The sequence below is a fragment of the Anolis sagrei genome, chromosome 1, assembly GCF_037176765.1.
Source record: "Anolis sagrei isolate rAnoSag1 chromosome 1, rAnoSag1.mat, whole genome shotgun sequence".
NCBI lineage: Eukaryota > Metazoa > Chordata > Lepidosauria > Squamata > Dactyloidae > Anolis > Anolis sagrei.
Genome location: NC_090021.1, coordinates 313,192,005 through 313,264,093, shown reverse-complemented (window position 1 = coordinate 313,264,093; position 72,089 = coordinate 313,192,005). Strand labels below are relative to the sequence as shown.

The 72,089-nt window shown below is 39.2% G+C and overlaps 1 long non-coding RNA gene across 1 annotated transcript; it reads right to left on the bottom strand.

Annotated features, from left to right (window-relative positions):
• Positions 1-39,991: 39,991 nt before the first annotated feature.
• LOC137095962 (uncharacterized) lies at positions 39,992-65,190 on the bottom strand. The gene is made up of 4 exons (XR_010909107.1): positions 65,107-65,190; positions 64,193-64,324; positions 41,346-41,436; positions 39,992-40,101 (listed from the first exon to the last, which is right to left on the bottom strand). It is a non-coding gene; the product is annotated as an uncharacterized lncRNA (long non-coding RNA).
• Between the last annotated feature and the right edge of the window lie 6,899 nt (positions 65,191-72,089).

The following is a 72,089-nucleotide window of genomic DNA, read 5'->3' as shown; positions in this document are numbered from 1 at the left end:
ATTTTAAACATAAGTACATTGAAAGAGACTGTGTGTATGTATGAGACAAATAGCGAGAAAGGGTTCATCTCTACACTATAGAATGCATGCAGTTTCACAACACTTTAACTGTGACTCAGTGTTATGGAATCATGGAGTTGTAGTTTGATGAGGTGCCAGCACTCTTTGGCAGAGAAGAGTAAAGGTTAGAAGAGGAAAGAACTAAAGACCTTGTAAAAATACAACTTCCATGATTCTGTAGCATTGAACCATGGCAGTTAAGGTGGTGTCAAACGTTATTCATTTACAGTGTGGATGCATCCATAGAGAGAAGTCCTGCCAAGGGTGTATCTACATTGTTGAAATAATGAAATTCGTCAACCCTTTAACTGCCATAGCTCAATGCTATGGAATTATGGGATTTTTAGTTTGGTGTGGCACCAATGACAACTCCCATAATTCCACAGCATTGAGACATGGCAGTTAAAGTGATGTCTAAGTGAATTAGTTGACAGTGTAGATGTAACCTAAGAGTGGCAGAACTTTGACCTCTAAACCTGTTTTTCAAATATAACAATGATGGCAGTAGATTGCCCAGCCCTTGGCTTTTTAAAACTACAATAGCTACCTGCTGATGCTTCAGTTTATTATGTTAGGGTTTTTCACCTGTGAAAAAAGAAACCAAGAACACAATTGTGTGTACAGTATGTGTTTGCATAAATAAATAAATATAATAACATGTTTTTCCATCCTGAAACAAGGGGGTAGAAGACTCCAAACAAGCTTTTCTGTCTGCAGTTTCCCCATTATTTTTGTTCCTTCTCACTATGTGTGTCAACTGTTTTACCTGGCAGGCAGTGATGTAGGTAGACATACCCCCAGCTGTCTTCGATTACAATTGTTTCAGCTAATTCTCTGTTTGGTGGCATCATGTAACTGTGGAGAACTTCACTGTTAAAGTTATTTCTGGTGCCACCTGCAAATGGTCGGCTTTGATGGAGGTGCAGGTGGTGCTAATGGTTTCTAAGAGGATACAGGTTTATTGCCTGGCTGACTGCTATTTGTGTTTTCTGCCATTCAATATTTTTTCTTCTGTCTGCCTCACTGTAAACAGAGATTTCTTGGAACAGTGACATTGAAACTAATCAGTCCTCATCTCAATTGAACTTTCTACCAAGGACAAAATGTTGCAGATGGTCAACATCAGGTGAGCAGAGTGACCAGGTGCAAAGGAGGGAAAGGTCTATGGGACTTCAGTACACTGTCAGACTCTTGGCAAATGTAGTTTGTCATGTTCAAGTGCGAGGAGGAGAAAAGTAATGCCTGATGAAATCATTTCTGTTTTGCAAATAATTCACCGTCTTGCTTGTGAAATATGGAAGAAGACAGAAGTATCTTATAACATTATAATCAACCCATTCAGATCAGTATTATCTACACAAACTGACAGAAGCTCTCTTTCAAAAAAACCCCAGAGGATTATTTTTGTCTCTTATCTGGAGATACCAGCAATTGAAGCTATGGCTTTCTGTATGCAAAATGCATAGACTCTACTTCAATGTGGGTTTCTGTAATGTGTAGTTTTCTATGTTGAGCTACTCTGGTTTCTCTTCAGATCGTATAAATATTTCGCTTTTTCCTAAGGAAAGGATGTTGAGCTACTGTTTTTCTGAACCACTTACCACTCCTCTGGACTTAATGGTAGACCTGCTGAAACCTTCCATGTCTAATAGGGAATAGGAACAGTTGCAAGAGCTTTTGATTAGTGAGGCCATCCACACTGCAGAATTATTGTACTTTTACTGTCATAGCTTCATCTTATGAAATTCCGGGGTCTGTGATTTTTGGTGACCCCATGGCTCTCTGGCAGAGAAGGGTAAATATTTCACAACACTACAAACCCCAGAATTCTATATTGAGCCAAAGCAGCTAATGCAATTTGGCACCAATTTAACAACTGTGGCTCAATGGTATTGTAGCTTGGGAGATGGAGATTTACTGGTCCTTTAGCCTTCTCTACCAAAGAGTGCTTGTGCCTCACCAAACAACAACTCTCAGGATTCAATAGCATTGAGCCATTGCAATTAAAGTTGTGTCAAACTGCATGAATTCAATAGTATGCATGCAATCTATTGCTAGGGGTGGATAAAATGTGGCCTAAAAATTGTGGTGCTACCCTTGGGACTTCCAAGTACAGACCCTGAAACATCTCTTAAAAGCCTCTGTAAGGCCCATCGTCATTTTTTTTAAAAAAAATGGATTGATTTTCCCAACCACCTACAAATGTGATGCTTTTCTTCCTTGCCTACCCTGAGCTCCCTTGCCCCTGGAAAAAAAAAACAACCCTATTAATGTGCTGAGATGTGCTAACATGCACATGCATAGATGAGATTGTCTTCCACCTTCTCTGCAGTTGCCCATTGAGACCCATACTTTTTCCTTTCATATTCTAGGAATTCCATTTCAGAAGGCATCCCTTGAAATGTCTGCTGAATTTTGTATAGCATAAAGATTAGGAAAGAGAAAAACACATTATTTTTACTTCCAGATTCTCCTTTTAAATAGTGCAACAAAATGATCATTAGCTTCACTGGCAGTTAATTTTGGCAATTAATTGAATTACTGTTTCCAAATTGAGTAGACTTTTATGTACCACCATCAGAGGTGTTGCTGGCATTGTGTAGCACATGATAGTATTGAACACTGCCACTGATCTCCCATTGATAATAGAGTACTTATTCTGAATTATGAAGCAATTTAAAGATGCATTTTGACTCCGGTCAGTGATATTGACAATTTAATTGTTATCATTATTTCAGATGATCTATGGCTTAGCACTTCCTGAGCAGAATATGAATGTGGAAGATTTCCAAAAGTTGAATGCACAGACATGAGTTTTCTTCTTTCTCAAGTAGTTTATATATTAGAGCTTCCATTGAAATCTCATTTCTAGTAATTCCTCGAGTGAAACACCCAAAGAAAGTCAAGAAAGATCAGTCAATTAGCAAATTGCAACCTGTCACTGCTCATTGGGGAGGGGGGGTATACTGGGTGCATAGAGAAATACAGAGTTTTGGAGTTTTGAGAAACCAGGACTGTTTATTGAATGACACTTGCATCTTCACTGTGCAAAAATGGAAAACCACCAGGTTAGGTTAGTATCATATGTGTGAAACATAAACATCATAAATCTATGACGCAAGATTCATTGGATGTAACATTTTGAGAAAGATAAATGTCAGCTTTTATGACAGCCAATGACTTACTTGAGTATAAGTTGACCTCATCTATAAGTTGAAGATAGGTTTCGAGGCTAAAATGCAACCTGGAATAAGTTGAGGTTTATTCCATGGAGAGGGGGAAGTGTTTTCCTATGCAAGGAATTCTCAGAGGTGGCTTTGCCAGTTTCTTCCTCTGAAATATAGCCTACAGCATCAGGTATTTGTTGGTAGTCGCCTATCCAAGTACTAACTGAGGCTGGCCAAGATTAGATGGGATCTGATGCTTTTGAGGTAATAAGGCCTAATAAGGTACAAGTCTATAATATCTTGTGGTATGGTTACGTGAATGCAAATGATTTGTTTACAAGAGCTTACTCCCTACTATGTGTTTTTAGGATGGCAGATTCAATTTATTTGTTTATTCTGACAATTCGTAAGCTATCTTTTAGTGACAGAACTCCCAATGTGGTATACAAGCACAGAATTGTAGAAAATACTTATAGTTACTTTACATATTTATATGTCACTCTGTAGCCATGGTCTCAGAGCAATTTAGAGCAAAACCAATTTCCTAAAAATAGAAACAACATAATATTGGGGGGGGGGGGGGAGAGAGAAAACGTTTACTTAAAGCAGGAAGAGATTAAAAGGTCCCAGATGAATGTATCTCAAGTGACTCAGACTTTGGAAAATTTGGCTGAGATATTCCATTCTGAGGCAGAACATAAAGTTCTGCTCAGGATGATATGGCACACTTCCTCAATCCTCTTTTTCACCTTCATTCTGTGCTCCCCTCATCTCCATGGCCATTTAGGGGTGTTGGCTATTTATGTGGCTATGCACCTATCACCATGCAGACAACTATAATTCTCCAGGACCTCTGTAGAATGGCTGGCATGTCCTGGACAGTGCCTTTTGTCATTCTGCACACCAGCCATTAAAGAAGATAAATCTCAAGAAAGTGGTCAGGGGAATCATTGTACAAGGGAGGTAGTGAATACCTTCATCTGCAACGACACAGGTATACATTTGATTTAAATCCACATATATTACTAACAGGATGCCAGTCATTATATTTTTAGATTATAATTCCCAGAATCCTTCAGTGCTGTTAGAGGTTCGGGGGGATAATCTCTGAGAAATAACTTTTCCAATGCCTACCATTTGTAGTGTTCACACACTGTTCCTTATTCTGACTACTGCAATGGATAACGATTTTGTATAATGTGATTTTAATAATTGTTTTAAGGTTTGATATGTTTTAATGTTTGTTTTAATATATATGTATATTATATATGTATGTTTTTATGGCATCAAATCATTGCTTATATATGTAAGCTACCTTGAGTCTCCTATAGTGTTGAGAAGGGTGGGGTATAAATAGGGTAAATAAATAAATAAATACAATATGTTGAGTATCCCTTATCCAAAATGTTTGGGACTAGAAGTGTTTGGACTTTGGATTTTTTCTACAATTTGGCATCTCTATAGTTGCCTAAACATATGTGATATCTTGGAGATGGGACCCAAGCCTAAACATGACATTTGGTTTCTTTTTTTGGAACCAAAATATGTAGATACTCATACACATGCAAAGCCTGGAAATATATCCCACATGGGCATTGTAAGGGGGGAGGTTATACTATAATTAAGAGTTTTTACCAGAGGTATTAATACTATTAGTAATGCTTTTATTAAAATCATTTTTTGCTACTGTAATTATATGCTTGTATTGCTTTTGCTGTCATTTGGGCAAAATCTCCAATATCTGAAATATCTATCTGTTTATTGTTGAAGCTTTCCACGGCTGGAATAACTGGGGTGTTATGTGGTTTCCAGGCTGTACAGTCATGTTCTAGCAGCATTTTCTCCTGCCATTTCACCTGCATCTGTCGCTGGCATTTTCAGAGGATCCCTCTATCACCTATCTATTCCATCTCTTTTCATCTCTAACACAGGCAGTCCTCAAGTTATGAACATGATAGGTTCTGTAGGTTTTGTCTTAAGTTGAATTTGTTTGTAAGTCAGAACAGGTATTTTTAAAAGTGTAACATCAGCCAAAAAAAAAAAAAGCTTTGGCTAGCATAGGGAATGGTTAACACTTCTGTGGTGGCTGTTTTGTTGTCTGTGCCCTTTCAGAAGATTTCACCTCACTTTCTTTGTTGTTTATCTGTTCAGTTGCTTCCGACTCTTCGTGACCTCATGGACCAGCCCACCTCATGGACCAGCCCATGCCAGACCTCCCTGTCAGCTGTGGCCACCCCCAGCTCCATCCATATTGCTCTTGATTGGATCTTCTCACTTCCAATTTCTTGCCTCCATTTGTAACTATGAGTCATTTGTAAATTGGATGTTTGTAACTCAGAAACTGCCTGTAGTTCTGTTTATGTTGCGAGGATATTGTTGCCTCCATACTTTGGTTGTAGTTTTCCTGTAGGCTTTCAGTTAGACATTGTAAGAAACAGAAAGCAGAGCTAGATAGGCCTTTACTCACAGGAAGGGACACTTCAATTTTCTCCCAATAAATCATTTCCTATCTAATACACCTTATTAAAAGTCTCAAAAATTATCACACAAGGCCTTTAAAGAAAATTATTTAAAGGGGGGAATAGATATTTTAAATAGTTGAATGAAATAGTGATAATAAATGTGTTTTCTCTGTCTGGGAAAAGGTTTTTTTTTTGTAAGAATTTTACTATATTACATTCTGCTCTCCACTAGACTTATAAAAAGCATGTACAGAAACATCAGACATGGCCCTCACACTCTGGCAGTGCCCCTCTAAATGCCTCAGTTCCTATGGAGCTGCCATTTGGGGAGGCGGGGACTGTGTTGCTGTGATTTGTGGGCAGCCCTTTCCTGAACTGCTGCCATCACATATATCGGCCTGTCAGCTTCTGCTGAAGACTTTGAAACATGCTAACAGTGCCTCCACACAAGCAGCTTCTGGCAGTGAGCTTAGCAGCAGGTCCTGCACATCTCCTGTGGGGTTATTGGCTGGTGTCAACCAGCACTCCAAAAATAACATTTTCAAAATACTTTTGCTAGTTAAAAGCTAATTATACGAGCTTTCACAAACTCAGTGCCATAGAGACAATTTCCTTCTGCAAGGAACTAAAGGATGCGCTCTGAACCAAATTGTTTTTAACCAGGTCTCATCCTTCTCTCTCACACACCAAGAAAACTTTGACATCCCTGGCAGTCATGAGCCTAACACCCATCTGCGAATTTGCTGTTGCTTCTGTTATAGCAGCAGATAATGTTTCTATCGTTTCTCCTCAGTGATATGTACCACTTCTAGAGCAGTGAACTACAGGTGCTGGCATTTCTAGAAATACATACCTTCCGTCGATCCTGATGGAAAAGCTATAGTCCAAATTAATTGTTTGTCATCCAGTTTTCCAGCTGCTTTTAAATGTCCCACTTTCTCTCTTCTCACTTTCCCCATTTGTTCTCAGTTTATTCCAATTATTGCAAGCTGATTTCAAAGACCACTCCCAATATTTTTCCAAGGGGCAAATCTACTCACCCCAAGAATGAATGGATGTAAATGTCAATCACCTATGGAGCCTCTATGCATTTACATCTTCTCATACAGTTTCTCCTACAATATCTCATATGTGGGTATTGAGAGCTGGCACAGAAGATTGTGAAACATTGGTGTGTTGAGTCAGAAGGCTGCGTTGGTGGAAAGCAATAAAGATGTAAACAATAATGACACATTTTATCATCTTCAGTGAGATCAACTGTTATTTTGTGGAATATTTTTCATAATTTTCTTATAGTCTTTTTCCCAGTATGAGACCCACGTTGGCACACAACATGGATTACAAATACTACATCCCAGCTTAAAGATATCATCAGTTAAAAGTCATTACATAAAAACAGCACTCAAACAGCTTTAAAACACTTAAAATAGAACAATGATAATAGCAGTTCTTTTCTGGTTTTAATATTCTGTGTGCTACTTTGAGACCCAGTTTTGGGAGAAGAGCGAGATATAATGACAACAGCAAGAAGCTTCTTCCCCGTGTTTTGCAAAATGTTTTTGTATAACTTTAATATAGGGAAAAAACAAATTGTTGTGCACAAACAAGTTCCCTATGCACAAAAGCACCATGTACTTTATGCAAACATAGTATTTTCCACAAAGTGCAATGTTTTTGCACAAGTATTTTTTTCACAAAAAAGTTAAGAAATGCAAAGAAACACTGAAATGTGTGTAGTGGGAAGCAAACTTTTGAAATGTGAAAATGAGTTGTACATGACAGCACATTGTCGGCTAGGATTAAAATAGAGAACAAAATGTATCAAATCATGGTACAGGGCTCAGAAAATTGCATTTTATAGCAAAAGAATGCATATCCTCAGCACATTTTTCTGATTCCTGTAAAATTTGTTCAAATGGATTTGGTACATTTTGGAAACAATCTCTACATATGGATTTACGTAGTTAGAAGTTAGCTGCAATTCTGCACATATAATGACAGCTCATATGCAATTCTATATGCATGAAAGAATGGATAAACTTGTACTTTTTCCATGAAATAATATTCATAGTAACATGAACAGATTATTATTATTATTATTATTATTATTATTATTATTATTATTATGCAGTTTTGTATACCGGTCTTCTCACCTCCATCGAGGGACTCAGGCCGGTTTCCAACATCAATATTACAAACAATCATTAAAAACATCATATTCCAAATTACAGTAAGACATTAAAAGGCAAAAATACAGTCATACAATTACAATGGTCAGTCGTCATCATAAAATCATTGTTCGTTGACATCCACCCGTATCACAGGATCTTGACTCATTCTTTGAATGCCAGTTGTCAGAGCCAAGTTTTCACCCGTTTTCTGAACGTCAAGATGGAAGGAGCAGTTCTGATCTCACAGTTCTGATCTCCAGAGTCGAGGGGCCACCACCGAGAAGGCCCTGTCCCTTGTCCCCACCAGATGCACTTGTGAGGCCGGTGGGACCGAGAGCAGGGCCCCTCCAGACAATCTTAGCAATCTTGATGGTTCATAGGGGAGAATACGTTCGGACAGATAAACTGGGCCGGAGTCGTTTAGGGCTTTATAGGTTAACACCAGCACCCTGAATTGTGCTCGGAAGCTAACTGGCAGCCAGTGGAGCTGGCGCAACAGAGGAGTATTATGCTCCCTGTATCCCGCTCTTGTTAGTAGTCTGGCTGCCGCATGTTGGACTAGTTGAAGCTTCCGGGCAGTCTTCAGAGGCTACCCCACATAGAGAGCATTGCAGTAATCTAAATGGGATGTAACCAAAGCGTGGACCACCGTGGCCAAATCAGACTTCCCAAGGTACGGGCGCAGCTGGCGCACTAGTTTAAATTGTTTAAAAGCTCCCCTGACCACCGCTGAAACCTGGGGCTCCAGGCTCAGCGATGAGTCCAGGATCACTCCCAAGCTGCGAACCTGCGCCTTCAGGGGGAGTGTAACCCCGTCAAGCACAGGCTGTAACCCTATGCCCTGTTCGGCCTTTTGACTGACCAGGAGTACCTCTGTCTTGTCTGGATTTAGTTTCAATCTGTTGTTCCTCATCCAGTCAGTTACAGTGGCCAAGCACCGGTTCAGGACTTGAACAGCTTCCTTAGTAGCAGGTGGGAAGGAGTAACAGAGTTGGACATCATCTGCGTACAGATGACACCGCACCCCGAAACTCCGGATGATCTCTCCCAACGGCTTCATGTAAATGTTAAATAACATAGGGGGCGGTACTGAACCCTGCAGGACTCCACAGTACAATGGCCGTGGGGTCGAGCAGGAGTCCCCTAGCGACACCTTCTGGGATCGACTCTCGAGGAAGGACTGGAGCCACTGCAGAGCAGTACCCCCAAGGCCCATTCCTGTGAGGTGTCCCAGAAGGATATCGTGGTCGACGGTATTGAAGGTCGATGAGAGGTCTAGCAGAACAAACAGGGACACATTCCCCCTGTCCAGTTCCCGGTGAAGATCATCCACTAAGGCGACCAAGGCTGTCTCGGTACCATGCCCCGGCCTAAAGACAGACTGCGCCGGATCTAGATAATCCGTGTCTACCAGGAACTCCTGGAGTTGCGAGGCCACCACACGTTCCAGGACTTTGCCCAAGTAGGGGAGATTTGAAACTGGCTGAAAGTTGATAAATTGAGTGGGGTTCAGTGATGGTTTTTTCAACAGCGGTTTTATAACAGCTTGTTTTAAGCTGGCTGGAATGTTGCCTTCCCAAAGGGAGGCATTAACCACCACCTTTACCCGCTCTGCCAAACCCCCTCTGGCTTCCTTTACCAGCCAGGATGGGCAGGGGTCTAGGATGCATGTGGTAGGCCTCGCCTCCCCAAGAATCCTGATGACATCCTCGAGTTGAACAGATCAAAATGAATCCATCAAAACTGGACAAGCAGATGCTTGTGTTACATCCTCAGAGACTGCCATTAATGTGGTGTCAAAGCCTGAATGGATCAAAGCAACTTTGTCTGCAAAGTACTGAGCAAAGGCTTCACAGCGAGCTGCCGAGTCATCAGGGGACCCATCCTGAGAGGTGGGGTTCAACAGCCCATTGACTACTCAAAACAGCTGTGCCGGACGGTTCCTTGTGGATGCAATATTAGCCGAGTAGAAAGAATTTTGTGTGGCCTCTATTGCCATGCCATACGCCCTTAAATAAAGGCACAGGCGTGTTCGGTTTGACTCGCTAGGTTCTTTCCGCCACATGCTCTCTAGTCACCTCTTTGTTCGCTTCATCTCCACCAACTCCTCGTTGAACCAAGGAGATGGTTTAGTTCGGCGACTTAAGAGGGGGCGCTCCGAAGCAATCGTGTCTATTGCCCTAGTCAACTCATTATTCCAATGGGAGTCCAGAGCATCGACAGAATCACCAACCGAAGTGATGGAAAAATCCCCAAGAGCCGTCAGGAATCCCTCTGGATCCATAAGCCTCCTGGGGTGGACCATATTAATGGGTCCACCACCCCTGTGGAGGTTAGAAGTTGCAAAAAGTCTAAACCTGATCAGGTCATGGTCGGTCCACGGCAAAGGAGTGATTGACAACTCCTCCACACTGCCACCCTCTTCCCAACCCTGACAGAAGACTAAGTCAAGTGTGTGTCCAGCACAGTGGGTAGGGCCAGATACTAGCTGGGACAGCCCCATAGTTGCCATGGTGGCCATGAAGTCCTGAGCCCCCCTGAAAGAGTGGTCTCTGCATGGACATTGAAGTCCCCCAGCACTATAAGCTGCTGGGACTCCAATGCCAGGCCCGAGACCAACTCTGCAAGCTCAGGTAGGGCAGCTGTGGTGCAGCGGGGTGGTCGGTACACCAACAGCATCCCTATTCTGTCCTGGTCTCCTAGCCTCAGGTGGACACATTCAAACAGGGTCGACTGTAGGGCAGGGCACCTGATCAAGGAGATGGAATCTTTATAGACTATTGCAACTCCGCCTCCCCACTCCCCCAGATCTCAGTTGGTGCTGCACAGTGTAACCTGGTGGGCAAAGCTGGGTGAGATTGACCCCTCCAGCTTTGTCCAACCAGGTCTCCGTGATGCATGCCAGATCTGCCTTTTCATCAAGGATTAAGTCCTGAATGGTTGATGTTTTACCATTCACAAACCTGGCATTCAACAGCACCACCTTTAATCCGGGGGGGGGGGGGGGGTCTACCTTGGTACCCAGGTTTACCATGTCGGGAGAACATTTTGGAATTTTCCTCAAGGTTTGCTCACGAATTAGCCGAATTGGTTTTTTGACTCTCCCTTTCTTGTAAAGCAATCAATTAATGACTAATTGCTTTATTTTGATTGAATAATGGATTACTTTAAAGCACAAAGGAAAAAGATGAACTTTCTTTTAACATATTCCTAAGTGTTCTTACAATACTTGTTCTAATTTTGGTAACTTGACAAAAACTGCAACCCTTGTTTTGACTTAGAAAAGTTATTCTTTTGGACAACAGCTCTCTCAGTTATCCAATTATCCAACATTAGTTGCTGAGAGTTGAAACTTCTCAAAGAAACATTTCCAAAGGAAGAATTTTTAACAAAAGAGGTACCAGGGGAAGGCTAACAGCAACAGAACCCTCCAAAAAATGAAACAGAGAAGCTCCAAAGAGAGGTATAGAACAGTGACATCAATAGTTATCAGATCAGGGAATAGGGATTCAGCCTGTGCTAGATGGAGTTACACTCCCCCTGAAGACACAGGTTTGAGGGTACTATAGTTTGGGGGTACTTTTGGATTCAGCTTTGAACCTGTAGTGGCCAGGAGTACCTTTGCACATTTAAAAAATGGGCACCAACCGTACCCATTCCTTAAAATGTTAGATCTGGCCATGGTGATGCATGCCTTACTTACACCCCTTTTGGATAACAGTAATGTGCTCTATTTGTGGCTGTTTCTGAAGAGTGTTTGGAAACCTCAGCTGGTCCAAAGAGCTGTGACCAGGTTATTGATTGGGGCTGGCTAGAGTGCTAACACTGCTCCTTTATTGCAGCAGCTCCGTCGACAGCCAGCTTGTTTTTGGGCACAATTCAAAGTGCTGGTTATGACCCATAAAACACTATATGGCTCAGGTCCAGGCTATTTGATAAATTTTATCTTCCTTTATGAATTTGCCTGGGCTTTGAGATCTCAGGAAGCGCCCTTCTTTCACTCCCACAAGCATTTCAAGCATGGTTGGTTGGGGACACAAGAAAGGTGGCTGCCCCAGGATATGGAAATCCCTTCCTAGAGAGACTGGAATGGCCCCCACCCTGCTGTCCTTCCAGTGGCAGGCCAACACCTTTTTATTCAGGCAGGCTTTTAAAATTAGGCTATTGTTTTTTGAATTGCCTTTAACAAGGTTTTTTTTCCCTTGATTTAATAATTATTTTAATAATTTAAATTTTTAATTTTATTTTAATATGTATATTTAGTAGGTTTATAAATTGTATAGTTTTTAAAGTTACAAACTACTTTGGGTCTCAATCTTGATATGAGTGAGGTACAAATATCCTGAGAAAAAGCAGGATCCCACGTTGGGTCTCAGTCCGGAGAAAAGTGGAGCACAAATAAATAATAACATCAGGACTCTCAGTTGGCTCACAAATAGCACTTTTTAAAATTTATGTCACAGATGATTCTGGAACAGTTTTGGCCTGGTTTTGTACCTTCATCATCCAGGGTTGTGGGACTACCATATCTGAGCATGAGTCTGCCAAGAGGCAGTTGGAAGCCAAAGGGCCACAGGAGAAGTAAAACTCTGCAGAAACAACAGTAGCAGCTGCCCAGTGACACAATTTGCTTTGTACAAACTGGAGAACCTCTTCTTCTCTCATTTGCTTCATATTATATACTTGTATTCTATTGGGATAATTTGTTTAACAATTGTATTGCATAGTTTCATATTTGTATCACTCCTTCCTGCCTCTGTGGGTTTGAGCGTGTGTATTTTACATTATATGCTTTTGGCAGAGTCTGTTGAAGGGTTTTTTGTTATTACTTTACTTGTAAAACATCATGCACATTAATGGTGCTGAGAATAACAAGAAGTGACCACGGTAATCTCCACGGCTCTGGCTGGGTTCATGTTTATGTATTTATTGTCTACTTGATAGATAGAAAGTTGTTTCTTCTTCTTCTTGGAATGGCTTACATATCACTGAAGCAAAGGAAAGACAGTTCTTGCCCTCAAGGTCACAATTTTAAAAGGACATGGCACATAAGAAAAAGCAGATAGGAAGGAAAATGAAAATGAAAAATCAGACACAAAATTCTAACATTATGAGATGTTTCAGTCCTTCAAGGGGTGGAATGGCAGCCAAAGTCACCCAGTCAGTTTCATGACTGTACACAGGTTTAAATCCTGGTCTCCAGAGTCATCGGCCAACATTCAAATTATATATCATGTTGATTTCCTTACACAACCATTACACAGATGACAACATGGACACGTGTAGCAAATCAGACTGTGCTGAAGATGGCAGACAATAAAGAAGACGAGACAAGGTAGGAAAGGATGCTGCCATTTTCTATTGCCTGAACTTACTGTGAAGGGCAAGATTTTGTTTCTACTCTCCTCTCCTCTATTGAGCTAACTGAGTACTTTGCACTTGAATATCACAATTCTTAAATTGCAAGAAACAGAAAGTATGTGTGGACATACACATTCCACAAAAGTTTAAAGGCAAAGGTAATAAATGGTACATCCTTCCTATCCTCATCACCCATCTCTTACTGTATTATCTAGGAAGCTAGCTTCTGCTCTTTAAATTTAGTTTAGCAAATGAAGTTAACCGAGGACAAATAAGGCATGGGAGACTAAGAGTGGTATGTGGTACATTTTCAAATAAACTGAAAAAGTGGGATAATGGAGGATATGTTGGGAATGCCCCTGCCAAATCAAGGGAGATGGGAGGTATGCACAACATGTGAAATACAGGTAGTCCCAAAATTACCAACTAGATAGGTTCTGTAAGTTTGTTCTTAAGTTGAATTTGTTTGTAAGTCAGAACAGGTACATTTTTAAGTGTAATTCCAGCCATCCATACACACACACACACACACACACTTCGGATAACACAGGAAAAGGTTAACACCCCTGTCATATTTGTTTTGCTGTCTGTGCCCCTGCTCAGAAGATTTCATTGCACTTTCTGTCCCTGTAATAATTGAATTTCAAAAAAAATGGCATTGTTGTGGAAACAAGGATTGGTGAGAATGCTTCAGTTGAGACAACTTTTCCCCATGATAACTCTTTCAGGAGTGAATTTCCTTTTCTAGGCAAAAGATTTCTCTTACTTCCTGCCATCTCACCCCCATTCTTAACTATGAGTCATTTTTGAGTCAGATTCTTGCAATCCAGGGACTGCCTGTATATAACATTCACCACAGCATTTGGTACTTTCCAATCATCCTTTTAACCACTTAGTTCTCTGAAAAAGAAGTTATATTTTTGAATTGAGAAAATAAAAATGTCCCACGAGCTCTGGGATGTTTACAAATGCTTTCCTAGGACCTCCACCCTGAAATGAGATTTTCCCCAAAAGGCAACTCGGAGGGAAATGATGTCTCTTCCAAGGTGCCTAGAATAGTAGCTGATATAATGGAACTCTGGAATGACCAAAACCCTGCTGAGTGGGGCTTCTGAACTTTGGATGATATCTACCTTTGCTTTAATGGATTCTACAGCATCCAGAGTAGTTTTGTTTCCTGAAAGATTCACTTACAATGATCTCTTGGAATGATGACTTCAATGAATAGCTTGTAGCTATTTAATTCAAAACAAGAAATACAATGCAGTTCTTAAGGAAAAGGAATGGATCCTCCCTTTTCATTACAGGAAAAATAATACCTCCCCCCCCCCCCCCCCGCCAAATATGTAGGAATTTGACTACATACTGAAGATAGCCTGGAGAAATAAGCCTCTCACCCATGAAATGCAGGAATTACCTTTGCTGTTGATTGAGGAGGTCGAGTTAGCATTATATGGAGATCTACCTGCCAAATGCTTCTCTCCTAGAATGCCTGCCGTGCCTATGATATTTGTTCTGCTTCACTGTTTGTTACGATAACACATCAGGATGAGGCCTTTATTGTTTGTTTGGGGAGGCAATGAGCGGTGGAAGCTTTTCAATTACATTCTTCTCTGTAGAATTAGAACAATACGTGAGGTTTTAAAAGAAAAAGTTAAGAGACACCATTCAGCAGAGAGTCAAATCTGTTCCTCTTCAGTGACAATGGATATAATGAAGAGCCAAGGTCATCCACATATGTGGTCCTTTCACTCCCCCAGATAAATAGCACAAGACTAAAAAATCTCTACACTTCTTCAGGCATCCTCCCCTTACCAAATACAGGGAAATCATGTTTTTCTTTTACTCTTGTTTGTATGGTGACTGTGAGAGAAATCTCTCATGGGGCTTTCTTTGCAAGATTTGAACAGAAAGGGGTCAAGTTGGCTTTTGAGTCCCTCAGAGGCTAAAAGCAATGCCCAAATCCATTGAGTGGCATTTGTACCCTGCCCTCCAGAATCATATTTCAACACTCAAATCACTGCACCATGCTGACTTTTAGCACATTTTCACATTTTAGCACTTCAATTTTCACATCCTATCATTCTAGCATTTTAAAGCCTTTCTGAAGACTATGTCCAAGTATGGTCTCTTTATTTGTTAATTTATAACTACACATTTATCAACAAGAGCTTTTGTTAGAATAAAAGTACCAATATAGTAAAAAGATACAAAAGCCATACCAACAATTACTAGGGCACCACTTCCAAAATTGTGGGTCCCAATCCCAAATGAAGTCTCCTTAGTGCAGTGTTTCTCAATCTGGGGATCAGGTCATGAGAGGGTTTCAGACCATCAGAAAACACATATTTTTGATGGTCTTAGGCAGAGTAGGCTGAAGATCTCTCCACCTGTCTTTCTCTTCCTTTTTAGAAACAGACGGTGAATCCACCCACCAAAAGCCCTCCTGTGTTGTGATTGGTCAACCTCTCAGCCGCCCTCCTAGCCAAGGAGAGGGCTAAGACTCCAAGTGGGGAGGGAAGAGCAAGTGTGCTCAGCAAATGGCAGCATAGTGTGCATATGTGGGAGAGGGAGAGCATGCGAGGCAGAACAGAGGCTTGTTCCAGCGAGTCCCTTCAAGGCATGGAGGTTCTGTGTGGGAAGTTTGGCCCAATTCTATTGTTGGTGGGGTTCAAAATGCTCTTTGATTGTATGTGAACTATAAATCCCAGCAAGTACAACTCCCAAATATCACAGTCTATTTTCCCCAAACTCCACCAGTGTTCACATTTGGGCATATTGAGTATTCGTGCCAAGTTTGGTCCAGATCGATCATTGTTTGAGTCCACAGTGCTCTCTGGATGTAAGTGAACTACAATTTCAAAACTCAAAGCCAATGCCCACCAAATCCTTCCAGTATTTTCTGTTGGTCATGGGAGTTCTGTGTGCCAAGTTTGGTTCAATTTCCTCATTGGTGGAGTTCAGAATGCTCTTTGATTTTAGGTGAACTGTAAATCCCAGCAACTACAACCTCCAAATGACAAAACCAATCCCTCAACCCCTCCAGTATTGAAATTTGGACATATCAGGTATTTGTCACAAATTTGGTGAAGTGAACGCATCCTGCATATCGGATATATACATTACGATTCATAACTGTAGCAAAATGAAATAGCAATGAAAATAACTTCATGGTTGGGGGTCACCACAACATGAGAAACTGTATTAAGGGATCATGGCATTAGGAAGGATGAGAAACATTGCTTAGCTCAATAGTGTGGTCAAAAAATGTGAATGTCACCTAGTGACTGCTTTTGACATTTACACAAAGCTATAGTGCAGTGTTTACAGTGGAGTCTGCAGAAGATGCTTCAGCTGTATTTTGTTAAAAGGAAAATAACCCTGTTTTTCAATCCTTGCAATTGCTGATTTGTTATCAATAGATGTTTGATGTATATACCTACATACCTGTGGTCACATAACATTTTCTCTGACCTAAAGGGGTCACAAGTAGTTAAGTTCAAGAGGCCTTGCTCTAGGGCAGTGGTTACCAACCTTCCTAATGCTGTGACCCCTTAATACAGTTCCTCATGTTGTGGTGACCCCCAGCCATAAAATTAATTTTTTGCTATTCACAACTGTAATGTTGCTACTGTTATGAATTGTTATGTAAATATCCGCTATGCAGGATTTATTTTCATTCACTGGACCAAATTTGGCACAAATACCTGATATGCCCAAATTTGAATACTGGTGGGGTTGGGGGAATTGATTTTGTCATTTGGGAATTATAGTTGCTGGGATTCATAATTAACCTACAATCAAAGAGTATTCTTTTTTTCCAATTATTTTTATTGAAAATAAATTGACTCCAAGAGATTGGAGCATGAGAAAAGCTTAAAAGAAAACATAATAGATTTGCATCAAAAGTGTGGGAACAATGTGTGGGGGAAAAGTAGGAAAAGAAAAGTTAGGGAGTGGATTTTTTTTTTTAAAAAAGAGAATTCTGAACTCTACCAATGAAGAAATTGAACCAAACTTGGCATTCCGATCTCCCATGACCAACAGAAAATACTGGAAAGTTTTGGTAGGCATTGACTTTGAGTTTTGGAGTTGCAGTTCACCTCCATCCAGAGAGCACTGTGGACTGACACAATGATGGATCTAGACCAAGCTCAGTACAAATACTCAATATGCCTAAATGTGAACACTGATGGAGTTTGGGGAAATAGGCCTTGACATTTGGGAATTGTAGTTCTTGGGATTTATAGTTCGCCTACAATCAAAGAGCATTCTGAACCCCACCAATGATAGAATTGGGCCAAACCTCCCACACAGAACTCCCATGAACAAGAGAAAATACTGTGTTTTCTGATGGTCTTTGGCAACCCGTCTGACACCCCCTCATGACCCCTCCAAAGGTCCCGACTCTCAGGTTGAGAAACGCTGCTCTAGGGGGACATGGTTAACCAGAATGAGTCTAGGGGCCAATCTTCTTTCCCAGGACTGTCAGGGGAGGAGGGCATGCTCTCTGCCTGAAAGCAAATCAAAGAACAAAAAGAAATCAGCCATAGCAGAGCACCTGATGAACCAACTTGGACACAGCATATTATTTGAGAACACAGAAATGCTGGACCACTCTAACAACCACCATGTCAGATTACACAGAGAAGCCATTGAAATACACAAGCATGTGGACAATTTCAACAGAAAGGAGGAAACCACGAAAATGAACAAAATCTGGCTACCAGTATTAAAAAACTCTAAAATTACAACAGCAAAACAACAGAGGGAAAACAATCAGGGACATCTAATCACCTCTCAACAAAAGATTGCTCCAGGCACTGCCAGGCCATCAAATGCTAATCAAGGTGGTCAGTTGAAACATTCACACCTAGCTCCAGCAGACAAGAGTTCTTTGTCCCGCCCTGGTCATTCCACAGATTTATAAACCCATTTTCCTAGTTCCAACAGACCTCACTACCTCTGAGGATGCTTGCCATAGATGCAGACGAAACGTCAGGAGAGAATGCCTCTAGAACATGGCCAAAAACCCTACAACAATCCAAAAAGAAATTGGTTGGAAATTCACTTCTGATTTATAAAGAAATATTAAGTTTTGTTGATTTTTAAAAAAATTCTTTTTGAGTTTCTGTTGGTCTGAAATTTAAAATGTTAAAACAAAGAAACAGGAATATTAGAGAATGTAAATCTGTTACTGAGGCAGCCAAAGAAAATATGTAAAACAACTACATAAGTAAACCTGTTTGCCAGCAGGCAGCTGCCTTCTCAAATTGGTTTCATGTCAGCGATTCTCTGAATTCATGGGAGGCTTGTGCATGTTCCCTCTGTGCTGATGGGCACATGCAGACTGAATAAATCAAAAGCCCAGATATTGACAGGCAAGACAACTAAATGTAAAATCCCCTGCCTTTGAAACCTTTCATATTTTAAAATGAAATGAAGAATATTCAAGACTTGAATGGCTCAATACTGAGCACTGATTGCTTGATTTAAATACAAAGGATGTCTAGCATCCTGTTCAACCAGGTATTTCCTAGGGTGCGCAGCTTGTTGCTAAAGTGACACTGTGAATGATCAATGGAATAGGAGTTTGTTTGGGGCATATTTGTAGCCTACTTTCCATTTTCAAAATCAGGGCAGTATTTTAGTAACACAATAGCCTAGAGTGGATTGTTAGAATAAATCCCACTGGCTAGCTAAATGACTTTGTGAAGGTACAAGGGTTATTCTATCACATCCAAATCCTAATGTGTAATTGCTGGATGACTCGGGGAGTTATCACTGCCTATGCTCTAAAGAACTTTGAATTTAGAACAGATTTAACTTCTCATTTAGTGGAAACTACTCCTTTGGAGGGAGTATAATTAGTGTTTTTATTCTGAGTTTCCATTTATGGCAACTCTCCTCATCTATACACATAATAAAAGTGAAATTATGTATGTATGTATGTGGCTGGGCTGTCCACTTACACAGACAAGCTCCTGCCTCCACAAACAGCTATAGCTCTCACTACTCAGGAGACACCAAGGATCCTCCCTCCAGTGACATTGCAAGTAATAGTGAGTGCTGTAAACATGTACAAGAGTCCTGCCAATGTCTTTCACAAACACAATACTGCCCACCACCCAAGTGAAGGGTTTCATACGGGGACAATTTCATCCTAGATTTCATGTGTTTCCTCCACCACATACATCCCAGTGTTTCTGTCTCTCCATTGGTGTGGAATTTGCATGACCACACTCACTGCCTCTCCCTTAACCCTTTCCTATTTTTTCAGTGGCACACAGAAAACAGAGGAATTGGTCAACAGCTGAACATACTAGAGAGGTTTGAGAAGAATTCACCATTATTTATAGGAGTTGTACATACTGGGATGTATAGTTCACCTGCAATCAATGAGCACTCTGAGCTCCACCAAAGATGGACCTGGAACTAACTTGGCACACAGAACCCCCATGACCAAAAAAACAAGCAAGCAAACAAACAAACAAACAAACAAACAACTAGAGGGCTATGAGGGGACCTTGATCTGAGGGAGTTGTAGTTCACCTATATCCAGAGAGCACTGTGAATCTGAACACTGATGGATCTGGACTGAATGGCCTCTGTGATCTCTTTCAATTCTATGTTTTCTAGGTGATCTCTATCCCATATTCAAAGCAATACATTATAATGCTATGCCATGAGATGTATTTCATGCCATTCAAGCATATAGAGAGCTACTGTGAAATACTACTCTTTCATAATAAGAAGGATCTCTCTCTCTCATTCAGAAGGTGGTTCAGAGTGATGTTATCCTTATCTGCATATATTAATCAGTGTCTCTGAACTATAGTGTGGTAATGATAATATGGAAAAGTTTATTCAGATTTGAATGCTCATCATATAGTGAGAGCAAAATCATGTGGCCAATTATGTGCATGAATTGACTACCACAGATGAAGTGTAAGAAACAGTTTAATATCACCATAAATAAAAGATGGGTAGGTGTGTTACTGCATCACTGTTCCATACTGGAAAGCTTAATGCATGGTTGGATTTTCTGCAGCATTGGAGAGGATGTGTGAGATGGTTTAACTCAGTCTATAGGCTACATGGTGTACAAGAGATTTAATTTAATTTAATTAATTTAATTTGTAAGGTGTTTTATGACAAATTAAAACTAAACACATCTAAAAGTATGTTAAGGCACCTGTCAAAACCCAATTATACAAGCAATTTGATTAAAAACACAAAGTTAAAACAGTTTAAAACTCATTTAACTAAATCATACATCTGATAAAAGCACACTATACATCTTTTTTTTTTAAAAAAAACAACAACCCCCTTCTGTAATAAGAATAAAGAACCACAGGTATGTCTAAATAGAAAGGTATTTGACTGCCAGCAGAGAGCAGAAAAAAAGGACAACTCTTGTTGGAGGCAATTTTAGTATAACCTGAGAGCAGCCATTGAGAAGGCTCTTTTATGGGAGAGTGTTGGCGCACCCCAATTATGTTTTCATCCATATAGAGTAGTGTTTTGGCAGACAGGTAGGGAAAGCATGAAACATGTTCTCTGATAGCAAATGGAGGCACCTTCCATACAGCTGTATATAATCCACATTGAACTGGATTATATGGCAGTGTGGACATCAATAACCGGGCCAAAGCAGATATTGTGGATTATTTGCCTTGATATTCTGTGTGGAAGGGCCCTTAGACTGATACACAATTGGGAGGGGGGAATTTGAGCTCTCAAAGTGATAGGCATTTATCTATCATAGCAATTGAAACAGAAAGATTAGTAATAACAGTTAATGCCACTTTTCATCTAATACCAGAACAGTCTAAGAAAGCCACAGCAAAACGAAGCCAAAAAGGCTAGTTAGGGGTATACACAAAATAAAAAGTAATGCCATCTGACTTCATTAATAAACCGATTTAACCTAAAGATATAAATAATCTTAATTCAAGAAGAACATATTGTTGGCCTTCTTTCTTTAGAGAGAAGAGTTGGTTCACAATTCAGATGACAAAACTGATATGGATTTCTCCCTTATGATCACATGGTTTCCATAGATTGGAGAAAAGTTTCATCTGAAGCTCTTAAGGAATGCCCAAAGTGATTCAAGAAATGATATTTCTCCCAAATATTTGCATTACAAGCCATTCTAAGGATTTAAAAATAAACATCAGTGCTTCATCCTGAAGCGAATGGAAAACAGTGCACTGGCTGTGCTTATAACAACAAATGTTTAAAAAGGGATAAGATGTAGCTTTGCGGCACCATACTGTACAATAGCCATGTGAAGAAACATCCAACTATCATCATCTGATCCCAGGGTTTATTTTATTTATTTATTTATTTAAAACTTTTATATCCCAATCTTCCCTACCTCCGTGGAGGGACTCACACTGGCTGACAGCAAGAATTCAATGCTAACAGTAAAAATCTAAAACATTATACGTCGACAATAACTTAACAAATATATATAGGATAAATTACATAAAAGCCATTCGACAAGATAAAATCATGTCCAACTCAGTCCGTATATTCAGTCCATATACTGTGGTCAATAACTTTGGTCAATTACCGGTCTCAGCCATCACTCTGCAAAAGCCTCTTTCCACAACCAGGTTTTCACTAACTTCCTAAAGTTCAGGAGGGAGGGGGCAGATCTAATTTCATTTGGAAGGGAATTCCATAGCCAGGGGGCCACCACAGAAAAGGCCCTGTCTCTCATCTCCACCAAACATGACTGTGAAGGTGGCGGGACCGAGAGCAGGGCCTCTCCAGACGATCTTAGCACTCTTGATGGTTTATAGGGGAGAATATGTTCGGGCAGGTAAACTGGGCCAGAACCGCATAGGGTTTTGTTGGTCAAAACCAGCACTTTGAATTGGCAGCCAGTGGAGTTGGCGCAACAAGGGAGTTGTAAGCTCCCTGTACCCCGCTCCCATTAGTAGCCTGGCTGCTGAATGTTGGACTAATTGCAGCTTCCGGGCAGTCTTCATAGGCAACCCCACGTAGAGAGCATTGCAGTAGCCTATATGGGATGTAACCAGAGTGTGGAGCACCGGGGCCAAGTCCGACTTCCCAAGTTACGGACACAGCTGGTGCACAAGCTTTAACTGTGAGAAAGCTTCCCTAGCCACTGCCGAGACCTGGGGTTCCAGACCCAGCGATGAGTCCAGAATCATTCCCAAGCTGCGAACATGTGCCTTCCAGGGGAGTGTAACCCTGTCAAGCACAGGCTGTAACTCTATGCCCTGTTCGGCCTTACCACTAACCAGGAGGACCTCTGTCTTGTCTGGATTCAATTTCAATTTGTTCGCCCTCATCCAGCTGTTACAGCGGCCAAGCACCGGTTCAGGACTTGAATAGCCTCCTTAGTAGTAGGTGGGAAGGACTGACAGAGTTGGACATCATCTGCATACAGATGACACTGTACCCCGAAACTCCAGATGATCTCCCCCACTGGCTTCAAGTATATGTTAAATAACATAGGGGACAATACTGAGCCCTGTGGGACCCCACAGTACAGTGGCTGTGGGGCTGAGCAGGAGTCCCTCAAGGAAGGACTGGAACCACTGCAAAACAGTACCTCCAAGGCCCATTCCTGCAAGGCATCTCAGAAGGATACTGTGGTTGATGGTATCGAAGGCCAGCAGAATCAACAGGGACACACTCCCCCTGTCTAGCTCCCGGCGTAGATCATCAACTAAGGCGACCAAGGCTGTCTCAGTACCATGTTGCAGCCTAAAGCCAGGCTTTACCGGATATAGATAATCAGTATCTACCAAGAATCCATGGAGCTGCAAGGCCACCATAAATTCCAGGATTTTGCTTAAACAGAGGAGATTGGAAACTGTCTGATAATTGACGAATTGAGTGGGGTCCAGTGATGGTTTTTTCAACAGCGGTTTTATAACAGCTTGTTAGTGAGGGGAGTGGAAAAGAAGAATGGAGAAGGAGAGTAAAACACACACTACACCCCTGCAAGGTAGGCATGTGAATTCAATCCTATCACGGCCTCCTCCAGCTGCACAATGGGACAAATTGTTTCCAAGGCAAACAGTTAATCCCAATTCCCAAAACCTGGCCACAGCAGGTCAGGTGACAGCAGAGTTCTGGCCAAAGCGGAGATTCATATCACAGCCTCTGATCTTGCACAGTAGCCTATCAGCTTGAAAAAAAAAAAACACTCAGTTCTGGATGTCATCCAAACTCCTTTGGAGGTTTATTCTTAATTTAGTTGCTACTCATAACTATTTACAGATCTTGAAAGATAGTAGGCTCAACTTTGTTCAAGGAGAAGCTGGGCAACCATCTGCCAGGGATATTCTACACTTCTATCCATTTACATTGAACAAGGAGTAGATAAGCAGTGTGTGGAGAAAAGTTTGTTCAGAAGATGTGGCCACAGTTTGGAGGGAAACTGAGAGTCAAAATTCCCTATACAAGGAAAAGTCTTTTTTCTAAGTAGCCAAATCCAAATGGCAGGACATAGGATGTGCTGGTTGGTCTATTAATGAATATCCTAATGAATAGGCTAAAATTTTTATTTACTGCATTATAGGATATTCATTAATCTTTTACATGTATTCCTAGATTGACATTTTAATTGAAAATTAAGCTTTGAAAAAAGTTCCTGAAGTTCCTGCATATTCTTTGCACCTTGTTGAAATACCAAGGATAAATGTATTTACAGATTTATTTACAGGAGAAAGGGGCAGCATTTGAAGGCTGGGCAATTAAAAGAGGAAATCATCTTGCAAACAGAATAAAATTGCTTTGCAAATGACGGAGACAACAGTAACAAATAAAGAAGGAACCCTACAGTGCCATTTATTCACTTTTCAGTGGAAAATAGCACTTCAAACATTTAAGCTGATTGGAGCAGCACTCATTTCAATGTAGCACTAATTGTAATCATGACAATTATCCTGCACAACTACATTATTATAGTGAACTATTATAATAGGATGGTGACAAATATCAAAGTGTACAACAGTTGGCATTCTGTAACCGTGAAAGCGTTGGGGGATGTTTTCAAGCCAAGATCTCACACAAAGAGATACAGATTTCCAACAGCTCATGAAAAATGGAGAAAAAAGGACAACATTTTGCATGTTACATTTCATTTTTTGCTTGTTTGCTTTTAATAATAGTTTAGGTATCTATGGTTGAAATGCTTTTTGTTGTACAGTAAGCATGTGCAATTCAGCCAAAAGACATGTCTTTTTGAGGTCCATTTTCAGCGAACCCCTCATTCTGTTTACTGGGAAGTTACTCAAATTGGGAGGAGTGTTTCCATTTTCATTCGGCAAAGATTCGGCCCATTGGTTACAATGGGAAACTTTAACTGTTCAATCCTCAGTCAATTTAAGGTTTCAACGGCATGAAACCTATTTCAGTTTTAGACCCCATTTACAACTGCAGGCCTGCTAAGTTTCAAAACAATTCACCAATCTACTGATTTTTTAGAATTTGTTTACATTTTTATCATAACATTTTTTAAAATAAGAGAAACCACAAGAAAGGGTTTGGGGAATTGTAGTCACCAATTGTGTCCATTCTCAGCCAACAACAGCATGGACACAATCAGGCTTTTTATTGGCTGAGAAACAGAGAGAGAGAGAGAGAGAGAGAAAATTCAATTTCCATCATACTCTGAGAGGAGACTTTTCAATGCCCGCCCTATGCAAGTGCTGCTGGGAAAGTGAGTTCACAGCAGGGCCCTCTCTGGAGGAGGAGCCTAGGGAACAATTCCACTGTTGGAGAGGGAGAAAAGACACCATCTTTTCCATTTAAGACTTTTTTTTAAAAAAAAGATAATTTACCCATTTAATTTACCCCTGATTGATGCTTCTGAACAAGTTAATCCCTGATTTAGTTGGATGACTTGTTGATCTTCATCATATTGCTTGCTTAGATGTGCTCTCAAATCAACATCAGGGCTTCCAGAGCATGGTGTATTTAATCTGAAGCAATGGTTTTATAAAATCTTACTTTGGCATGTTACAGTGGACAAATACAGTCAGTCCTCCATATTGTGAGTTTGACTTTTGCAGATTTGATTGTTCATAGATTTGCTCTTGTTGTAAACCGCGTTGAGTCGCCTACAAGGCTGAGAAATTGCGGTATACAAGCAAAGTAAATAAATAAATAAATAAATTTGATAAAATATTTTTACTAGGAATCTGTAAATCTTCCAGTATCACTCTATGGTCAACTTCCCTGGTCACACTGGAGGACACAGAGATTTCTAGAGAGAACATCTCTCTAGGAATCTGTAGGTCTTCCAGTGCAATTCTATGGTCAGCTTCCAGTGGAAGTTGATTTTAGAGTCATGTTGGAGGACATATTATATCTACGACCAAGAAACCATATCTACAACCAAGAAATGTCTACAGAGATGTTTTCCCAGGTTAAAAAAAAAAGCAATTACTTTACTTGCAGTTTTGTATTTCACAGAGGCCATATTTTGCACATTTCCAATGTTAAGTATCTTGTGTATATCAAGTGCTAACGATACCAAGTAAATCATTTTTGGCTCCAGAGTGTAACACAACACAATGTGAAAAAAACAAAGAAGTCTGAATATTTTGCAAGATACCATAAGAGATATGTGCCACAATTCTAAACAGGACTACTTCAGGTACTGTAATAATGTATGGCACTCCCTTCTGAGTGAATATATAAGGTTGTGCTACATCACATATTTGTTAATATCTTTATATGCCATGTGTAAACCTGGGACTTTCTGATTCTAATTGCATGCCTCAATCAGTTTTTTATATTTTCATTTCATTTTTATCAAAGAACTTCACTTGACCTCTAAACTCTACAGAAAATTATACATAATCACAACAATTACTAGAGTATAAGGATTTTTGTTTTTGCTTGTGTGGAAGTATATGTCATCCTTTTGATTTTTTTTCTTTGTTTCTAACTATAACATAAGAGGTTTAAAAACCTAAATAGTTTTTTAAAAAAACACTTCGCAGAAATAAAATCAGATTTGCAGTACTGAAGCTATCCAAAAGCCTGTAATCCCCCTCGCTTCCTTTTATAAGTCTATTTATGCTTTGGGATCCACAAGAGAGACCCTTCTCTTGGTCCCAACATCTTCAATGATACATTTGATAGAGGTGAAAAGGAGGACAATCTTGTTAGCTGCTGTCAAATATTGAAATTCTATTTTAAGGAAGCTGAATTAGTGTGGTAAGTGACCACCTGCCACAGCCAGAAACTTTTAAATGGAACCTGACAGAAATGCCATTCATCCATGCACTAATGATGAGCAGGATGGACCTTCTTCTCCCCATGCAACATATGTCTAGTAAAGCTTGCCAGGGGGAGTGGCAATAATGTCACCATCATGACCAAGCAGTAATCATGAATACAGTTTTCCAGTCCTTAACTATTTTATCACAATTATGACAGTATTGCAAGAATCATAACCTTACCATCCTAGTTTCCAGGCACCTGCTGCATTGGCAGAAGGAAGTCCATTTTGCCAATGATTGGAGCACAGACGATTGACTTTTCAATCAGATATGTGTATGTGTGTGTGTGTGGGGGGGGGGGCAGTCAGTCCAGGAAATATTATTTAGAGTACATCTAAGACTGTAGAATGAATGCAGTTTGACACCACTTTAACTCAATGCTATGGAGTCCTGGGTGTTGTATTTTTGCAAGGTTTTTAGTCTTCTCTGTTAAAGAGTGTGGGTACCTCAGTGATTCCATACCATTGAGCCACAAAGTTAAAATGGTGCCAGACTACATTAATTCCACAGTGTAGATGTAACCTTAATTAAGTATGCTTAAGTATACTACTAATGTAGAATATTGGGTATGAATTTTGAATGATGGACTTGTTTTCCCAAGCCCACCCCTGTGGGTACATATGATCATTTAACTGGGAATAGAAGTGGATCAGCAACACAGGAATGATCTCTGGTTGCTTGGGGCGAGGCTGCCCCAAGGCTGCACAGACAGCAGAACAAGCACTACAGGCATGTCAACCCTTCCCTATGCTGTCCAAAGCATATCTCCCTCTCTCTCCCTGTCTCTATCATTTATCATCTTGGTACACACACACACACTACACACACACACACAGCTGGAGTTACACTTAAAAATGTACTTGTTCTGACTTACAAATTCCACTTAAGAACAAACCTATCTTGTTTGTAACTTGGGAACTGCCTATATATGCCTTCAGCTCAGCACTTATGTATGACAACCCTAACATAGGCAAGTTTTATCCAGATGTGGGTGACCAGTGCTTTCCACCAAATCAGAGAGAGTATGATTTGTCCAAGATAATCCAGTGAGTCTTCAGGTGTAAATGGCAATGGAAAAATGATTTCCAGAATTCTAGGGCCCTTCCAGACAGGATCTCAGGATCTGATCCCAGGTTTTCTGCTTATGTGAGTCCCACACTGCCAGATAATCTGGGAGAAACAGAAAACCTGGGATCAGATCCTGGGATATAGGGCCTGTCTGAAAGGGCCACCAGTCCAACACTCAAACTGCTACATAACCATGGTTATAAATCTATATACGCTATCAAGTGTAAGGGATAGAGGAATACAAAAGTAATTACTTGTTGATAAACAGTTAATAGAGGTTTTACAGCCAAGTTGTACTTAAATTCACATAATTCTTGACCATTAGCCCTGTTGGTTGGGGCTAATTTGAGTTATATTGTAAAATATCTGGAGAGCACCAGGTTGCTATTGTTTCAGTAAACACATAAATTTTGATATATGTGTGTATTTTCAAGAATATCTTTATTAACTGCCCTCAAATCAACTTCAACAAATGGAGACTCTGTGAATGAAAGACTTCCAAGTCACCTTGTCACCAACAGCCTTTCTCAGGTCTTGCAATATCAAGGCAACTATGGCTTTCCTGATTGTGCTTTATCTACTTGTAATGGGATTTTCTGTTTTCCTAGTGCCTTCCACCTTGCCAAGCATTGTTGTCTTTTCTAGTGAATCATCATCTTGTCATGTGTCCAAAAAACATGCACTGAATTCCTAAAGCAGCATTACATGGAAAGATGCGATGCAATTTTAATTTAAATAAACATTATTTCACATGTGTGTGAGCTCTTCAAACTTGACAGGTCATGTCTGTAATTTGTATTTTTTTATGTGCCCGAGTACATTTGGCTTCTAGTTATCTGGTAAAACGCATTTGTTTTAACTAGAGTGAAGTGAGAGTTTAAGGAAGATTGCAATAGATTGTTTTTCAATTGTAAGATTTTTCAGTTATTAGAAGAATTAAGTTAAATGGAAAACAATTCAAAAATATCTTGACCCGCAGACCTCCTAAACTAAGCAGCATATCAATTTTGAAAAATCAACATTTTGTGAAAAATATGTAAAAAAAAAAAACCCCAACCTGTTGCTAATAAGGTTGCAAGGAGGGGACAGTGTGTGGGAGTCTATAAATGAAATAAATGCACGTGTCCTTATTAATCTGAAACCTCAAATACTGTGGGTTATTGTACTACCAGCAAGCTTTAGAGCTACTTATATAGTTTTTTAGGTTAGTAAGATTACAGTAGTTTTTGTTGGCAACTAATTACTGTTAACTGTTGAAATAGATCTTATGGACACATGATCACTGAAAAGGTGAAGGAAAGCATGTCAGCCTGTCCCAGTTCTCTCTGCTACTCAGACTGGAGTTTTCTGCAGGTACATTAGTCAGAAACTAATTTTTTGTGTGATGACTGAGTTTGTGGGCTAAAGTTTCTGGGAGTTTCACTTGTCTTAGGCCATCGATAATGGTCTCATCATCATCGTCATCATAATCAGAATCCGGAGTTTAGAGATCAATTTATGTGGACAACTAAATCTGGTTGTGCTCATAAATTGTACAAGATTCTGCTGAGGTGTTTACACCTTTACACTCCTGAACTTTGGTAGCGGTGGAAGTGGAGTCCTGACCATTAAGTCAGGATTAATTGGATTCAGTCTTGCTGGATTATCACCTTTACCTTTTGTATCCTTTGTCTCACTGTAGTAGTAACGGAGCTCCAGAGAGCTTCTGGCCATCACCAGGCACTTTTGCTAATGACAACAAAGGGGCATGCATAAATGGGAGACAGGAGGAGGGAGAGTAAAGAAAGAAGAGCCCTATCCTCTTTCAAAGTCAAATGAATGCATTTGCTAAAATAAACAAAGGTATAGAGCTGTGAGGACAAAGGACAATAGAAGGTAAGTGTCATCCCCTTTTCTCTGGTTTCTGCTAGCATAGGGTTATGGGGCTGGAACCTCTCTGGAAGTCATCTGGACACCCAGGGGTGACTTCTGTATGATTCAGGTATTTTGGCCTCTGCAGACATGCCCTTTGAACATATAACACCACTTCATTTGTTCCTTAACCTGGGAGCTCACTGTGTGCTGGGGTGATATAGAAATACCTCAAACAAACAAGCAAAGAAATACAGTAAGAGAGTGATATAAAATTTGTCTCTTTATGGGACCCAAGCCTTCAGAGAGTAACTGCAGTGCAATAAATAAATGTAGAATCTGTGCAATAACAACTGGAATGGCTCTGGATTACGATCTTGGAAGGTGTGATTTTAATGATTGATGTAATTGTTGAAATGTTTTATTTCTTTGGTTTTTTGATGTAAATGTTTATTTAATTGTATGTTGCTTTATGGTATTGAATTGTTGCCAATGTGTAAGGCTTCTTTTGAGTCCCCCTCGGGGTTGAGAAGGGTGGGGTACACATGCAGTAAATAAATAAATAAATAAATAGAAGGTATTTGTTTCCCATGCCAGTTCTGTAGCAGAGTATAAGATCTATTTCCTATGATATAGAAATGTGATTGTATTTTTATATACATTTTTCTTAAAATATTGATCTTAACACATTTTTCTGGTGTGTGTGTTACAATAAATTATGTAATATATTACTTTAATACATTCATCACTTATTGTAAATATTTTAGGTGTTTTCTCTATTGACTAAAGTATGTTTACATTTATTTTTCGAATAAATTGATGTTTAATTATCCACCTTTTCAGATGTATGTATTCTCTTTTGTGCATTTTTCTTCTCTGAAAGGCATCACAAGCTTTATCAATGTGTAGATTTCTAACACAAGCTATGCTTCATCATTTTGCCAGCCCTGGGTGATGTAAAATCAATATTTTCACATGGAAATGTGAGTCCATCACATTTCTTTTCCACCCTTACTTTGAGTGGTGAGGAAATGGCCTCTAGAAATTTTGTAGAGGGATTGCAGATGGGTTAGACCATATATATTTCTATGGAGGGGAGATAAATTCTCAAACAAGTGTGAGCTTCACCATGAATATACTGCACTCCCCTGCTATTGATGCAAATTGTATTATTATTGTTATACTAGGTATTATTTTGCATGGTTCTCAAAAACCCAGATCTAGTGACGATTATTCCAGTTTAACTACCTTTGTTTTCTCCTGTATAGTGCTGTGATTTGTGGTTGAGAGCCTTTAGGATTCTCAGTCGTAACATTTTAGTGCCTTTCAGACTACCATTTCATAGGATTCTATAGGATTAAACCATTATAGTTAAAGTGGAAATAGGGCACTTGCCATAAAAACATGGAAAACACATAGAGAAAGATTTTGCATGTTGACCTTCTTGAGGAGGAAGGAGAGGGAAAATCTAAGACATTTTCTCAGGAAAAAAAGATTTTCACATAATTTTAGGGGCTAGTTCCACACTACAACACTGGTTCCTAAACTTTGGTCCTCCAGGCAATTTGGACTCCAGCTCCCATAATTAGTGATCATTTGACATGTTGGCTGGGAATTTTGGGAGCTGAAGTGTAAAATAACTGGAATATGAAAGTTTGGGAATCATTGCTCTGAAGAATTACAGAATTATAGTGCTATTAGTTTAACTGCCATGACCTGGGGTTTGTTGTCTGGGAAAGTGCCAGAGCTCTTTAGCTAAGTATTCTATGTACCCTTCCCTAAAATGTGAATTCCAGGATTCTCTAGGATGGAACTAGGGAATTCCAGCACACATTGTGTAATATGAAATGCCCTAGATTTGATCTCCTGATGTCTAGGAAAGTTACCTTTTGAACTACAGTACAAGTCCAAAATTTCTCCAAGTAGCATAGTCAGTAGCCATGGTATATGGGGTGTTCTGGGAATCATTTCCAATCTGTGACTAGTACTAGAAAGGTAGAAAGATAAAAAGAATGGTAGGAAGGAAAGAAAGAAAGGTAAGCCATTTTCAGAGTACCCCTCTCTGTGTGCCTCTATGTGTTGATATATAGCAACCCTAGGAATTCCATAGGATTTCTTAGGAAAGGAGAAATCAGCTTCTTCATTTGATATATAGCTTAGAGCACCTGGTAATCATTAGCAGTTCCCCATCCAGGTACTAACCATACCTGACATTGCTCAGCTTCCAGGATCAGCATTCATGTATTTAGATTGTCAGTCTATTTGTACATTGGTTCTTATTTTGGTGGATGACACTTAACATGGGGGCATTCACCTGTGTAATTTTTGCAATTCAGATCGGAAGCCTAACTTGCATAGAATGTCTTAGAAATAGTTGTAGAATTGTTCTTAAGATTGTTTTGGAAGATGAAATATAAATGATACACAGGAATTCGTATTTGCCAGCAGCAGGAGGAAAACCACCAGTATCGCACTTCTGAGTCTAGCAGAGAAATTAGGCTCAACTTTCTTTGTAAAAACACATGAAGTGGAATATAGCCCACAGCACATGGTATTCATTGTGATGTATGCACGTCAAACATGGAGGAGAGAGGGAAAATGACAAACTACAAAATGGAGGATGAACAACCCGAGACAAATAGCAGTCAAACTGATGCTGGAAGAAACAGGGTGTATCTAAAACCAGCAAAGAGGAAATGATATGAATATGAACTATGCCAAAATCGTAGAGAAAGATGTGAATTAGATATGACTATGTATAGGCATACTAACAAAGGTGCAGCCTAGAGCAAGTCTACTTCCTCCTCCATTTGATTCCATGCTTTTTTCAATTGAACTCTGCTATGCATTTTCAACAGGTGTGGGAAGACTTCAAACTGTGGAATGTGCAGAATGTCTCTTTTCCTCTTCCATTTCTTATTTCCTTGCCTCCCTCTGCAGTCCTTTATTTTAATGTGTCCAAAAATCTCTCTTGTTTGCTTCCTTCCTTCCTTCTGGAATGGTGGTATACATCTTTCTCTCTCCCTCTCCAGCATGTCTGGAATACATGTTGTTTTCTTTATACATCGAACATTCCTTCCTTCTTTCTTTCCTTCCTTTCTTCCTTCTCTGTATGCTAGTATGCAGCATTTCTCACTACTCCACCTTCCCTCTCCTTTTCTGTTCTGCAAGTCTGATGTGTATGCATCTTTTTTCCAGTTCTATATTGAGCTTAAGATAAGGACTCGGGCTCTATAGCTTAAGATACGGTTGACTCGGTTGAAAATAAATTAAAATTTAGAATTTACAAGCAGGACAAGTTGAAAAGTCTGGCATTCTGATAATGCGAAGAACATTTTTTGAACTTGGTGGTTGGCAGCATAATTTTGACAAAAAAACAGCCCTATATAACCTGTGATCCATCATGCCAAGTACAGTCTATCAACAATATTGTGGTTGGTGTAAGTTAGACATACCAATAGCTTATTTACTGCCAGGTGGGCAACAAAAATGGGAGGTTGCTTGCTTCACTGATTAGCAGCAAAACACATGGCTGGTGATGCATATTAGTCTAGTTAGCACATGAAATGCACTTTTATGTCTTTGAAGAAGTCTTACCCTTTTATTGGTCACAGTGGCCAACGGACCATTGATGTGATGGGGGAAGCCACTTACATCAGTCTTTCTCAACCTTCCGAATGCTGCGACCCCTTAATACAATTCCTCATGTTGTGCTGACCCCCAACCATAACATTAGTTTCATTCGTAACTGTCATTTTGCTACTGTTATGAATCGTAATGTAAATATCTGATATGCAGGATGTATTTTCATTCACTGGACCAAATACTTGATAATCACTAATTTGAATACTGGTGGGGTTGGAGGGGCATTGATTTTGTCATTTGGGAGTTGTAGTTGCTGGAATTTATAGTTCAACTGAAATCAAAGAGCATTCTGAACTCCACCAACGATGGAATTGAACCTAGCACACACAATTCCCATGACCAACAGAAAATACTGGAAGGGTTTGGTAGGCGTTGACCTTGAGTTCTGGAGTTGTAGTTCACCTACATCCAGAGAGCACTGTGGAGTCAAGGATGGATCTGGACCAAACTTGGCATGGATACTCAATATGACCAAATGTGAACACTGGTGGAGTTCGGATAAAATAAACCTTGACATTTGGGAGTTGTAGTTGCTGGGATTTAAAGTTCATCTACAATCAAAGAGCACTCTGAACTCCACCAATGATGGAATTGAACCAAACTTGACACACAGAGCTCCCATGACCAACAGAAAATACTGGAAGGGTTTGGTGAGCATTGACCTTGAGTTTGGGAGTTGTAGTTCACCTACAACCAGAGAGCACTGTGGTCACTGTGGTCACCCCATGACCAACAAAAAATACTGAGTTTTCTGATGGTCTTTGGCAACCCCTCTGACACCCCCTCGTGACCCTCCCCAGGGGTCCCAATCCCCAGATTGAGAAACACTGGTTTATATAAACTGAGAGTTGATGTGCACAAAGTCTTCACTTGTTCCCAACTCTCACAGGACTACCAACCCAGTGTGACCAGTGTGCCTGTAATTATCTGGCTTTTCTTGTCCATACTGGAGCTTGGGTAAACTCTAAGAGCTTCTGGGAAAGATAATCATCTCCAACATCTGGAACATAGCACCCATCTTCTGTATACTTTTACCTGTGATTTGCAATTTGGTATTCCTGGTGAACTGGGAAATGCATTTGCAAATATCATTGCCTCCAGCATTTCTCACTATGGGCTGTGTATAGCATTGCTTCTTAAACTGTGGGTCTCAATCCCAAATGGGACCTATTAGCTAAATGTTTGTGTCACAAAAAAAAAACCCCACCGCAATAATAAAAAGTTTCTGAATGCCACCTAGACATTTACACAAATCTGTTAGCAATGATATGCATTATTTACAATGGACTGTAGAAACGTGCTCCAGAAAAAGGAAAATCAGTCTGTTTAGCAAGCCTTGCAAATGCTGATTTATTATCAATAAATGTTTGATTTGTATACCTATTTTATATACCCATATACCTGGAGTCATGTAAAAATTTCTCAGGCAGAAAGCGGTCACAAGAGGAAAAAGTTTAAGAAGCCCTGGTCTAGAGCTAATAGGATTTCCAATCCAACAACACCTGGAGTGCTATACTTGTCCATTCTGCTGTTATTTATATGAATGATATTGTATGGGACATCATCACCAACAAACATCTAGCACTTATTTTCATCCAAGCAGTGTTGACAATATCACTTATTCACAGACATGTGCAAATTTGGAATGCAGAATTGTTTTGAAGGTCTTTTCCAATGAAATCTAGAAAAAGGCTTAATTTGCATATGTGAGTATGTGGGAGGAGTTAGGGAAATATTTATTTTATATTCTTCTTTCAATTCACTTTTTGATGCTAGTCAAATCAATATTTGTCAAGCATTAATTCACTAATTTTCTAACTTGTGATGGATTGATTTTAATATGTTTATCATCTCCATAGCCAAATACCTTCCACAAATCTCAAACTTGAATTCCAATGGTTTGTTTGGCTACTTAATGAATTGATCTATGGATCATTTTTTTAAAAAAAATGACTTGTTTAAAACTGAAAGAACTATTATAACTCAAAGTTCCTGTAGCCATTAAATGCATCTGAAGATTCATGAATCAAGGCAGTACTATATCTTCTAGTTTTTCCTGTACTGATCCAAGGACACAGATATATCATACCAAGTCAGTAGTAGATTATTTATTTCATTTTGTCAAGTAACTTTCCAAACTTTGCATCTTTCTTTATAAATCCTATATATATATATATATATATATATATATGAGCAAAATTGACAGATTCACACATTTTGGCAGAGTACTATGAGTGCCTAATATTTCAAAGTCTAAGTTTGAATTCCTTCATATTGAGACATGTCTGTGGGATTGAATGAGATTGAATTTCCCTCCCTCTCTCTGTGTCCGTCTTTAAAAACAGCTCTTCATCATTAAAAGGTAAATAGCAAGTACAATCCTTTCCATCTGCACCATGAATACCTGTAATTACAAAATTTAATTAATGCCAGGTAGCTGAGAATTTGTACTGGTTGCATTTATTTTTCATAGGGAGTATCTACAGTTTGCACATTCTTTCAAAGTTTGGATGGATATAACTTGGTATTTAATAAATTTAAAAATGAGGAAAAGTCACACTACCTACCCTCAGTGTCAAACACTCAACTTGTCAATACTCAGTGGGAATTTGTGGCATCCATATAAGTAGAACAAGGAACTTTTTCTGGGATTTACTTAAAATGACAGAGGAGTTACACAGGGTGTTGATCTCTTTTACAAGTCAATTTCGTACATTGGAAAGCAGCTGTAAAATTTAAACCCAGAATACATTCTTTCCTTTGCTTACACAAAAATCCCTTTTTATTGGGGGGGGGGGGGGTGGCAGGCATGTAGCCAGGGGGGGCTTGAGGGGCTTCCCCCCCCCCCCCAAATTCTCAGAGTGGTCTGCGAAAAGGCCTTACTGTTACATTATTTAAACTGTTATGTTTCTTCATATCATGATCTGATCACCATGCTCAATATATCCCATATGCATGGGGCTATTGGGATAATGATGCAAAAGGTTTGCTAGGGTAGATCCTCAACCCCCCACCCCCCAAATCAAACTCAGCACCCCCAGAATCATAATCCTGGCTACGGGCCTGGGGGGTGGAATTCATAGCCCAATGAAGATTTCCTAACACACTTCTGATAGAAAGTTGAATTGGAGCAGAATACCCAAAAATTAAAGAGTGGGTGCTTTTAAAAAGGTAAGCTCAAATTCAACAAAAAACCAGCCAACTCTGAATTATTCTGAATTTGTCTGAGGACCAGCTCTCCTAACTGTGTATGTGTGTGTCTTCAAGCCTCCTCTTAAATTACATCATATTTTCTTAGGCAAGAAATATGCAGAGGTAGATTTGCCTGGTCATTTCTGCAGTACCTGGCATTCTTTGTGGATCTTCATCCAAGATCTGGAAGGTCTGACTGTGTTTAGCTTTCAAGATCAGATTGAATCTAACTTGGTATTTAATAAATTCATTTGGTAATGAAATGTGGAGAAATATAGTAAATAAATAAATAAATAAATAAATAGAATCTGATGAGCTTACTAAACCTCCAAATGTTTGTTGAGTACCATTTAGACTGACTGATCTTGGGGTCTTCTTAGGTCTTAAAAGAAAATATGACTTGTGGGTTTAGAACACTGCTTTGAAAGGCATTTGTGTATTCTCCTCATCTATTAGAATTGTTCCTCTTGATCTAGATTACATACTGTGTGCATACTAGGCAATGCTTAAGATTTCATGCTTAATGAAACCCTTGTAATGTAACCTTGTAACTCTATCAGAGGTGGTCTCATGGTACATCACAAGGTGTTATCCCTAGATCTCAGGTTTTGGTTCTGATATCTCAAAGCCTGGCAAAGTCCTGTTCTAACAACTCTACTTCTGTTTATTTGGGATTTTTCATTTGTGATTGGAGGGGATATAAGTATAAATATTTTATACTTATTTTTTTCTCATACATGCATTTTAATACTCTACAAGTTTTCCCCAATAAATATCACTTAACACAATTTCATATAATATGCCCACTCTTGTACAGAAATATTCCTGGTGTATATGTTTGTATGCCCTTTGCATTAAAAAACAACTTTGTGGCAAAATTAGAAATGTTTTTAAAAACACAATGATAATTTTATTTTTGACAAGAAATGTGAATTATACCATCATCTAGTAATATGTAAACTACATTATCTCTCCCCCCCCCCCCCCTCGCCCCATGTAGACTTAACACAAACTGGGAAAACGGTTAAAAAAACAAATGGTTGTAAAACAGTCAATGAAAATTATCATTTACTTGGAGTTGGCTGTAAAAGGAATTAATAGAGGTTGGGACCACAGCACCAACCAAAGGAGGGCTGGAGCGATTGAAAACATCTTACATCTGGCTATATTGTTGACTGAAAACTATGTACATTCTGGATGGGAACATAAGGCTATCTAACTGTTGTTGGAATGCAATTTCCATTATCCCCAATGATGGGAGTGGCATCCCAATCGCACCTAAAAATCTACAGTCACAACCCTGAAGTGAGATTTAATGTAAGGAGATGAGGAGTGGTTGTGTATGTCTTCCGATAATCATTTTTTTAGATTCAGTTGTCAACTTGTTGAATGATTTTCAAATAAAATATACACTTTCCCAAAGCAGCCAACTGATGTGCAGTGGGTGGGAATGGAGTGAATTCTTTCCAACTGAAACAAATTGTGAAGAAGCGTGTTCTGAAATATACCTGCCAAGAGACTTGCAAAAATAATTTCTATTAATCTGTTAAAGAAAACATCAAGCAGTTAAACTACAAACAAATTAAACACATTACATTCTCTCTTATGGTTCTAAAATCATCTGGGCTTGAAATTAAGATTGGCAATCCATGACTGCATTTGGCAAAGAGAATATTAACTATTAATTGTTCATTTTCCAATAACCAATCAGAAGTTGGCATTGTTAATAACTCTCCTTTCACATTTCCTGAAAAGTATGCAGTGCAGCTGCTTAGAAACTTTCTTTAAATATGAATGGACTTTTTCAGATACATAATATATACATAATATTCACTGACTATTCTTGCTTTAATGTGTTTGCTTTCTTTCAAGTTTGCCATTCCAGTGAGTTGACTGCAGTAATTCTATTTAATCTTTATATGTTATGCAAGTTAAATTCAGTTTAACTGCTACCTAGGTCTCAGTTCGACAGAGAACGCAAAGCTTTGTGACTGGAAATGTTACAGCTGAAAAACAAGAGGGAAAACATGTGGCAGAGAAATTTAAGAAATCTTTACTCTTTATTTTTAAAAATCCACATTTTATCTAAAGATCTGGGAGTGACGTACCATTCTGCTTAATATAAAACTATAAACAATAATCGTGATTTTAAAGGGTTAAAATATATTACACAATTCAGAAAATTAAAAAGAACAGATGGGAAACAGTAAAAATATTTCAAAACTGTTTAAAAATGTACATGTGAATGTTTACCTAACACTGAATAGTCCCAAGTGGCTTTAGTGAATAGTCATGTTTTCAGTTGGTGCTAGAATGAGAGCTATGTTGGTTCCAATATGGCATCCAAGAGGAGGGCATTCCATAACTTGAGGTGACATAGCTGAGAAGAACTCTCCATGTCCTTCACGTCATAATGTTTGAACTGATGGGATGTAGAAGAGCCTCTTCAGCAAATCTCAGTGCTTGTATCTTCTTGTTTGGTTGTAAGCTGCTCTGAGTCCTTCTGGGGAGATGGGAGAGGGTATAAATAATAATAATAATAATAATAATAATAATAATAATAATAATAATAATAGCAGGTGCATGTGGTTCTTCAAGTGCTGAGATTCAAAACCACTTATTTTAATGTCACTGCAATTGCTTTGAATTCAGATGGGAAGAGCATTGACAATCAGTGCAATTTCATTAAAACCAGTGTTGCACATTCTTTGCTCAGGTCAGCAACCATTGAATTTCTGAGACATCTTCAAAAGCAGACTCACATATAGTATATGATATGATGGTAATTTAATTGGAGTAGTAGCATGTGGCTAAGGTATCATTGTTAAGGAAACACAGATTATTTGACAATGACCCCAAGCACTCCTTGCCATGGGACTATCATTTTTTTATCAGTTTTTTTCAACAACAAAGATGGATTTGAGAGTATTCTTCTTCAGTGGCAATGCACTCCAAGGCAGGCATTACCCAGTTCTAAGACCTGAGAGAACTACCAATCTGCAGAGCCTCATTTTCAGTTTATTCATCTCCTCCAGCCCATTACAGCATCAAGGTGTTGGTCTTACTCCTGCACAACCTCAGTCAACTCCAAAAATAGAAAAAATTCCACATTATTGATAATTCAATACTGTTCTCTCATATAGAGTTTCTTGAGGCTATAGTACTGGATGCATCAAGCTGTGGCACATGAGAGTTGGCATATAGTGTGACCCTTTCCCTGCTAGGAGAGTTTCTTTCATGCCAAAGTTCTCATTAGTTTGAATAGTTAAGATGTGATTATCCATAAACCTAACAGGGTCCTAAATATCTGGATCTTAGTAATGCTCCACATAAGGCAAATAAATAATTTCTATTTTATGTAATCTTGTTATTAATTATATTTGTTCAATTCTACTTGGTTTTGTTATCTGATCTGTTAATTGTAATACATTTATTATTATTATTATTATTATTATTATTATTATTATTATTATTATTATTATTGGATACCCCAAGAGATGAATTGTGCTGGATTTCTACAAGAAATCTTTGAAGGCACCTGGCTTCCAATATCTGGTTCTGACAAATCATTGTTAACCAAGCATTTGAGCCTGGTCAGCTCTGTGGTTTTGTGTATCTTTGAAATTGCAGAAAGTAGAATAATGGGGTAAAGAAGTGACAGACAAATTGTGTTTTCCTTCTTGCCTGGGATGTTAAATGTACTTGGCCCACAATCGGCGGTCGACCACTTACATTCAACCTGCAGTGTCTTCTGCTATGAGAAGGAGATGATTGATGAGAAGGAGATGATTGATATGACCTATTTCAGTATAAAAATCTGTAGATATGTTTCTGGTCAGGGTAAATGCTGGAATAGATAGAATAATATTGAGTTGAGTGTATTGCTTCCAAGAAAAGTGACATAATTAGATTTCCAAACTTCCAAATGACTGAGGAAATGAAATGTCTAAAAAATATGTCTCTTACTCTTATGGAGAAGAATACAGTAGAGTCTCACTTATCCAACATAAACGGGCCGACAGAACGTTGGATAAATGAAAATGTTGGATAATAAGGAGGGATTAACAAAAAGCCTATTAAATGTCAAACTATGTTATGATTTTACAAATTAAGCACAAAAAATCATGTTTTACAACAAATCAACAGAAAAAGCAGTTCATTACATGGTAATGTTATGTAGTAATTACTGTATTTACAAATTTAGCACCAAAATATCACAATGTATTGAAACAGCTGTGGATCCGGGCAGGAGGCAAACTGCATTGGATAATACAGAATGTTGGATGAGCAAAGGTTGGATAAGTGAGACTCTACTGTACTACTGTACTAGGTGAAAGAAGGCAAGGAGACTGGTCTCTGTCACTCCTTTTTATCAGATCCAGATGGGTCTACCAAATTTTTAAACAAGTGTCTTGAATCTGCAACTTCTCAGTGACCCACAGTTTGCAAAATATTTAATATTGTATTATATCCCTCCCATTTCTCATGCCAGATTCCCTGTTTAGACCCACTTCCCAAATATTTGTGGGGGAAAACATGTACTGAAAGAGGGATAAAGCTATGTGTAATTGTATATATTTCACACCACTCACCTGACAAAACTTGATATTTAACTGTCAAAGGCAGTTTGCCCTTTGATGTTTGATGACCTATATTTTATTATTACTAGTATTTAATATCCTACACATAATCTTCAATTTGCTATTTTTGTAATTTATGTTTGCTATTTCAAATATTCATAATATGATCTTCAGTACTATATATTAGAACTGGGTAGTTTCTATTTGATTTTAATATTTAAAATCAACACTGGATTGATGTAGTCAGACATTCCAGGTAATTCCTCACAATATCTTGAGCCAGGTCATTTTTTTCACATCACAGTGACTGAAATGTTTTACTAAGAAATATAGCACTAACTTTTTCATTAACAAAGGTGCAATACTCCAGAATTTGTTTAGTTTCACTTTTCCATGAGACCTTGCTGATCATAAATGTTGGGAGTTGCAGTCAAGCAATTTATGTAGGGCTGGACTTGCCCATCCCTACTTAAGGAGTACATTGACCTCTTCAGTGGATTCTATTCCTTACCAGAAATCTTGAGAATTTACAAAGGGTCATGAGCAGAAAAGGAATGATTCCAGCATCCATAGGGGAAATGTTCCAATACCCTCATGGATACCTGAAATCATAGATAACAGTGAGCCCTGTATTTTGACCATATTTGGGCTGGAAACATACCATAGAAGCACACTAGAAGTCTTAGGGATGCCCACAAACATTGTGCAAGGATATTTTATAGGGCATGGGCAAATGAAATGGGGGATATCAAATCCATGGATAAGAGAGTCATATAATACTCAATTACAGCATTATCATTCTTCAATCAGCCTTCTACGTTCACTGGGCTTAGAAGTGCAGGAACCTCAAAGAGATAAAACTGCAAATAAAAAACAAAAGCTTCCTGAAGAAGCAAATTCAACAATAATGATGCACTATTGAGAAGCAGTCATCCCATTTCATAATAATAATAATAATAATAATAATAATAATAATAATAATATATTCCACCCTATCTCCCTGGAGGGACTCAGGGCGGATTTCAAATGTAAAAGGTAAACATTCAGTGCCTGAACACAACAATACACGCATAGTAATGAAATTTGGCAACCCAACATATAAAAACAAATTATGACTTAACAACTAAAATTATATTAAAAAACACAATCTGTTATATCAGACATAAGACAAAACAACAAACATTGAACAGAATTTCCCAGATTCTTGGGGGCAAAGAGATTGATCATTGCTCAAGATAGGGCCTGGATACGGATGGTAGCTCTTAATCAGAGGGATAATGGTAGTATTACCAACTCCTCTTCCTCCTCCCCCTCCTCCTCCTCGTAAGACAGTGAGCAAAGTTATGTCTTCAGCTGTTTCTTGAAGGTGGGGAGGGAGGGGCCATCCAGGGAGTTCCAGAGGTGAGGTCAGCCACGGAGAAGGCCTTTTCTCTTGTTCCCACCAGCCGCACTTGGACAGGGGTGGGACCAAGGGGAGGGCCTCCTCCAATGACTGCAGTGTCCAAGTTGGTCTATTATGGGAGATGCGGTTTGTCAAATCAACATAATTTTCCCAACTAGGAAAAGAGGCTATTTCAAATAATGACTCCTAACTAAATCTAGTCAGCCATTATCATGTTATATGTGTAATTCTGGGAGTTAAAGTTCCAACAACTCTGACAGAAACATGGAACAAATCCTACGACTGTTATCAGAAAGGATCTTGTAGTAGAAGATGGTCTTCTAATTAAGCTTGCCAACATTAGACTATAATAATATGTATGTCACTTATTTCCAAAATCTCATAACCCACACCAGTCCTGTAATAAAACTGGCATGTAATCCCATTGGTTCCAGTGTGGAATTTCTGATTTAATCTCTACCCCCATCCTTCACTATGGAATGTGGATTTGTCCCTTTTAAAAAGAAAATGGCTCTTCTTTGAAATATGCCTCAATCTGTGAGGCTGAAAGCATAAATACAGGAGTTACTATAGTTAGGCCAATCACATCTCCTTTATTTATGCTTTATAGTTAGGATCTCTGCCTTGGGTCAATGCCTCTCAGAGGTTATTAAATGCATTTTGAGAAAGGAGACATGAATTAGTGGCAGAGCTAATAAGAAACTTAACTAAAAGTTCATTGAAAGGCATTAAAATGGCTGGAATGACATTTAAATACAGGAAGAAAAACAGAGCTTTCCAGATGCAATCCTTTTATTAAGTTGGTACATGGACCCTCTTGATAAATGTTAGCTTGTTTTACAAACTGGTCTTAATGAGACAATGGCAGGATAATTCACTGGCCAAAATGTATCATTTTTTCTTTCCCCACATGTTCTTCAATGGTTGTCAGCCCTTCCAGAAATCTTAGCACATCTGTCACAGAAATGTAGTTGCTAAGATGGCAGCAAAGTGTAGGTCAAAATCAAGCTAAATGACAACTTTAAATCCCAAAGGATCATGTGGTGAGAGATGTAAGGCACTTGCCATTCATAACTTGTCCTGTTTTTCTTCTCTGACTTTAGGTTTGTAGCAGTAGCAAAAAGCATTCAATTAAAGAGAAACTGTCAGGGCTTCTATGCGCCCAAATGAGCACACAAGTGCTATGAAGAAGATGGTAATTATCCTAATGAATCTGAACGAGGCTGCCGAGGTTAAAACACTGGCGTGTCTTCTGCATCCCGCCACCACAAAGGTGACGCAATTGTATTTCTCAGTGGTGACATTTCTCTTGTTCCAATTCTGTTCTCATTATAGTCGATGCTTTGATGTTAAAGTGCACTCGAAGGGGGGGAAAAAGCTACAATAAAAAGGAAGGTGATGTCCTAGTTTCAAGTTCTACCTCCCACAAGGGTGACACCTGTGTGTTGAAAAGAAACATTGGCAATAATTTGCTCAAAGTGGGTGGAAGGCAACCTTTTAGACAAATGTGTATAAAAGTGGCATTTTATGAGTCTTTTTCTGTTCCAGTGCTTCAGCAATATAATGGAGGTTGCAATTCAGTGTTTGGATTTCCTCTTCGGCAGTGGCTAGCTTTTGAGTTTACAGGTGTAGGTTTTAACTGTATGAATAGTAATAAGCTATTTTTAGTAACAAAAATATGAAACTGTTTCTTAATTACACTGAGAAAATCCAGATTCTGCGGACATCACCTTAGGCAATATTTGTTTCTTTCATTTATTTGCTTTAGAATTTTCTGGATTACTTAGAATTAGAGCTTGTATGCACATTTAACTGTGCAAATTAAATTCCCACTTCCAGAATTATGAGACTTAGTGACTCTTGAAGAATAAAATATTCAGAATTTGGAGAAGAGGTTTTAGACTCCACCCAAGTCTGCTTGCCCACTGGGATTTTGGGGGCTGTATTCTAAAGAAATATATTTTCCAAGTTCTGAAAATGTGTGCCTCAAGGATGCAAGCAAGGTGGTGTTGGTGAGAACTGGAGGCTAGTGAATGCCTAGCTGGTGAATCTCCTCCAAGTTTCAGGCTAAACTTTAAGGAGCTATCCAAGGGGTGGAACCGTTATGGGGCACATGGTTCAGCACCTTAGATAGCTTCTATCAAACATTGATTAGCATCTTCAGCAAACACAATACCCTACTGACATCACAGTCATTAGCTGGACAATACACAGCCATCATCATCATCATCATCATCATCATCATCATCATCCAGACCCGCAATACGTTTAGTTGGTTAGTGTAGGAACTACAAGAAATCATGCCAATAAAAATGCCAGCAAGACTGTTAGTGTTTCATCAAGTGACCAGCTCAAGTGTTACACACTTCTAGCTCCAATTCCTGCAACAGTAAATTGAGGAAATGATCCATACATATTCTGTATAGTGGGGAATATCTAGGAGTTATCAATACCAAACAGTTGCCAATGCATACATCTAAGTTAAACATATACCTGTAATTTCACAACATGATTCTGGCCCAAAGTAATTAATATTGCCAAATTTTCATAAACTAAGGCCTACTGTGAAAAATCCACAAAAATACACAAACTTTTTCATAATTTTGCCAAGCACTTATAAAGCATTGGGATTTTTTTTCAGTTTGTTCTCACATAAGACAAGAAGCAAAGATTAGCATTTATATTCCATAGGTTTTTCCAGTAGAGCTGAAGTGAAACTTTGAACAATATTCTGACAGTCAAGGTGGTGACAGAGTGGATCCATGGATGAGAACATTCAAATGTGACATGTACTGGAAGTAGTCAGACTTGCTTATCCTTAGTGAAATGTCCTTTAAACTTGCAAACATACTAGCATATTACAATTATCCAGTAGGAAAGAGAGACATAAAGGGCTTTATGTAGTATCTTTCAGGATATTGGGGAAAAGACATTTCTAGCATGAGCTTTTTGAGAACTCACATCTATCCTGTATCGAATGACGTGGATCATCAGCCCTAAAGGTTTATGCTAGAAATCACTTTTTCTCAGTCACAAAGTGCTACAGGATTCCTGTATATTTTTTAAAAAATCATATTTTGTACATTTAGTTACATTTTATGAAAGCTTGCTTTTATTTAAATGACTTAGTAAAATCATTTCTCTGTCTTTTAAAAAAGGCTGTGTCTTTAAAACCATTTCTAGCCTTTCTACTTGAGATGTGCTCAACAATAACTACTTTATCTCATTGCTTAAGATCCTTGACAAACCATTATTTCCAAGGATCTCAAGTTGCATTACAGAGGGGAAATTGTCTTTTCCATTTTTATTAGTGTATCACTATGCATGATTCTGATTCACAATAAAGGAAACAAATGTCAGTTCCTTCTGCTTTAAAAGGAACAATAGTAATAAAGATGAAATCTAAAGTATAATACAAATGATTAAAACACTCATCTGTTTATTCACTTTTCAGTCAAGAAGAACCTCTATTGTCTTCAAGATGGGGCTTTTCATGACTTGGAGCTAAATTAAAGGTAATGAAAAGTTTTCAGCTAAGAACTGCAGGACTGAAAGAATACCACCATCCTCATGAAAGCTTAAAGATTAACTGATTTATTACATATGTGAGCTCCCACTTTATTGGATGTACATAGTACATAATAAAACAGGTACTGTACATAATAGCATTCTACCAGGCTGTAAATCTTCATAGATGGATTGCGAGAGTTCAACAAATCAGGGATTCCAGATCATATCCTGTTGAACTTAGTCTGTATTTAGTGTCACATCTATATTCAAGAGTAGTCAAAATCTACTTTAAAAAAATATAAAAATAAAAATAAAATCCACTTTCAAGTCCTTCAATGTAATAAACATAGCTGTCCAACTTAAAATATTTTGTATATTGGTATAAGAATGACTCTCCTGTGTGGAGGTGCATAGAAAGGGGAATAGAGGTGTTTTGCTGTTGATCCCTCCCTCCATGTCTAGTTGCTCGTTTACCTCAGTGAGGCTGTGGCCCCTTACAAAGGGGCCAAGGAAGAGGTAAGGTTACTGCAGATGCTCCACAGTAAGATTTGTCAAGCCAAAAAAATGAAGTGCCATACTCAGGACCAAACAAAATGAGAAATTGCCTTTTTACAATCAATTTGAATCAAGAAGACGTTTATCACACTCGGGTAGTTAAGAAGTCATTAAACTCTTTCTTTGGAGAAGAATTTTACATTGAGATACCAAGGATATTTACGTTTATGACAAAAATGTTCTCCAGAGAGATCTGTGTGTAGGTAAAATGGCTATCAAAAAAGAAGACTTAAGCTTATACTCTGGTAAAGAGAACTGGTTTATGCTTCAGCCTGTTGATTCTAATTCAGAAGTTCAGGGGAAAGTTCATCTTGAAATTAAAACTAAATGAAAATTACAGATAATGGATCAGTGTGGCAGCAGCTATTAGTACAATTGAAGGAATGCCATGGTCTACCTCTTATCAATGGACAAAATTGTGACCCATATGCTATTGTATCTGTTGTGAGTCCCTCAAGGAATGATCAAGAAAAGACAAAAGTAAATAAGAAAACAAGCAATCCACAATTTAATCAAACATTTTATTTTGAGGTAACTAGGTCTAGTAGTTGCACCAAAAAGTTATCACAGTTTCAGATGGAATAAGAACATACTGAAAATTTGAAATTCAGAGTTGACTTATGGAACATTGCTAATTTGGTGCAGGATCTCTTCTTGGGAGAAATTAGGATTCCTGTCAAGGTATTAGGAAGTAATTCCTTCCAAGCATGGTACCTTCTTCAACTAAAGGAGAATGGGAATAAATCTACTAAAATTGATGATCATGTTGGAAGAAACCATGTGGGTCATCTAATCCAACCCCTGTTATGCAATAAAAGCACAAAAGTACCCCGACAGATAGCCATCCAGCCTCTGTTTAAAAGCTTTTAAGAAAGGAGCTTCCACCACACTATGAGGCAGAGTGTTCCACTGCTGAATAACTCTTATAGTCAGGAAGTTCTTCCTAATGTTCAGGTGGAATCTCCTTTCCTGTAATTTGAACCCATTGCTCTGAGTTGCTCTGAGTCCTCGTTTCCAGGGCAGCAGAAAACAAACCTGTTCACTCTTTCTTATGGCATTCCTTCAAAGGAGTTCCCTCCTTTCAGGACCCTTCTGCCTCTTCAACCATGGAGAGCTATGCATGACTGCCAGAAGTAGTTTAACTCATGTGATGTACTTAGTGCCTCTCTATGTTTGGGTAGAGACTGAAGTGTCCTACAACTGGGAAATTTCTCAATGTGATAAGGTGGTAACTGTCTTGGTGGTGGCTTGGGGATCACCTTTTCAAGCCAAAATCTGTTTCTCTGAAAAAATGTTTCCAGAAGACTTCTGGTCATTTATGACTTTTGGCAACATTAGAGGTAGTTCAATCATACTTTGATTCTATCAAGACTCTTGGTTTCACTGGGAATACCAAATGTTGTGAACATTTTCTTATAGTTTATTTAAAGTTATAGTTATTACAATTGGCTGAAACTGGGTTATTGTGCTTGCTGAATTGCTGACAGATATGTGCAGAATTTTTGTGCATAATGCCTTTGAAGTCATAATACCTTAAAAAAAATAGAACTGCCAGAAACTTTTTTGGGTAGAAGACATATGCAGCAGTAGAAGGAAGCAATATTGGATTCCTTTTCGCAAGGATCTACAAAGAGGAATTTTAAAGATATCATAACATACTTTAATCTAAATCCCTGAAGTCAAAGAGATTCTTCTATAAGTAACAGCAGCAAACCAGTAACTAACTGTATGCACCATCCCAATCAAATATGCATTGAAGAAATAGCAAATCAATTTTACAGGTACCCATATTATGTAGTGGCTAGAGGGTTTAATTGGGTTCAAATTCTTTCTTAGCCACAAAGCTCACTGTGTAGCCTTCAACCAATCAGTCCTGCCTCCTGTGGGGTGAGGATATTGATGGGAAGGAGGCTTCTATAAACTGCAACACATCAACACATTTCAGAGTTTGATAAGAGGTGGCTAAGAGGCAGACAAGCCAAATTTTATGTTGAATATAGAGCTGCTACTGAAAATGGCAGTTACATTTTTAGCTCTCGCCTCCAACCTCTTCAGGAACATTTTCACAAAGTACCTTTTTAAAAAGATGAATCACTTATAGCCTTCTTTAAACTTGAACCTGTTATCTACATTAGCTCCATGATCAACTAAGATATTTTAGCTATTTAAGCATTTAGTACATCTAGTTTTCAATTATGTAAACTAGCTAATTAGTCAAGACATGGTAAAATACTGGAATTGCAGGAGTACTTCACACTTATCTGCATTTGGGGGGGGGGGAGGTGAGAGGGAATAGCATTTTATATTACTCATTAGAAACACACTATTTTGTTTTGTTCCAAGTATGGGGGGAGGTAGTGCCCAAGAATGTTTATTTCCATTCCTCTTTACTAAATGAACATATGGTTAGCCCTCCATATTTTCTAGGATTAGGGGCACAGGACTCCTGCAAAAGTGAAAAGTTATGAAAAATGCATTTGTGTTCCTGCTAAAACACATCTCTGCAAATATCTAGGTTTTCCATTTGACTTCCACTGGAAAATGACTACCAGAGAACCTAGAGATCCCTAGAGAAGTGTTCTTTCTAGGAATTTCTAGATCCTCCAGCATGGCTCTATAATCATCTTCTTTCAGATGTTGACAATAGAATTGCAATAGAAAACTCAAAGCACATTCAGACAGCACCTAAAGTATGCACACTCCCATGTTTTTCCCTGTGGCATCCAAATGATGCCTCAGGTAAAAATGAATTCCTTCAGCACAAAGCAGGGAAACCCTGCTTTTTGCTGAAGTAATTTGACAGCTGGAAAGATCCGGGTCTTTCAGAAGACTGAGGTCTTTCTATCTGGAGGCGCTGTGTAGATGGTGACTGGGGATCATGCTGTGTGACTTCCAGTGGCAATCTACACAGCTGTCTTGGGTCTCTTGGGCTCCTGGAGCCCAAGAAACCCAAGACAGCCCCCACCTCTTCTCAAAATCCCTTTAAGGCCTTTTAAAAAGAAAAAAAACTTACCCGGCCACCATTCTCCCTTCTCTGGAGCTCTCATGGTACATAGAAATGACACATCAGGAGAAAAGAGGAGGAGGAAACTTGCTCCTGCCCCCCTTCTCCTGGCACATCATTTCTACAAGCGAGGAGAGCTCAGGAGAAGGGAAAATGGCAGCTGGGTAAGTTATTTTCTTTTAAAAAAGCTTGGGGGGGGGGGTGTTTTGTGTCCGAGTGCCCTACCAGAAAATCTGGCAGGGCATCTGGACCCCCCCCCCCCAAAGAAAGCACAAATGTTGGGGGAAGGTGTCTGGACTTCAATCCAGGTGCAATCACATTTAAGAAACCCTCAGGTTAGAGCCCTGTGTGGAACCACCCTTAGAGATGCCTAAAGAGAACATTTTAGGCAAAACTATGACTAATCTGCAAAAGTCAAATCCACAAATGTAGAAGGCCAACTCAACTTACATAGTCTCTTGCCATGGCACATGTGACCAAGCACTTTCTATGCTATGTTGCTTTGGAGGTCTTCCAATGCAGCCAATGAGAATTCCCAAATATGAATCAAGAGAGCTAGAGCTCAACCATATCCTCAGAAAAGGAGGATGTGAAGCATGTGGAAAAACACAATGTACCTGTGCTGATTGACAGTTCAGGATCATTGTTTTGAAAAGTTTTAAACTGAGGGGAAATTGATGACCTTAAAAACGAGTAGGAGAAAACTCTTTCTGCTTTATCAGTGTGTGTCTGTCAAAAAGCAATATTATTGTGTTTTCCTAGAAACTAAAGCAATGGTCACTATAACAAATTTCGTCCAAGTTCTCTGACTTGCCCCTTGCCATCCTGATGCATGTTGTGTACAAGTGTACACTTGAAAAAATCAACATCTACCTGTTCCCTGAAATCCAGAACAGCATTTGTTCAAATTGCTTAGTTCCAATGGCTTTAACATGTATTCATTCTCTTTACCAGAAACCCTCTGAGCTCAGCATATGTAAGCATGAGCATGAATGTATTCTTTCTATCTTCCTGTTCCATCTGAACATGAGGAAGAACTTCCTGACTGTGAGAGCTGTTCAGCAGTGGAACTCTCTGCCCTGGAGTGTGGTGGAGGCTCCTTCTTTGGAAGCTTTTAAACAGAGGCTAGATGGCCATCTGTCAGGGGTGATTTGAATGCAATATTCCTGCTTCTTGGCAGGGGGTTGGACCGGATGGCCCATGATGTCTCTTCCAACTCTTCGATTCTATGATCCATTATGAAATCTACTGCAAGTACAAAGCGATTCTGATGAAAAAGGAGGTTATCTAGGTACAAATAGGGAAGAAATAGCCATTTTGCTTATTCGTGAACATTTAGAAGTAGAAAGGCTCCAGGAATATAGCAAGTTATACAGAATCATAGCAGCATAAAACTGGAAAGACCCCAAGGGCCATTCAGTTCAACCCTCTAGCATACAGATGGCAAGCTGTTTAACCACAGCAGACTGAAAGCCAAAACAAAGGTTACAACAACATCTATTTTACAACTCCAATATGCTGATTTATTTATTTTTTATTTCTTGCATTTCTATCCCGTCCTTCTCAACCTCCGAAGGGGGACTCAGGATAGCTTGATGACAATGTTGTCTGTGTGCATTCAGAAGAAGATCTACAAGCCACTCCAATCACCTTTGCAGAAGCATACGGGAAGCTCGGCCTGTCATTGATCATTGAGAAAACCAAGGTGCTTTTCCAGCAGTCACCAGCCAACCCCTCTCCAATGCCAGAGATACAGCTTAATGGTGTAACATTAGAAAATGTTGACCATTTCCGCTACCTTGGCAGACACCTCTCCACCAAAGTCAACATCGACACCAAAATACTGTCAGGATAATTGCAGTTATTTTATATATGTTTTTCAATGTGTTAATAATGTAATTCAAGATGGTTTCAGTCATGTTCATTTTGTTCATTCGTGTAGTAGATTATTATTGTTATGGGCTAGAGAGTTAAGACCTTGGCTAAAGTTAGATAAGACTTTTCGTGAGAAGAAAAGGGAGTTAACCGGCTAGAATACAGATAAGGCAGAAGGGCAGGATGTTTCTTTGTCTGTGTGTTTAGTAGGGCTGGGCGGTTTCGTTCGTTAATTTCGTAATTCGTTAATAATTCGTATTTAAAGTGGCTTACGATCCGATATTGAACCATTCAGGAGCAACTAAAAATCGAAACGAATTTTTAAAATTTATTTCGTAATTGTTTCGTAATTGTTTCGAAATTGTTTCGAAATTGTTTCGTTATTATTTCATTATTATTTCCGTATGTCTGGTGCAAGTTTTATAGTTGTTGTTTGTTTTATCAGTGATAAAAAAATAAATTATCACACCAACAGTCAATAACAGAGGGAGAGGGAAGCTTCAGAAGTTCCCCCTGTCCCATTTGGAGGGTTTTTAGCGTATTGCGCAATCGCGTCCGCCATTAACGAATCGATTCGTTATTGTTTTGAAATTGTTTCGTAATTTCTGAAATTTCGTAAATATCGAACTATTTTAAAGAAAAATTTCGGAATTCTTTTAAAAAACGAAACGCAAAACCCCCCTAAAAACGAATCGAGTTTAGAAACAAATTTTTCCGTGGTTGCCCAGCCCTAGTGTTTAGTCCTGTACTTTGTCAGTCGCCATCTTTCCTCATCAACATGTAGTCGCCTGTATATAGATGCTTCCAGTAAAGCTTATTATTTTGAAACCAAAGAAGAATGCTGTGTGGTAATTGAGTCTGTGTGTTTTGGAAACCTCAACTTCGCTGTGCCAGACCGGGTCTCACTCGGACAAATACAACACCGCCTGAGCTCTGCGAGTGCAGCATTTTTCTGAATGAAGCAGAGAGTGTTTGAGGACCGGGACATCCGTAGGGATACCAAGGTGCTTGTCTATAAAACTATTGTCCTCCCAACCCTGCCATATGCCTGCAAAATGTGGACTGTCTACAGACGTCACATGCAACTCCTGGAACGATTCCATCAGCACTACCTCTGGAAAATCCTGCAAATCTCTTGAGAAGACAAGCAGAGAAACGTCAGTGTGCTGGAAGAAGCAAAGACCACCACCACTGAAGCAATGGTCTTCCGCCATCAACTCCACTGGACCGGCCACATTGTCTGGATGCCTGACCACCGTCTCCCAAAGCAGTTGCTCTACTCCAAACTCAAGAATGGAAAACAGAATGTTGGTGGACAGGAAAAGAGATTTAAAGATGGGCTCAAAGCCAACCTTAAAAATTCTGACATAGATACTGAGAACTGGGAAGCCCTGGCCCTTGACCGCTCCTGCTGGAGGTCAGCTGTGATCAGCAGTGCTGCAGAATTTGAAGAGGCACGAATGGAGGGTGAAAGAGAGAAACGTGCCAAGAGGAAGGCGTGTCAAGCCAACCCTGATTGAGACTGCCTTCCACCTGGAAACCAATGCCCTCACTGTGGGAGAAGATGCAGGTCAAGAATAGGGCTCCATAGTCACCTACGGATCCACAAGAATACTGATCATGGAAGACTATCCTACTCGTCCAACAAGGGATCGCCTAAGTAAAAGTACAGAAATAAACAATCAAAGCACTTCCAATAGATTGGCCTGCAGACTTAATTTAAAGATGGACTATTCATTGAAAAATTCCTACTCCTTATATTGGAGCTCAAACTTTGTACTGCATCTGTCTATTTGTCTTTCTGTCTCTCACTCTCATCTTTCTACCATATTTCATCAATTAAATTTACATCCTGCCTTTCTCCAGGAAACATTTCACCCTTACCTTTTTTCTACGTATTCATTACTATAAGTCTGAAAGTCCCCTTATCCCTCCTTAGGCTCCATTTCTTCACTTTCCCTTTGCTTGATTCAATAATAAGATGTTCCTCTGACATTTGGAAAATGCACAGCCCACTAGCCCATATGATTTCGCTTTGCTGCTCCATGCATTTTATTGCCTCTCCCTGTCTTCACTCTCTCTGAACACTTCTAGATGATTTTTTAAAATGTAATCCCTTGTGAGTTTAAATATCAGGGATTTCAAAAAGGTTATAACTCTTGCAACCCATATATCCCCTTAGGTCTTAAATTACAATTATGGCAAGTGAAGTGACTTTGTGAAAATTACATCTTACACATGTCTCTTTTTCCTGTGTCTCTTTGAGTTGTCTGCGGTGACTAAAATAACTGCTTGTTAGCACTGTCGAATTCTGAAGCTGCTGTACAGCCAAGATATCTTGTGATAAGAACTGTGTGATGACAACACAGTATTCTCTAACTATGTTCTCATGCAGAGAATTTCAGGGGAGAGAAAGGGGAGTGGGGGGGAATGAGCACCATTGTGAAAGCAGATTGATGGTTTTTGACTTGTATGAGTAACCCATTTAAGGAGCACCCATGTAAGCTTTCAGTAAGAGACCATTTAATCTTGAGTTTAAACTCCCAAAGGTAATGTTATCCTATGGGAGAGAGGTCATATAGAGCCAGTTAATGGAGGCAGGAAGAGTTCTGAGGTAGTAAAGAGGAGAGAATTCAAATGTGCAAGAATAGGTTTGACTAGTAATTAACCATTGCTGTTGTGTGCCCAAGTCATTTCTGACTTCCACCAACCCCAATGTGAAATGGGATTTTCTTGGCAATAAAAGTCTCCAGGGCCAGATGAATTGCATCCAAGAGTATTGAAGGATCTGGCAGAAGTCATTTCAGAAAAATTGTCAATAATCTTTGAGAATTCTTGAAGAACAGGAGCAGTCCCAGCAGACTGGAGGAGGACAAATGTTGTTCCTATCAAATAATAATAATAATAATAATAATTATTATTATTATTATTATTATTATTATTTTATAACTCATCCTCTTTCCCCAAAGGGACTGTTTATAAGTTCAAGAAGGGTGAAAAAGAGGACCCATACAATAACTGCCCAGTCAGCCTGACATCAATACCAGGAAAGATTCTGGAGCTAATAATTAAGGAAGAAGTCTGCAAATTACTTAGAAATGAATGCTGATTACTAAAAGTCAACATAGATTTCCCAAAACCAAGTCATGCCAGACTGATCTTATCTCTCTCTCTCTCTCTTTTTTTGATAGAGTTAAAAACTTGGTAGATGCATGGAATGCTGTGGATTTCAGTAAGGACTTTGACAATGTCCCCCATGACCTTCTTGCAAGCAAACTAGTCAAATGTAGGCTATGATTAGGGTTATTACTATTAGGTCGATCTGTAATTGGTTAAGCAACTGAACCCAAAGTGCTCTCACAAATGGTTCCTCTTAATCCTGGAAAGAAGTGACGAGTGGTGTGCCACAAGGTTCAGTCCTGGGTCCACTTCTGTACAACATATTTATTAATAACTTGGATGAAAGTTTAGAGGGTGTGCTTATCAAGTTTGGCGATGACACCAAATTAGGAGGGATAGCTAATACTTCAGAGGACAGGATCAGAATTCAAAATGACCTTAACAGATTAGAGAGCTGGGCCAAAACTAACAAAATGACTCCCAAAATGACCACCTTCCACCTGGAAACCAATGTGCTCACTGTGGGAGAAGATGCAGGTCAAGAATAGGGCTCCACAGCCACCTACGGATCCACAAGAATACAGATCATGGAAGACTATCCTATTCATCCATTGAGGGATTGCCTAAGTAAGTAAGTCTTTCCTTGGAAACTTTTAAACAGGAGTTGGATGGCCATCTGTGAGGGATACTTTGATTGTGTTTTTCCTGCATGACAGGGGGTTGGACTCGATGACCTAAGTGATCTATTCCAACTCTATGATTCTATGATTTCTATGGGGGAAAGGTTGTCTTTGCAACTGATATAGTGTGGTTTGCTTGAGGTAATCCAGTAGGCTTCCATTGCTGGGTAGGGATCTGAGTCTCCTAGTATCCTAGTAAAACCTATCAAATGACTACACAGTGATGGCTCTTGGTAATTAATACTGAGTATAATTGATATAAAAAGACTGATTTTTCAAATGGCCAATTATTATTTTTATGCATTTGTAAACATCTGATACTACATTTTCTCTGGTTCTTTCAGATAGCTTTTGGACAGTTGAAATTTGAGGAGAAAATAGACTTTGACACTGACTCAGAGCAAGGCAGCCAGGAAGAAACTCTGGAAAGTATTGTCTTTTACACATATATAAGTGAAATGAAAAGAAGGAACTAATTTTGTTTCCTCAGTGCTTGCTTCCTTTCCTCTGGACAGCATATAGTAAAGACAGGGAATATGTTCTAAGATGTTCTATGTCTGATGTCTGAAACCACAAATAGTACTGAACGCCATGTTTTTGTTTCCCATGGCCAAGAGGCGTCCCTCTTTCAACAAATCTGCTGCTCTGAGAAGGGTGGGGTTACCAATCCATTCTTAACTTGGCTTTTGTCACTACCTTAACTGATATTTCCACAAGAGGAAGACAGAAGGTGTTGGGGTTCAGCCTGAGTTTGAACTTGAACCTGATTCTCTGTTTGTTCCTCCTGATGCTAATGAAAGTATATTTACTGATGCTAATGGAAATGTACCTTTTTATGCCAATGCTCCTGAAATTAGTGAGGAAGAAACTGCTGTAGGTTTGGAAAATACCAATGTTCCTGAAATTAGTGAGGAAGGAACTTCTGTAGATTTGGAAAATGAAAGTACCAGTGTTCATGAGAATGTTTCAGAGGGAAACCTTGAACTTTCCCTCCCTTCTGCACCTGTTAACTGTAATGACAACAGAAGGGGCCAAATTTGGGAAGACAGAAGTAAATCACTCAGTTTGCGTCGATCCTCCCGAATCCAAGAATTAAAAACATTGGCTTCAAAAAAGAAGGGCGGTTCACGGAACCAATTCTTGAGTTAATTGCCTTACGCCGGGCTGACTGCCTCAGTTCAGGCATCATTTCAGAATTGATGAAGACCTTGGCAGTTCTCCCGGTTCCCTGGCCATAGTTTGGGAAGATTTCTAGGATATCAAGTACGGTTAGTAGATTGCTAACAGATTCCAGTATTTCACAGTGAGGCTTTTGGTTTTGCTTTTTGGTTTTGCTTTAAATTCATGTTTGCTGATTTTGCTGTGGCTTTTGACTTGCATTTTTCCTTTATTTTGTAACCATTTTTCTCCAATAAAAAAAGGATTGTTTTTCACAGCCAACTGTGGTGGATAGTTATCTTAGGGCCTCGTTCCCTGCTCTGGATTGCAACAGAAGGTAAATTTCTAGCCCAGGGATATTGTAGAATCACACTGGAGGACTGAAAGAGATGTCCACCAATACTTCCAGTAGCAGCCACTGGGGGTAACTAAAACCACAGGGGGTAATCCATGGATAAAGGGATCTCATTGCATATCCATCACAAATTCTGTAAAGTTTCTCATTCATCTAACATTTATAATTGCTGTGATTTCCAGATGTTTTGGAAACTAGAGTTTAGATGTTTAAGTGTTTGCAAATATTCTTTGTCTCTAGTGATAACTACATTTTTGCTGACAAATTCCATTTTTTAAAGTGCAGTAACTATAAGCACATGTTCGTGGCTAGGTGCAGGCAAGAGAAAGTCATAAAATCAGCTACAAAGTAGTAAGTCCCAGAGGTGATGTATCATGATTTTAACATTTGTTCACCTGGAGCAATCTCTGCAAGTTAATCACACATAGCGGTGTCTTAATATTCCATTCCTACATAATGGGACAAATTTCCTCTAAATAGATTGTATAGAAAACCATGAATGAACCTCACAACCTCCGAGGATGCTTGCCACAGATGCAGATGAAATGTCAGGAGATAATACTTCTAGAACATGGCTATACAACCCGAAAAACCCGCAATAACCCATCATGAATGTATGTCTTACATTACCGCCCTCATATCCAAGGGGGTTTACATCCCAAACCTATTTTGACAGTACTTGGACTGGAGGCACTGGAAGACAGAGAAGCACACAAACCCTTCCAAGGGAATATTTTATGGAGCATAAATAAATGAAACCATGACTATCAAGTCCATGGCTAAGAGGGTCATTCTATACATGCATTTGATTTGTGATGACATGCCCAGATACATTATGTTGTAAGTGTCATATGTAGGAAACATTGAAGTCAAATAATACATGGCCAACACCTGTCCAAAGACATCTCCTTTTACAAACCACTGCGAAGACTAAGATCTTCTGGGGAGGCCCTGCTGTCTGTCCCACCACCGTCAGAGGCTCGTTTGGTGGGGACAAGAGAGAGGGCCTTCTCAGTGATTGTCCCCCGGCTATGGAACTCCTTTCCTGGTGAGATTACATCAGTCTCCTCCCTCCTGTCCTTCAGAAAGATGGTTAAAACTTGACTGTGGGACCAAGTCTTTGGGGCAGTGCAATGAGGCAATAATAGTAAACCCACTCCGCTGACCGGAGATAGCATGGTGTTTTGAGAGGGTTTTAAACAACGGATTGAAAGTAGATATAACTGTTTTTAGTCTTTGTGTATATTTATAGTTATTTTATGTTCTGGCATGGAATGCTTGCCGTATATATGCTGTGCTCTGCCCTGAGTCCCCTCTGTACAATTTTAAATAAATTAATAATAAATTATTTTAAATGAATTAATAATAAATAAAACACATGAACAGCCAGTGAACACACATCACATTTTAAAGCAATAACAGCATTTTGGAATATATACTCATAGGGCTTTTCTTTCATCATTAAGCAATCCCATCTCTCTCTCTCAATTTAGATCTTAAAATCTGAGTGACAGGCATGTCCCCTACATAGATTAAAACTGCCACATCTTTTGTTTTAGAGATTAGTCAACACTAAGCAGTATCTTGAGAAAAATTGAAAGAATGTATACAGTCTGGCCATATCAAAATCCTTTCCTCATTATTGCAGTTTCATCCTATCAGCCCTTCAAAAGAAAATAGCTTGCTCCCACTTCAGTAATTCTCTTCCTGTTATTGGGAAGATCACTTTGCTTATTTTCCTGTCTATCTCAGCCTATATATTAAGAACAAACCCCTCACATTGCAAGTCCTCGTGAAGACAAAAAGACATCACTGCTGTACAAGAAGGATGTATTATTTGGCTTTGGCAATATGAAGATTATCGCAGGTTAAAGAGTAGGAGAACCTGGAAACATCACAGTGAATGATGTAGATACCAAATAGACACAGTCAAGTTGAATGGTCACAGAGTGTTGATTTACTGTTAAGAGGGGGGGGGGGGGGGGAAAGAGAAAAAAACCCGAGGTGAGGTAAAATGGAATGGAATATTGTAGACCGGGACATGGTTGGCTGACTGAAATCCTGAGTCTTCCACACTGCAGTATTGCGTTGTAGAGATCAATTTCCTTTGGAATTCCATCAATTAATTTTAAGACTATATTGACTTACTCAGACGGCAGTTTCATCTCATGTTTTATGCTAAGAAGACACAAATGGTGACAAAAGTTACTGCTGCAGTATTAAGAGGAACATGGGAAGACCTTTGAAATGTACTTCTTACATTATCTGTGTATGTATCTATATGAAACAGTTACAGTATGTTCATACCACCTTAACTTCCATCTATAGAATTTGGGGATTTGTATTTTGTTGAAATTATTAGAATTTCTAGAAGAGAGCTAACTTGCTATCCAAAAATACCTCAGCAATCTAAAAATCTATGGGGTGGAAACCTGACAGATAAATTAGTATGAAGCTGATATAATTGTGTAGCACAGATACATCCATAATAGTCCACCAACTAAGGATGTAGTTAAAGAGGATGAGCAAAATGAGGGCATTTCTCTGTAATAAGAATTCGACTTCCCCGTGAAGGAGGAAATAAACTAGAATAAAAATTTAAGGAGTGTATGAATATCAAGATAATTAATTTTCTTAAGTTCTTAGTATCCTTTAAGCTCCCCTTTCTTCTTAGTCTTTCTGGTATCATTTTCTCTTCTCCATCCTAGAATGTAGTGGGAAGGAATGATGGATAAAAACATTGACCTCCAGATGAAATGTTCTTCATTACCCAAATTTCTAGCATTACAGTAACTTAAATCTTCAGTTTAACATTTATTAATATAGTATGATGCTCATGTATCAATTGGTAATATGGATGTGTGAAACCATGTATAAGAGTGAGCCCTATACTTGGACATGAAGCATCTCATAGCGTTACACTGGAGAACCCAGAGAGGTCCATAAATATTTCCAGGGGGAAAATATTTTTAGAGCATGGGTAAGTAAAACCATGACTATCAAATGTATTGATAAGTTGGTCATACAGTACAATTTAGGCTTTCAAAAAAAAAAAAAGGAGGAGATAATGCTACTAAGGGAATGTGAACAAAATAAACAGTTCTCCGTATCACCTATTTTGAAAGTGATGCTAAAATGTTGAAGAAGAAATGGAATTTTCATTTTAGGGACAGAATTCTTATTTAGTGAGCATTGGCTTCATTTTGCTTCCTCCAGTATTTACACCTGTGCATCAGCTTAGACATATTACCTAAATGGGTACTGTTCCATTATCCGACCAAACTCTAAAAGGGGGCTTAGACCGAGAAGAATGGTTCATTTTATAGGGGAGGAGGGAGTTGAAGGAGGAAAAACATTTTCCCCATTTTTGGTGGTTATCACTTCCCCACTTTCCCATATCATAATTGAGGGTTGTTTCCACAACAAGCAACATGGGTGGGGGAATAACAGGAAAACAGGGAGAATTACTTTAGCTCCTTCAACTCACCCTTCACTCCCATAAAAAGGGCAACCCTACTCTCTCTAGCACCTCCTTGTGGTCCCTGCCCAGATAAGGTAAGGCAATTGCCTTACATTGTGTGGGGTGCGGGGTGGGGGGGGGGAGGAGTTTAACCAACCCTCTTTCCCTATGGCCCTTTGCCAATCAGATTTCAGAAACTGAAGACATTGTCTTGCTCTTCTGAAATATCTCACATTTGTTTTAGGATATCTGCCTATGCATTAACAATCTCATCAAATGTGGCTGAGAGGAAAACAGACTGTAAAGATGTTTGTCAGTGTTTACAAAGAGAAACACAATTCATGTGTTCTGCAGCAAGTTCCTGCCAGGAAATAATGCCTGTCTCTCCCTGGAGAGGATGGATTTATATAGACTAGAAACCCAGCCCCACCCTGCATTATTTTACAGTGAATGGCTCTCCCATAATCACCTCTGCACTTTTCATTGGAATTGGACCACATACAGCTCAGCAACAGCTGTTTTATTATTCTCTTTAATGGCCATAAAGCAGAAAATTTTGCATAATGCAGAGGAAACATCCTGACAGGTCTGGTTGCATGAGAGTATGTCAGTTTTATAGTGCTATTTGCCTGCTGAGGGATTTCTTGACTAACAGGTGCAGCATTAGACACATCAACAATTCACTGCCTAAGTAGAACAATAATGCAGCACACGTTACAAGGCTATAACTGACATCAGGAAATGAACTTGCTGAAGAAGCAGAATGGATTGTCACTTCCCTAGTTGCTAATGCCATATGAATTGACGTTGTCATATGGGATGGGAGGTTTGCCATGTGTTGCCCTCATGGATGGTTTCCTTCATTGAGAATTTATGTATTAGAAAGAGCTGCAGTGCCCAAAAATACAATTCAGATTAAGTCATTGCTGGGAGTGGGTGTGGAGAACAGTTTTTCTTGTATGCCGCTCACCTGTTCCCTTGCTTGTTTGTTGTCTTGTTACAAAGGGGAATGGGCAAATTGCAGCTTATGAACCCCACTTTTCTGGCCACTAAAGCGTTTACCAATCTCGCATAAACCTCAATTCTCCACATTTAAAATGGTGCAAATTTTGCCTTCAAATCATATAGATATTGGCCCACATCTCACGAACATACCAAATGCCTTGTGCCCAAATACTTCTATTTTCACCTGCAATACATTTCAAGATGGCAAGAAAAAAAAGATGCAATATCATTTCCTGCTGCCATCTTGAGAAAGACTGCAAAGGCAATGGGTTTGCTATTTGTGGTTGGACCTGAAGTGAAGGCTTGAAAGGGAATAGGTTTCTGTCCCCCTTGAAGTTACCCACACCTTAAGTCATTCTTAAGGACCTTGTTTTCATTCTTTGCCTCCTTGTGTATAGAAGATCTCAGTTTTACAAGCCTGATCCAATTGAGATGTATGCTCATTTCTGTTTCTCTGTGCAACTGAAGAAGCCTTCTTCTTTGCATAAAAGTTCTGCATTTCATACTGCATTTACCACCTGACAGTGGGAACTATAGCATATAAGGGGAGAAAAATGTTCTGTTATAACATTACTGTTTGCTATGGTAAACATAGTCATAAATTATATTGTTAGACCTGACTACAGTGGAACCACTCAATCAATTTGTTTTATTTGAGCATGGAGTTGCCATTCAACAACTGGTTAAAATAAGCTATTATAATGAAAAGTAATCAACTGAATGCTAGCCATACATTGAAATCAATTTATTAAAGGCTCCTTAATATCATAGGATCACAGTTATTTTGTGTTTTTCCTTTTCTTTTTCTCCTTCAGAAAGGATTGTCTTCCACTAGTTGGCATCCACCTATTGATTTATTTAGAGTGTTTATATACTAAGTGGAAAGGCCCTCTGAGCTGTTACAAATGTATTTTTAAATTCATAAAATCATAAGTTTCACAAGAAAAATAAATTAATATGCTGAACCAACATTACAATGTTAAAATATTTACATATTAAGAGCCAACAATGTCAGCACACAAATAACAAAATAGAAGTTCACATCAATGGCTGTGGGTTTGTCGGAAGAAGATGCTGTTGGCCTGCATTTAAATTCTACAAAGGAAGATGCCCAGTGGCTCCCTTTGAGGTTTATTTATTTATTTACAGTATTTATATACAGCCTTTCTCACCCTGGGGGGGGGGGGGGGCGGAACTCAAAGCAGTAGGTTGGATCTATTATTATTATTATTATTATTATTATTATTATTATTATTAAACTTTATTTATACACCGCCGCCATCTCCCATCAGGGACTTGGGGTGGCTAACATGAGGCCAAGCCCAACGAATACAGTAAACAAATGAAATACATACATCAAATAATAAAATTAAAATTAAAAAGTACAACAATAAAAACAATAATGTACAAACAGTAAAAGGAAATTAACACAATGGGACATAACACGGATATGAATTAAATAAAAAATAAAACTTAGGGACAAAGAGTTAATCAAAATGGGCTAGGCCATTTGCAAAGATAAAAACAGGGGACATAGGTTGGGATAGGAAAATTTAAGCGATTTGTCTGGTGGGAGGTACAGGAGGGACAAGCTGTGGCGTTTAATTACATGCTAGGAATAAAGTGAGGTGCATCAAGAGGATGAGTATATGCTGGGACGGTCATGGTATGGGGATTGTTATTCATTCATCAAAAGCAAGATGGAATCTACACTGTAGAAATAATGCAGTTTGGCACCACTTTAATTGCTATGACTCAATGCTATGGAATCCTGGGAGGTACTAGCACCTTTTTGACTGAGAAGGCTATAGAGTTTGTAAAACTACCACTCCTATGATTCCATAGCATTGAGCCATATCAATGAAATTGGTGTCAAACTGCATTAATCCCACAGTGTAAATGCCATCTTGTGGAGCATTCTACAGATGGAGTATGCCACAGAGAATCAATATTGTTAGCTGGGACACAAAGAGAAAAGCTTAATTCATAATTGAACAGAGATATATGGGAGCAGGTACTTCTTTAGATAAGGTGATCCTAAGTCTATTATTTTTATTTGTTTATTCATTCATTCAATAGCACTCTAGCCCCAACCCCCAAAGAGAGAGACAAGCCAGCACGTCCTCAAGAATGTCTAGGAGCCCTTTCATGCAGCTCATTATACCAGTATGACTCCACATTATTTATGATTATGTATTCATTTGTGGTATTTGTATACCTCCCTTCTCAACCCAGAAGGGGACTCAGGATGGTTCACAGTGTCAGCAACAACTCAATGCTGTCAATAAAAAAAGTATAAAAACAGTATAAAACATCAAAATTGACCCTCCCCTGATAAAACATTAAACATTATAACATATTACACAAAGACATAGCTGTTCTCTATAAACAATCCTGGGTAGTGGCACTTTCAACTTTCACTTTAAATATTCCTATAATGGGCCGAACACTTGGCTCCACAGCCAGGTCTTTAGCTGTCTCATAAATGTCAGGAGAGAGGGGAGCGATCTGATCTCGCTTGGGAGTTCCACAGCTGTGCGGCCATCACCGAGAAGGCACTGTCCCTCGTCCCCACCAGCCGAACCTGTGAGGCTTTTGGGGCCAAAGCAGGACCTCCCAAGAGGATCTTAATCTACAAACTGGTTCATAGAGGGAGATGCATTCGCACTATAGTAAGTTGGACTGAAGGTGTTTAAGGCTTTATAGGCTAAAGCCAGCACTTTGAATCATTAAGTGCTATAGTTCCATTGTATAGAATTTTGGAATTTATAGGGAGGGATATTTTGAATTTTAGACAAGCTACAACAAACTGCAAATCCTAGGATTCCATAAGATGCAGCCATGGTTGTTAAAGTGGATTCATAGTGCTATAATTGTATAGTATGGAAGGGCCCCTGAATTACTCTGGGCATTCTATCAAAATAGAATGGATTCTGTCTAGGGAAGCTTCTATTACAAACTCCACTGTTATTGGGCAAAGTGAATTCTTTCCATCTCCAGCTGCTGAATGGCAGATATGTAGGAATGGAATCATGGAAATGAACCCAAATCTGGAAACTCATCAAGTGTAACCTATATCTGTAATCTCATGGATAAAATTCTGAAATGAACAGTTTAATCAAGTGAGTGATTCAACTGGAAGTGAAACCCTCTGCATATTCTTGCCATCATGATGGTGTGCATTTTATGACAATTAGGACTGTTCTGTTCATTCTTTAAGAAATGAATGTTCACCTCTATTAGAAATGTAGTTGTGATGGTAATATGCCATAAGATGTTCACAACAGCTCTACCATCCTTCCCTTTCTTCAAAAATCCCTGGCTTGTTTTGTCTGGACCATACATTGTCTTCTGTAATAGGGGCACCTGTGTATACAATTACACAATAGCAAGAACAGAAATCAAGCAAATTAATGTGAAAAACAGCATTTTTGAGTACATTTCTAACCAGCTGAGAAAGATAGGGAGTCTAAAAAAACACACAGGATGCTAGCATAGCTCCTTGAATCCTGGCTGCAGGCTATCATTTTGCTTGTGCTGAAGCTTTTTAAAAACATTGCTCAAAACACTTCGTGTTAAGGATTCGATCTTACTAATTTAATTTCCATCCATCCATTCTCTTAAGAATACTGGCTATGTTTGGAGCGCTGGCTACATTTACATATCTTAATCATTTCCATCCAGATGTATTACTGGAAGGGATTCAGGACTGTTGCAAGCCATTCATCGTTTGTTTCCATTTTACGTCTGAAATTTGAACCCCCCTGCCCCCAATACATGTCTTGAAAAGTTCACTATCTCAACCTTGGAACCATGCTAGATTTTCCTAAATAATCTATTTTACAATGCCCCATGACTATTTTATTACTTATTATTTTGTTTATGTGTGGGAATCAATGATTGTTATAAAAAATAGCTTTAGAGAAATTTATGAAATGTGTTGGAATATATGTTGAATGTCAAATTAGAAAGGGATGGCAATCTTAAAAAGTTCAATGCCTGGGAAGAAAAGCCAAACTTTACGAGCTTGTTTCCTTGCTTCCCTCATTCTCAATGTAACATCTTAAAGTTTTGTTTGGATAGATGACAAGAAAATATCTATACAACATAATTACAGCTAGAAGAGCTAAAGACTATCATTAACTTACTCAGAGATCTTCTTTTCTATCAAGCTCTCCATGTCTGTGTAGCGAGAGCACTCTAGTTTTAGCAATACCATCTGTGTACCATCAGCCAATGATGACACATAGACAAATGTTCTTTGTAAATGCTCTTCCACAGCTTAAGAACTCCTTCTCTCAATGACTCACCAAAAGCATACTTTGCTAGTCTTGCAATAGCATAGCAATCCTGTTTCTCTTTCTTATAAGCATCTGGTTTCATGGGGGAAAACAAATTTGAATGACCTTACTGTGTTCCTGACTGCCCTATAGTATATTAAAAAATCTGTTGCAGAGTGTGCACCAGTCTTAGAACATGTACATAAATTATAGGGAATAGAGAGGGCTGTAAGTGGAGTTAAGATGTTAGATGATGATGATTCTCACTGTTAAACATAAGAAAATAAAAATGCACCAAACTGAATCATATTGAAGCCCAATGTAGTCCTGCTTTCTTCTCACACAGATGCCAAACAGTTGTCCATGGGAAGCTTACCAATGGGGATGATGATACGTAGACTTCCTGTCAGTGCTTCTAAAAACTAATATGCTATGCAGATGGATATTATCTCTGGATTTATAGAGAATGTATATCCATCATGACTGTACTGAAGAGATTTGATACATTTTAATAATTTTGATCTGTACATAATATTCTACTTCTGGCTGAGAATGTGCTGCCACCTATAACACATTTTATAATTTTCTGGATTTGGTACCTTTTGGAAACAAATTTTGCATATATTTAAAAAACATTATATTGAAACCCATTGATTGCCTATATGCTGGCATGTGTCTAACTTCCATTAAGAATACAAAATATATTTGCTGCTGCTATAATACATGGAGGACTCACCTATATTTCAGCTCAGTGTCTACTGGTATGGTACATGGAAGGCTAACAATTTCGCTTGATGTAAATGGCACTCACCTTACCTCTTCGGTCTTGATGCTGTTGCTACTCCTACATGGCCGCAGAGCTCTGTGAGAGCATCTGGTTGTTGTTTGTCTTTCTGCTGACATCACAGGGAAAGGGAAAAACATGCCAAGAGGAAGGCACATCAAGCCAACCCTGACTGGGCCCTCCTTCCACCTGGAAATCGATGTCCTCGCTGCGGGAGAACATGCTGATCAAGAAGAGGGCTCCAAGCCACCTACAGACCCACTGCCATGATGGAGGACCATCATCCCTGGGCTACGAAGGATCATCTAGCAGCTGACATCACAACAGGACTCCTATGTGATCAGCATGAAGAGTGGGGAGGGGGGCAGCCTCCCCCGTCTTGCTGAGCATGTGGGTGCCACATTCTGGCCAGCAGAGGTGCCCATGAGGTCAGGAAATACCCCCTCTTTTTCCTGATAATATGAACACCTAGAGGCACCCACATGACCTCTCTTCTTCATGCTGGTCATGCAAGCACCTTCATCTTATGTCAGCAGATGTGCTGGTGACAATGGCCTGTAGCTTTCATTGAGTTCTTTGGTCAACTTGGAGTGACAGTGGCAGCAACATGGTCATGATCCATCCCTGTTTTTTGCAATGGTGAGTGTGCAGTGTCTGGACAGCAGATTGAGCTGATCCAGCTTTTCAGATTTTCTTGAAGTGACAAGATATTCTGGAGTTTCTTGCAAAATCCAGAATATCCCCTATCTTTATTTATGGATTTGGAAAGCACTTTGGCCTTCCAGAAGATAAACCTGAATAAAAATTGTCGAAGGCTTTCATGGCCGGAATCACTCAGTTCTTGTGGGTTTTTTCGGGCTATATGGCCATGTTCTAGAGGCATTTCTCCTGACGTTTTCTACATAGGGACCACCAAACGCAGCGCCCAGACACGCATCAAGGAACATGAAAGGCACTGCAGACTACTCCAACCAGAGAAATCAGCCATAGCAGAGCACCTGATGAACCAACCTGGACACAGCATTCTATTTGAGAACACAAAAATGCTGGACCACTCTCACAACCACCATGTCAGGCTACACAGAGAAGCCATTGAAATCCACAAACATGTGGACAATTTCAACAGAAAGGAAGAAACCATGAAAATGAACAAAATTTGGCTACCAGTTTTAAAAAATTCTAAAATTAAAACAACAGAGAGAAAAACAGGCAGGGACATCTAATCACCTTTCATTAAGAGTTTGCTCCAGGCACAGTCAGCCCATTGTATGCTAATCAAGGTGGTCAATTGAAAAGATTCACACCTAGCCCATCTTACAGTAGCCTTTTGTCTCACCCTGGTCTTTCCACAGATATATAAACCCCCTTTTTCCCAGCTCCAGACCTCACCCTCTGAGGATGCCTGCCATAGATGCAGGCGAAACGTCAGGAGAAATGCCTCTAGAACATGGCCATATAGCCCGAAAAAACCCACAAGAACTGAATAAAAATTGATTCATATTAGGGTTACATATATCAGTTTGCATATACTGGTAGTTTGATATTGCTATTATGGCTTAGTGGGACTTGTGCTCCAAGTGCAACTTTTAATTAATGTTAGTGGCAGCCAATCTTATTTCCATGTAATAATTACATCTTCTAATATTCTAGGAAGCAGACTCATTAAAGTCTTTGATTTTACAGGTTAAACAAAATATGTATGTAAGACAAACAAATTTTCTAGGAATTCCTGTACCTGCAGGTACGTGAGCCAATTACTTTTATTTATTTTCTGGTCACATGTTTGCTGTAAACTTTGTATGTGATATAAAACATTAAAGTAGGTCTTGCTTGACTACTATTGTTCATTAATTCTTTGCTAATGTAATGTTTTCCTTGCTCTCCCTCGGTTTTATTGTAATGGAAAGCAATTGCATTTATTTTTTTTAAAAAAAACAAGCACTGTAAATCACAACCTGTTTATGGTTCTGTGCTGACCTTTTTGATTCATTGAAATTTTGCTTTTCTGTCAGTTCAATTTATGAAAAAGAGAGGGAAATTAAGTGTGAGAGCAAAAGAGAGAGGGGAATAGAAAAGAATGTGGAAAGAAAATCCCCACCACCACTTTTATCACCATCATTGTCATTCTCAGCACTAATATTTAGAATAGCAGTGGGGTGCAGGGTGAACCAGGTGCCACCATCAGACAGGACTGGACTTTTTTTATCAAGAAATTGATCCACCTCATAATTAAATATGAATGTACAAAGATGAATTAAAGAATGAATTTATTTTATTTTTCCTTTTAACCAATTTTGCAATGTTGAAAGACCACTCCTCGCTAACTAAGGAAAAGTCTAGTCAGCTATATGTCCCCTTGTGTATAAAATCCATCATTATGAAATTGTATAAATTACATAAAATGTAATAAATCTTTAAAATGTAACTAAAACTGCAAATCTGTAAAACTTCCTTGCTTAATCTCATGCCTTGAGACAGGTTAAAGCTGGCTAATGTATGCAGGCCTGAAGATGCCCTAATATCATTGATGAGCTATCTATTGCATTCGTGTGAATGAAAAAAAAAACTCCTTCCCTTTGACAGCTATCAGCTAATACTCATCAGTGGATCTGCTGTGGGTGAGCCCAGAATTTTATTCTATCAAATAATCCCAATCACCCTTTTGTGTTTCCTGGGCTCCCCTTTTGTATTTACCTGAACTGGACATTGAATTGTGGGACTATTTTCATTTGGCATCTACATATTCCTGGGTTTGTGCCTCTCATGGGGGTGAACATCTAAACAGATTTGGACTTTAAACTATCCAATTGTAACTACTTCTTTTCCTACCACACATAGAACTCCTACAGCAGGTGATTTCAAGAAGAATCTCCAGCCAATAGGAACCCAGATCCAATCTGGGCCAGCTTTTTAGCCACTCAGATGAGGGCACATGTATTTTGAATGACTGTTAAAGTGAATAAAATGCCTTGTATTTCCCTGTATGCTTTATGATGGTTCTTTTGAAAGTGCAGACTCTATACTGACATCCTTTCTGACCAGAAAAAATAAACCTCTGTTTATTGCCTTCAAACCTATACAAGAGAAGTGGCACCATATCTATACTTGCCAAAAATAAATATGTGCATTTGTGCATGTACACAAAGATACACAGAAATACATACACACACATATTTGCATGATTTTTAAAAGTCACCCTAAATTTTAGCACAGTAGTATATTTAAGTAAGCAATCATATAAATAAGAGAGCACCATGTGCATGTATCTAAAATGAATAAGGATCAGCATAGATTGGGGCAAGGGGCTGAAATCTGATTGCATTGACGCAGGAGCTTCCCTTTTGCTGAGATTGTAGGAAAGCAACAATACCCCTAAATCTATAGTGTGTTTACCAAAGAGGTAAGACTAATGCATCCTATGGGATACATAAGATCCTTTGCAGGTGTGATCGAGGTTTGCAGTCTCTCACTGATCCACCCAACATCTTCCCTCCAAAATGTTTAATGCTTGTAAAAGCACTTCTATGGAATGAGCTCTGATCAGCTTCATGGATCAGCTTCAGTTTGCTGGTGACCAAACACTGGATAGAGCTGATCTGGAGTAATGCAGAGCAAGACCACTTTAATGCAGTCTTGCCCCTTTGTTAACTAAAATTGGGGGATACTCTAGCCTAAAATTTGGAGTATCCCCCAACCTTGGGCATCTGTAAACAGTTGTGGCCAGTTCTGAGATGGAACCAGCCACAACTGTTTTCACTGCTGTTCCATGTTTGCTAGGCTCAAGATGCCTGGGGACGTGGAATGGAAGTTATCATATTGCTCCCCAACCACCGAAATAATAAGTCAGGACAACAGTGTGGGATAGACTATGGGCAATTTTTATTAATATTACCAATCAGCCTCTATGTCACTTGCCAACCAATTTAAAGGGCATGAACTTGATGTGGAATAAACTGAGGGAGTGACCATCCAAGAGCTACTCCTCAGCAAACATGGGTGAGACACCTGGTTCTCCAGATGCAACAAACTGTTGATTTCAGAGCAACTGCTCAGGGAAATGGATGGAGAATTCTGTCCCAGTTTCATATATTGAGACCAGAATTCTCCTTGCTCCAAGCCCATTTCTGTTCACCTTCACTTTCGTTATTGAAACTGCAGGTGAAGTTCCTGGTCCACACTACAAAGGGTGTCTTAGGTACACACTAGGGCAGATTCCAACAAACAAAAAGGCAAACATTCAATGCCTCAATAACAATAAGTACAAATGTATTAACTCAGAACAACCCCACATAAAAGGACAAATAAACATGACATCTATAACTTAAATAAAAACATCAAAAATTATCACTAACATAAAGGTGAACATAAAACATCTTTATTTTCAAAAACCATTGGCAAATGGTAAACATTTACAAATTTTTAAGTCTAGTTTATAACATTGCAATTGAATGACAGAATATCAGTTATCTTTTCCATGTTAACAAGACAGAGGACCTCTTCACATTGCCTTTTTGAACCATGGCATTTTGCTGACAGTCGCTGGTGAAAGGGAAGGCATGTGGGGTGGCTCATGGTGTCACGTGCACCCTCCTTCCTTCTCCATCATATAGGGTGCATTGACACCCTGTCCCTGTCCCCATCAGATGAGAGAAAGGAAGGCAATGTATTTTGCCCCACTGCCCTTTCCCCCATCATATGGGGAAAGGGAGAGAAATGTGCAGGTAGGTCAGTTGGAGCTACCAAAACATACTTTTCTCCCTGTAGTAATAAAGGAAGTGCTATGTATTGTCGAAGGCTTTCATGGCTGGAATCACTAGGTTCTTGTGGGTTTTTTCGGGCTCTAGAGCCATGTTCTAGAGGCATTTCTCCTGACGTTTCGCCTGCATCTATGGCAAGCATCCTCAGAGGTAGAGGTCTGTTGGAATTAGGACAATGGGTTTATATATATCTGTGGAATGGCTGGGGTGGGGCAAGGAGCTCTTCCCTGCTGCAGTTAGGTGTGAATGTTCAGCTGATCACCTTCATTAGCATTTGAAGGCCTGCCTGCGCCTGGGAAAATCTGTTGCTGGGAGGTGTTAATCTGTGCCTGGTTTTTTCCTCTCTGTTGTTTAGCTGTTATAATTTTAGAGTTTTTTAATACTGGTAGCCAGATTTTGTTCATTTTCATGGTCTCTTCCTTTCTGTTGAAATTGTCCACATGCTTGTGGATTTCAATGGCTTCTCTGTGTAGTCTGACATGGTGGTTGTTGGTGTGGTCCAGCATTTCTGTGTTCTCAAATAATATGCTGTGTCCAGGCTGGTTCATCAGGTGCTCTGCTATGGCTGACTTCTCTGGTTGAAGGAGTCTGCAGTGCCTTTCATGTTCCTTGATGCGTGTCTGGGCGCTGCGTTTGGTGGTCCCTATGTAGACTTGTCCACAGCTGCATGGTATACGGTAGACTCCTGCAGAGGTGAGAGGATCCCTCTTGTCCTTTGCTGAACGTAGCATTTGTTGGATTTTCTTGGTGGGTTTGTAGATTGTTTGTATGTTGTGTTTCCTCATCAGCTTCCCTATGCGGTCAGTGGTTCCCTTGATGTATGGCAGGAACACTTTTCCTCTGGGTGGATCTTCGTCTTTACTCTCGTGGCTTGTTCTTGGTCTTGCAGCTCTTCTGATGTCTGAGGTGGAGTATCCATTGGCCTGGAGAGCCCAGTTGAGGTGGTTCAGTTCATCTTGGAGGAGGTGGGGTTCGCAGATTCTTTTTGCACGGTCTGCCAAGGCTTTAATGGTGCTTCTTTTTTGACTTGGGTGATGGTTGGAGTTTTTATGTAGATATCTATCTGTGTGTGTGGGTTTTCTGTAAACGGTGTGACCCAATTGTTGATCTGGTTTGCGGATGACTAGGACATCTAGAAAAGGCAGTCTTCCTTCATTTTCTTTTTCCATGGTGAACTGGATGTTTGGGTGGATGCTGTTAAGATGGTCCAGGAACCTGTTGAGTTCTTCTTCTCCATGGCTCCAAATGGTGAAGGTGTCATCTACATATCTGAACCATACCGTGGGCTTTTTGGTTGCTGTCTCCAGGGC